Source organism: Pimephales promelas, chromosome 5 (assembly GCF_988280905.1).
Source record: "Pimephales promelas chromosome 5, fPimPro1.hap1.1, whole genome shotgun sequence".
Classification (NCBI taxonomy): domain Eukaryota; kingdom Metazoa; phylum Chordata; class Actinopteri; order Cypriniformes; family Leuciscidae; genus Pimephales; species Pimephales promelas.
Genome location: NC_142773.1, coordinates 30541943 through 30603528, shown reverse-complemented (window position 1 = coordinate 30603528; position 61586 = coordinate 30541943). Strand labels below are relative to the sequence as shown.

At 37.0% G+C, this 61586-nt stretch overlaps 5 protein-coding genes across 10 annotated transcripts; 3 read left to right on the top strand and 2 right to left on the bottom strand.

The window, feature by feature from the left end:
• Positions 1 to 1384: 1384 nt before the first annotated feature.
• Positions 1385 to 6072, top strand: ttpa (tocopherol (alpha) transfer protein). 2 transcript variants are annotated; one of them, XM_039677675.2, is made up of 5 exons: positions 1385 to 1668; positions 3998 to 4151; positions 4259 to 4452; positions 4708 to 4818; positions 4912 to 6072. In XM_039677675.2, exons 1-5 carry the CDS (start codon positions 1474 to 1476, stop codon positions 5140 to 5142), a joined length of 885 nt encoding a protein of 294 aa, XP_039533609.2. In that variant the 5' UTR covers positions 1385 to 1473; the 3' UTR covers positions 5143 to 6072. The 2 variants fall into 2 exon arrangements, with proteins under 2 accessions (XP_039533609.2, XP_088987405.1); XM_089131279.1 differs by lacking the exons at positions 1385 to 1668; positions 4259 to 4452; positions 4708 to 4818; positions 4912 to 6072 and adding exons at positions 1694 to 2661; positions 2744 to 3560 and having other exon boundaries at positions 3998 to 4087.
• Positions 6073 to 8101: 2029 nt separating this feature from the next.
• asph (aspartate beta-hydroxylase) lies at positions 8102 to 19485 on the top strand. The gene is made up of 6 exons (XM_089131278.1): positions 8102 to 8284; positions 13788 to 13943; positions 14058 to 14102; positions 14522 to 14590; positions 17857 to 17892; positions 18583 to 19485. The coding sequence occupies exons 1-6, from the start codon at positions 8248 to 8250 to the stop codon at positions 19077 to 19079; spliced, it is 840 nt and encodes a 279-aa protein (XP_088987404.1). The 5' UTR covers positions 8102 to 8247; the 3' UTR covers positions 19080 to 19485.
• Positions 19486 to 21315: 1830 nt separating this feature from the next.
• LOC148981472 (uncharacterized) lies at positions 21316 to 22374 on the bottom strand. The gene has a single exon (XM_089131705.1). The coding sequence runs from the start codon at positions 22189 to 22191 to the stop codon at positions 21316 to 21318; it is 876 nt and encodes a 291-aa protein (XP_088987831.1). The 5' UTR covers positions 22192 to 22374.
• A 3662-nt stretch (positions 22375 to 26036) lies between these two features.
• On the top strand, positions 26037 to 31039 carry impa1 (inositol monophosphatase 1). 2 transcript variants are annotated; one of them, XM_039677535.2, is made up of 9 exons: positions 26037 to 26206; positions 27517 to 27594; positions 27680 to 27813; positions 27909 to 28013; positions 29478 to 29523; positions 29732 to 29840; positions 29943 to 30051; positions 30157 to 30308; positions 30647 to 31039. In XM_039677535.2, the coding sequence occupies exons 2-9, from the start codon at positions 27532 to 27534 to the stop codon at positions 30778 to 30780; spliced, it is 852 nt and encodes a 283-aa protein (XP_039533469.2). In that variant the 5' UTR covers positions 26037 to 26206; positions 27517 to 27531; the 3' UTR covers positions 30781 to 31039. The 2 variants fall into 2 exon arrangements, with proteins under 2 accessions (XP_039533469.2, XP_039533470.2); XM_039677536.2 differs by lacking the exon at positions 26037 to 26206 and adding an exon at positions 26243 to 26359.
• Positions 31040 to 31429: 390 nt separating this feature from the next.
• On the bottom strand, positions 31430 to 45083 carry LOC120482858 (uncharacterized). 4 transcript variants are annotated; one of them, XM_039677529.2, is made up of 21 exons: positions 44689 to 45083; positions 44225 to 44315; positions 42944 to 43009; positions 42652 to 42818; positions 42396 to 42562; positions 42174 to 42262; positions 41424 to 41594; positions 41218 to 41322; positions 39826 to 40053; positions 39646 to 39737; positions 39371 to 39583; positions 38246 to 38425; positions 38046 to 38144; positions 37845 to 37934; positions 36413 to 36527; positions 36199 to 36317; positions 36003 to 36116; positions 35183 to 35246; positions 35009 to 35096; positions 34752 to 34920; positions 31430 to 32119 (listed from the first exon to the last, which is right to left on the bottom strand). In XM_039677529.2, exons 1-21 carry the CDS (start codon positions 44731 to 44733, stop codon positions 31949 to 31951), a joined length of 2643 nt encoding a protein of 880 aa, XP_039533463.1. In that variant the 5' UTR covers positions 44734 to 45083; the 3' UTR covers positions 31430 to 31948. The 4 variants fall into 4 exon arrangements, with proteins under 4 accessions (XP_039533463.1, XP_039533465.1, XP_039533464.1 ...); XM_039677531.2 differs by having other exon boundaries at positions 39371 to 39553; XM_039677530.2 differs by having other exon boundaries at positions 42174 to 42259.
• Between the last annotated feature and the right edge of the window lie 16503 nt (positions 45084 to 61586).

The following is a 61586-nucleotide window of genomic DNA, read 5'->3' as shown; positions in this document are numbered from 1 at the left end:
GATAAATGTTTGGGCGACTAATCAAAGTTTAACCTGATAGAAAAATATTTATTTAATGTTATCCGTATTATCATTTGCAATAACAATGTGGACTTTTATAAAGGTCCGTTTGGCCATAAACTTTTAAATGCATCATGCATTAATATGAGGAGAGTCTCCGCATGAAAGACCTGTGACATAGATAAATGTGCTTCTGCATTTCTCTCCGAGATGGTAATGAAATGAAATATGAAATGTGGAGTATTTTATCTTTGACAAGATGATTGACAAGTCAGTTTGTGTGACAGGACACGTTAGCAACAGAGCAACTGTTATAAAGATGCAATTGCATGATGTAATGTCCCAAAGTTTTTCTACTCTTCTGCTACACACACAAAAGTATCCACTTTTTCTTCACAAAAAGTTCACACGTGCCCCGCATTTCACGCCGGGATCTGGGCCTACAGCGGGCTGCCCGCAAGGGCCCCATTCGGGCCCCAAAAAAGTATTTGCTGGGGTGGACTTTTATAAAGATCCGTTTCATGCATCATGTGCAACAACACTGTTGCCCTTTGTCATTTATAAAATGTAATAAATAGTAGTATTTCACTCTCACTTTTTTTGTCAGGCACAAAGTCTTTCTTTGCTTATTCTTTTCCACTGTCTGAAAACACCAATTGACCAATGAAGATTTCAGTCTGTGGTGCTCCAGTAGAAATTTGTTCATTTTGAACATCATAATTATCAGCTAATAAGGGTAAATCGGCATACTCAATTTGAGCTGAATTGGGTTCCCATAGAGCTGTGTTATTAGGCTACTATTATGTTTACAGCGTTAAAACCAATAAACACATAGCCTACTGTGCAATCAAGTAGACATCTGAAAATCTCTTTGAAAAGAAGCCAGATGTTGTTTTTCATACGATTTAGAGCAATAAAATCACATATAGGAAATAAACTTTCTGTGATCGAAATGTAGGCTATGCATGAAAGGGTTAATAAATGTCAAATCAGGGAAAGTTGTAACAGGAATTAAATTGCTGTATAACCTTAATTCAAATATTTGACTGGTCAAAACACATTTTTAACATTTATCTTTTACATTTTGTTTTCTTTAGAGAATTTTGAGTTTATGTTCAGTGGACTTTTTTCACAGTGGTGGATATTAACAGCAATATGAAACTCGTTTCACACTCTTGTTGACTTCCTCTTAAACATCTGGATGAATTGCGACGTAGGTCCTACACAACAAGTTGTCAACAATTCATCTCAGTTTTGAATAAGGCGTGGGTCTTCTGTTTAATTGGACGAGATCTAGCCTAATTCAGTCTGAAAAGTTGGCTTGGTTAATGTTTGACGAAACTTGACATGTACAAAGGTGAAAAAAACATTAGGCTATAGCCCAGTGAATGGGATGTCAGGGGCTCATTCCCTGCCCCCTTTTAAGTGAGACCGCTGCTCGGAGAAAATGACACTCGATCGGCTCGTGCAAATATGAAGTCTGAGGAAGTTGACGACATCGAAGAATTAAATAATTTACCCTTCGATTCTGTTCGGATTGCCCCGTATTTGGCAGAGCTGAGGCAAAAAGCAGAAACAGAAAAAAACATTCGACACTTGGATTTGTCGAAACAATTTCTGATACGTTTTTTGAAGGCGAGAGACTTTGATGTGGCATTGGCGTTTAAGGTTTGGAACACTATTTCACCTAAACTTTGATTGAATGATTAATGTGTAAATTGACGCGCGTGCTTTCTAACACAGTCGGTGTGACGTGATTTGGTTAGCAATAACATTTAAGCTACAGGCTGAACGAAATTACACAACGTCTCATAGCTATGCTGGGATATTGCCATCACTTCAGAAGTGTGGGGGGCAGATATCATACCTATATCTAATTAACAGGCTTTAGTTTTTCTTCTCTTGTTTTTTACTGGCTAAAATACACTGCTGAAATGTTATTTAACCCTCCCCCCTTATGTACCACAACCACTTGTGCATCATGGAACCTCATATCACAGAAAATATATTTGATAGCTTCTGTACTGTAATAACATCTATCAATAGCACTGAATTATTATTCATTCATATTATTGTTATAAAAATACCCAGAGATGGCTTGAAAACATATAAGTCATTGGCGCATTCGTATTTGAACGAATGCGACATCTTATCTCTTTGAATTTAAATCTAGATATTTTATTTGCATTGGCCATTGAAAAACTATTTGAACTAGGGTTGCAAAGGGCTGTAAAATTTCCGGTTAAGCTGAGGAATTTTGGAAATTTTCCAATTTTGAAACTTTATGGGAATTCGTTGAAATTTTGGGGTAATTTATGCAAACTATATCATATGCAAACATAAATATAAACATTTTGCAAACCATAGACTGTAAAAAAATATGGACGTAGTGTTCGTGACGTCACTTTCTTAAACCTCACGTTCGTGACGGCACTTCACTTTCGTAGGTTTCTTAAAAGCATTTTTGAATTCCAAAGTGGGTGGAGCCAGCTGTCGCCATCTTGGCAGCGCATCACTCCCGGGTAAACGAAAATGGGCAAAAAGCGAGATTAGCTGAGGTGACGTGACGGCTAACAGACAGCAGACAAACGACTATAGTTACGGAGGGGGTAATCCACCAGCTGGAAACTGAAGCCTCCCTGGGGGCTCAGCCATCAGGAAGTGAGTGCTTCTAATTGACTTCACCTTTCTCCGTTGAAGTCTATGGGTTCGCCGTGTCCATTTCTTTTAATGCCTATGGTAGTTACAGCTGCGGCAAATCCGGCAATCCACCCATCAGTGAAGTGGCCACACCCTTAATTAAGCAGATGACTCATCGGGTGGCCAGGGAGAAGCAGACGACCCATCGGGCAGCCATGGCGAAGTAGACGACCCATCGGGTGGCCAGGGTGAAGCAGATGACCCATCGGGTGGCCAGGGCGAAGCAGGCGACTCATCGGGTGGCCAGGGAGAAGCAGACGACCCATCGGGTGGCCAGGGTGAAGCAGACGACCCATCGGGTGGCCAGGGTGAAGCAGACGACCCATCGGGTGGCCAGGGCGAAGCAGGCGACTCATCGGGTGGCCAGGGCGAAGCAGACGACCCACCGGGTGGCCAGGGCGAAGCAGACGACCCATCGGGTGGCCAGGGTGAAGCAGACGACCCATCGGGTGGCCAGGGTGAAGCAGACGACCCATCGGGTGGCCAGGGCGAAGCAGACGACCCACCGGGTGGCCAGGGCGAAGCAGACGACCCACCGGGGGGTCAGGGCGAAGCAGACGACCCATCGGGTGGCCAGGGTGAAGCAGACGACCCATCGGGTGGCCAGGGAGAAGCAGAAGACCCGTCGGGTGGCCAGGGGCGAAGCAGACGACCCATTGGGCGCAGGAACGGGCACCGGCTCAGGAACAGGCACCGGCTCGGGAACGGGCACTGGCTCAGGAACGGGCACAGGCACCGGCTCAAGAACGGGCACATTTGTGGGAAATCCAGTGTCTAATGTGACTGACACTGTGGGGGAAGATGACCTCTAGTGGTGAACCAGGGAACACAAATCCTTGCTGTGACGAGGAATGAGCAGGGTAGAAATTTGACTAAATTTGCATTAAATCTGTCTGTTTTAACCAAGATTATTTTATTAACCAAATTTCCATTTTATTACCATTAATTCCATTATATTCTCGTTAACTCATAATTTTGCATCCATAATGTAAACATAGTTGCCCCCCAAAAAGTGTGGGGTATTGTCTGTTTATTAATTGTTTAATGTAAACATCTGTAAATATCTGGCCCACAAACACTAGTTTAAGTCAAAGTAACTTTGAGGTTATTTCGCCTATACTGACTAGGCAGGGACAGGATGTTCAATAATGAACACATTTTTTATTTCTGACTGACATTGCATTCAGATGTCAAGCCAGCCATAATCAAAGTAATAAGCAATGCTTTTTTTGTCCTGATAATTTTCTTGAAAATAAAAAAACTTGAGACTAATATTTAATCTTGTGTTTTTCAACAGCTTTTAATCAACTATCATAAATGGAGACAAGAATGTCCAGAAATAACTGCCGATCTACGGCCATTATCCGTCATAGGGCTTCTCCAAAACAATTACCATGGAGTTTTAAGATCACGAGATGATGCTGGAGGCCGAGTTTTGATCTATCGGATCGGCAAGTACATTCACAAACCATATGATATATATATATATTAAAACCTTCTGCCATTATAATGGGTAATATAATGGGGAATATCATATATTTTCAAACACTGTTTTCAGGTCAGTGGAGCCCCAAAGAATTTACAGCTTACGAGGTTTTTCGTGTGAGCCTCATTACGTCAGAGTTGATTGTTCGAGAGTGGGAGACTCAAAAAAATGGACTCAAAGTGATTTTTGATCTCCAAGACTGGTGCTTTGCTCATGCTCTACAGATAAATCCTTCCTTGGCAAAAAAGATATCTGCTGTACTCACAGTACGTATCAATTTAAACATTTTCACTAAAGATTATATATTTTAGTGACGAAATTATCAATGGGATATCTGAAGCAATATCTAGGTTTAACCAAACATCTAGAAAAACTTGGTTATCTATATATAGTTTTTTTTAGTTTCTCCTCTTATAGCTAGCTTTTGAATGTTAATTTTTTTTGGGAAAAAAAAAAAAATCTAAATACATTATTATTGAGCAAGTTAAATTGAATCCACTAAATAAAAAACTGTCTTGCAGGATTCCTTTCCTTTAAAAGTACGCGGGATCCACTTGATAAACGAGCCCATATTTTTCCGTCCCGTCTTTGCCATGATCCGTCCATTTCTTCCAGATAAAATCAAACAACGGGTTAGTAACGTTTAAATAGACTACATGTATATGGGATTTTAAGAGGATTCATTTTAATCAGCTTAATATCTATGGTGATGCTTTTCCTTACAGATTCATATGCATGGCTGTTCATATGTCCGAAGTCTCTGCAGTTACTTTCCGAAGGATATCCTCCCTCCTGTGTATGGAGGAACGGGACCAGGTATAGATGAAGTGTGCCAAGAGTGGACTGAGTTCATCATGCAGTCTGAAGATTATCTCTATAGGCTCTCTATAGACTTGCGCAAGCCGCATGAATCAGGCGGTGGAGGAGATGCTTCTCAGTCATCCGCCTTTGACTAATTAAAATAAAGGTACTTCTCACCATGTGCTCTTTGAGTTCTGCTGTGGGATAATAATTAAGGATAATATTGCTGACTTAAATTGTAATTATTTACTAAATATGATTTTTTTTTTTACTTTTATTTTCATTCCAGGATAGGAAAAGTGACATTCCTAGTTATCACATTTGGATAATGTGATTTTATTGAATTCTATATCACACAGATATTCTTTGCAAGTACTTGATATACCTCTGAAGATACAATATAGCATTATATTTCAGATGTTTGTTGCTTTTAGAAGAAGGATTTTGCGGTCTTTTTAAAATAACACAACTAGTGTACAATGTTGTATGAGACTGAAATATCAAAGTGCCTTTGTTTCTTTTACTTGTGAATTGTCATTGTTTTTATTGTATTATTTTCATAACAATAGACAAAACTCAGGATGTTACAAAACGTAAGCCTCTGTGTTTATGGAGTCAAATGATCTGTAATGTAATGGTAAACCACAGCATTCAGTAACCTTTGCTATATTTTAAATAAATAAAAAGCTGAGGGCATGTACTTATTTAGTTTACTCTAAGTGGGATTGTAAAGTGGAACTTTGGTCTATTGCCTTTAGCTCTGGACCTTAAACAAATATAACCAGAGAGGAATGACCTTACTGGAGCTCTTAATGTTTACAGATTTCCTCAAATGTGAGTTTCTGAAACCATGTATATATTTCTTGTTCTGTTTATTGCACCTTTCCTGTCAGTCTAATGACAGAAGGAAAATCACTGTTTTACATTAGTAGCTCATTATTTTATTGTGTTGTCATCTATTGTTATCCAACTACAACTTTAAATATTTTTTCCCCACTTTAATGTACATTACCATAATGATAAAAAGATATACACAGACACACAATGTGCTACTCAAATAAACGTGGGAACTGGACAATCGCAAATGCCATTGTGTGAAGATGTTTTCAACTGTTAAGCTGCCAAATCCAATTGGGTGAATGAAGAGGCTCCAGGCTGTGTACTACATTCCTGCCAAATTCTTATTATCTCCCATTATCTCTCTTGTCAATTTAGATTGTAAGATTTAAACATATATATATATATATATATATATATATATATATATATATATTATAAATTATATATATAATAAATATATATAAATATAATACATATACATATAATTAACAGTTACAATAAGAATATCACTAAGAAGTATTTTAAAACCAGTTTTGTAGTCTAGTAATGGTTAGGGGACATAAAATTGGAATGTCTCTAGGGGAATGAAGGAGATACTAAGATAACAATTCCTCCCTATTACCATGGTGTCTTTGTGTAAGGGGTGTAACACAATGTTATTCCAATTGGCTTTCAACTGTGTACATATCTAAAACAATAATTTTCAAGAATACTGTTGAATCTATCAAAACTATATTTTTAGACAATTGTCGCATGCCCTCTGGTGGTAAAAATACACAATATGTAATGTTGTACAACATGTCACACCTTGTAAATTTTGAGTGAAACTTTATGTGGGGACGACGACTACCATGTCAGAATGAATAGTATCCTGGAGATTTGCACTGTGAATGAAGTGTGAAAATCACACTTTGTCACACAAATGGTAGGAAAGGCCCAAACAGTTCCCATACCTCTTTTAGCCTACATCCTAGCATGTATTTCAGAACATCTCATGTACACAGCAAGAGTATTGTAGTATATTTATATTTTATGTTGGAGCATTGACTACATCTCTTACTAAAGATACAATTAGTCTTGCACATTTGCCATATTTAATCCTGCCTCTAATTTCCATATTAGAATTTTCTTGTCTTTTTTGGTGGGACAGATTAATCTTCATGTGTTTCATCACGTAAGTGGTAATGATTGTTTGAAAGGATAAAACTTTATTAATTTAATTAAGTCAGAGTTAATCTTTTCTTATCTTTCTTATCATGTTTGACATGCATGTGGCAGCAATTGTCTGAGAGGTTAGAATAACTCAGATCTGCCAAACAAGCACATTTCTTGACAAAAGCTTTTGACAAATAATTGAATGCAAATATGAGTGCATGTGTGTATATATATATATATATATATATATATATATATATATATATATATATATGAATTTTATCTTTACAATCATTGCATTTGAAAAGCAAATGGTATTCATTCCTTGTATTACACTAAACATAGATTTCTGTTTCTACCAAAAATGTCCAAACCACAAGTAATCAGAAATTGATTTTTCCTACGTGAATGCAAAAAGTGTATAACAGAATTATAGTTTCAACAAGTTTTAACTTGACGTGAGTAAAGTTACAGACTAGTGCTAACGTTACTACATTTTAGGATGAGGAGATAGCCTAAGCAAAGGGGGTGGGGGCAACAATAGAACAATTTGTACCCAGCAAAAAATAACAAAGTTTACGTTGTTAATTTTGCCCCACACTATATAGTACTATACAGACAAATCAGGTTTAATTATTCAGTTAGTTGAATACAAAATGCCCATATAATTGAGAAAATAAACTTAGTTTCCTTCAGTTCAGCGTGTGCTTCTTTCTAAAGGCTACGTTTACAAGAAGAGGATGAACTAAACTCACTTTCTAGAGTCCAGACTAAAGTAATTTTGCAAATAACAACTATCGAGTGCTAGGTTATACATTACACGACGAATTCAATCGACCGTTACACACGCATCGATAAGAATTAAGTATTAATATTTTGAATTATTTTGCATTCATAGCAGCATGTAAACATGGATTGGATCTCGCGATAAGTGCAACCTTCCATCTTGCCACGTTCCAGTGCTGGTACAAAAAAGGGGAAAGAACTGGGCGGTCTTATTCCGCAGGTATCCACACGATTGAATAAGTCATCGACCACTGTTCGGCGATTGGATGACATTTTCATTTTCCCCGCCCACAGTGGCTTTGTCTGAACAGCATTGGTCGAACGTTTTGTCGCTCAAAAGGGGGACGGGTTGCTCTGGGGCCTCCGTGTACTTACTATGAAGGCATAGGGATTTGATTTTGCAGGGCATCAAGTACCAGAACTGAGACTGGAATTACGGTCAATTCGTAGTAAGAAACATCGAAGAACTACCACTTGCAATGGCTAAGAAAAATACAAAAGGAACAGTTAAAAAAGGTATATATGTTTACATTTTATTCCGTCGAAAATATGTGCTTTTTCTGCGATGGCCTGATATTTAATCGGGCGGCAACATTGATTTTGTTTATGTAATATTTAAATGCACTGGGTAGGGATTATTTGTCAGCCACAAAAAGAGACAAAACAAAAAGATACAACGGGTAAAAATAAGAATATACACAGTGCATTGTGTCGACTACTGTTGTGCTAAATAAACTACATTAACGTTAGTTGTATTATACTGCAATCGCAAATAGTTCATTAATCGTCGCTGCGAGTAAGAACTTTTCAGTCGGAGTGGCGTGTATTAAATCTCCCACTCCGATCTTGCCTTTGCTCTTGGAAAATGGGAGGAAATGGTTGCAGAACTTCTGCATTGCTTTTGGTCTCGTTTGCACTAACGTTAGACCCTAAGGCCTAAGTTAGTTTATTGTACGGTTTTGTTAATTCCAACAGCAGCAAATGACCTATATTTTCATATAAATGTTTGCTCATCTTTGGAGTAAGAGAGTTGCCCCACTGCGAACTCTTAAATGCTCACGTGTCAATATTGGGAGAACGTGGGAGGGGTTACACGTGGCCTCTAGGGTCCCATGTCACCACAGAAATGAAAAAGAAAGTCTGCCACATTGCAGGACCCTACTCTCCTGGTGTTGGGTTATTTAACTACAATTACTTTACTATTGACTTAGTAACTGCGTGGTTATTACGTAATATTGGTAGATTTGTTAACTATTGGACCTTTGAAGGTACATGAGCCCATACAGGGAACATTTCGACACGCGTGTATAGATTTCGCCATATAGATTGACTGTACAGTGTAAAAAAAAGTTAATTTGAACGAAAAGCTGTGTAAAATGTTACCCCAAAAAACCGGATAATAGATATAATGCATGCAGTTATACTGAATTGTTCTCAGTCATGCACATTTTCAGCAGTATTACATTTTTATGAGCTAATATTTTTTCATTAGGCTATTTGGTGTTTTATCCTGTTTGTTGGGGCACATTCTTTGTTTGTTTATTAGCTAACGTTACTCTTTTTGGTAAAGGTAGTTTTGTTCATGTAAAAGCTTAATTCATCCCCTGGCCATCTCTTGTTACAACTTATTTTATAATGTTCTGTCTATCTTTATAAGTGCATAAAGAATATATTAATTTGATATGTAAAAAGATACAGGAAGATGCACAAAATTCTATTCTGAAACTTTTCACTTTTTAAACAGTAAACAGACTATAATTTAAAATGTTGGTGTCATTGAGGTGCCACTAGAATTGCACAATTGCTTATGTTCCATAAGAATGGCTATTCTTATATGAAATCTGTAAAATATATTGGGTTTTTATCGATAATGGAAAGCTTTTCCTGCAATGATATTTATCTAGTCTAGATCCGGCCTACACCCATTAAATGCTGCATTTAGCCTATAACAAAGTTAGATTGCAAAGAAAATGAATCAAAGTGAACTTCTTTTATCAAATGTCAAAATCATTCCTTTCAGGGATCTTTTCAGAAGCACATAATAACTTGCAGACTTCCAAATAAATGGTAAAGAAATGAGTCCGCCACTTTTTTTTCTGTTCAAATAACATTGCATGTTGTTTTTCAATGGCATTGCAGCTAATACAATTCTGTGTTTTGTGCAGTAAATGTTTTATTTGCTTTTGTTAAATGCAGTGTTTCATGCAAAGCTTGATACACTTGTGTGTAAGTAACAAGTAACACTGTTCTGTCCTGATATTCTTATGAATGACAATATTTAACACTTTATAATAGCATACAAAATATTCTCGTAATTTAATGTCTTGAATAATCTGACGTATTTAACTATTGTGACATCAGGACAACCCACTGGACTGGACTTTCAAACCAGTGTATGATCTATTATTCTAAAGGGGAGGTTTGCTGGTCATTCAAGATTCCAATCCTGGGTGTATGCAGCTGATAAGATCACACAGGACCAGCTCTGTGGTGGGGTATTCGAGAGCTGTGCCCAACCACCCAACCGCCCCCCCCCCCCGGTCATTGATGCCCCTCCTACCACAGTTGCTAAATCATAAATCAGATGTATACAATATCGATGTCCAGCAATCTATTTAAATAGTACATTGTGTTTAATTTGCCGTTTAATGAGACCTAATGTGTTGGTGCCAAGAATTTTCACATGAAGGAATAGATATATCCAATCCAGCATTGTTGTATGTGCTTTAATCACATAGTGTCAGAGATTGTGGGTTCTAATTCCGCACTCGTATAGTTTCTTTTCCTTATTAAAACCACTTATCTTCATCAGTGGTTGTATATCAAGCAGGGACACGTTTGTGTGCATTTTACTTTGTGATTTCACCAGAACGAATAGAGATTTCTCCGCAACGGATTAAAACGCACGTCCATTTGAAGAGCAAGATGTTCAAAATTGGTGGGGACAATATCGACCCTGGCAAAAAATGGTGGGGAAATTTGCTAATAATAAATAATAATAATAAAAGGTGTTTTTTTGCATCAAAATTTTTCTCAGTGATGATGACAATGCCCCTCCAGTAGATCTGCTCTGGCACCTACTCTTGATCACATTAGTGGTTAATGTCCAGGGTTTGTTCCTGTGACCAGACACAATACTGCTTACTTTAATCTGTAGGGTGTGTAGGTACGAATGAAAAAGAGAGAGTATTTCAACTCAAGGCACACATTCCACTACAGTCTTATATAAGCTGGACAATGAACATTTTGTAACGATATGACAAAAACAGTGCTTGAGTGAGTTAAATAAAGAGTTGACTTGAAGCACTGTTTTACAAGGCAGGTTTCAATGGGGGAAGGGGAAGATGTTGATTAGGACAGCCGTTTGACTACCTGTAGATTTAGTGACGAGTTGAACCTTGTGTGTGTGTGTGTGTGTCTTTAGGGGTGTGTCTTGTTATTTCCAAACATTGCATGCAACTTGATCTGAAAGATTAAAATATTCTTGGTTAAGTTTTCACTTAGAAGTCCAAGCTTTGGGGTTTTGATTTTCTTTGCACATGCAAAGTACAATGCTGTTCAAAATGTTTGGGGTGATAAAGATTTTCTTTTGGAACTTTCCCCTCTGCAAAGAATCCTAAGAAAATGATCTTTGTTTACACAAAAATATAATTATAATTAAAAAAATATATATTGATGATAATAAATGTTTCTTGAGCAGCAAATGAGCAAGGATCACGTGACACTGAAGTAAAAGGAATAAATTACATTTAATTGGATCATACTATTTGTTTATTAACATGGAAAAAATATTTTAAGTTGTTGTAATAATTGAAAGTACAGTATTATGCTCTAAGCGATGTTGGGTGATGTGTAATGTCGCCAAGTTAGATAAATGCTTTCATATAATGCAGGAAAAGAGAAACATTACCAGAAAAACACGATAAAACGTTTCACCACCTGAGGTTATACCTTTAGCTTCCATAAGGACACAATAACAGGAAGATAACATTAGATTCACTTTTTCCAGTGAGCATAAACAACGGCTCCATCGTAAACAAATGAAGTCAAAGTTGTCAATAGGCTATGAATGAATATTTCAAATTCATAACAAACAGTTAGTTAAAACAATCATTCACACAAACTGTCGCCCTATTGTGAGGGGTGGTGATGGCGCAGTGGATAAAACACATGCCTTTGGTGTGAGAGACCCGGGTTCGAATCCACTGCGAGACACCAATGTGTCCCTGAGCAAGACACTTAACCCCTAGTTGCTCCAGAGGCGTGCGCCCTCTGACATATATAGTCATATATATTCTTTGCATTTTTGCAATCAGTTCATCAAAACGTCGTCTCTTTGGTAGTGTCTCGGCCATATCAAACTTAAAGAGTCATAATTCTAACTTCCCTCTTCATGCTTCTCTCTCCTTCACATCCCCATTTCATGTGTACACATAATAACCCCCCAAATCCTTCTAGTCGGTTATTGGCTGGAACAGTTTTTTATGTTTTGTGGAGCGGGTCGCCCCCGTTTGTTTTTGTTGCCGTTTGTGGAACCTGGGCTGTCTAGACCACTTTTTTTTTTTTTTTTTTTTTTTTTAAACAGTGCAGGGGACTGGCAGCTAGCGGATAGTGATGAGATGTTTGATGTGACCAATGTTTTGGCCTAAAAAACTCACTTAGAGCACCTTTAAATACATACAAACTTGCTGCTACCTTTTTAACAGTAGTGTATCTAAAAGCTTATTTTTTCTTATTGATCAGAAATTGTGGACACAGGATTATTTAAGTAAATTGGCTGGTTTGTTTTTGACAAATCCAAGCAGAAGTCACCACTAACATGTTTATTACTTCATCAAGAAACTCGAGAGACCGGTCCTTGTAAGGAAAATAAATAGTCAGGCCTCAGATTTACATGCTCTTCTGCCTGGAGGTTAAAGCCAAAGTTTGATTTGCATGTCGTTAAAGTATAAGTATTGTCGTTAAAGTACTTTTGTTAAGTATAGTAATTTGGGTGACCAATCAGCTGTGTCAGCTTGTGTGACTAAGAAGAACAGCAGGATGGAGTGGGATTTGCCTCTACCCTTTCCTATGAGTGCTTGAGATTTTCTGGCTTTCAAGCGGACTGTTCTAAAAATAATCCATTTGATGGTCGAGCCGGCTCAATTCACCAGGAACAAAAAGGCAGAAGACCTGCTGTTGTACTGGGGTTCGGGGTAGGATTTGGGTGAGGACGCTCTCTTCTCCACTTTGCCTGGAGGGATGGGGGAGCCGAATGCAGAGGTCAAGGTGGTGAACGAAGAAACCGGTATTAGTATTTGTATGTTTTTGGAATAAGCTTTTATGTCAAGAGATGACATTTAATGAATCGCAGGGGTGTGAAAGGAAGCCTTAATATTTGAAAACTTTTCTTGTGAAGTTCGTATACGATACCTCTACAACATGTAGAAAAAGAAATTCTTTGTTGCAACCCTTTAGTATTGTTATTTCTCTCTGTAAGTCTGTTACTAATGTTTGTAGTGTGCATGAACACACGTGTGGTTTGACCTAGCAGAACGTAGCGGACAAAACACCTGTTCATTCTTCCCACTAGAGCTCTGAATGCAGATGTATTTATACCACGGTTCCATGAGAAGTGTCAACAGACCTCAGAATAACTGCACTCTTTTAGACTTTTGTCACCTTGAGATTACTATAGATTTCAAATGGAATATTTAAACATCTTTTAGGGAATTTTTCAACTGAATCGAACATCCCTTGAATCTCATACATGTTTTTATATATAGAAATAATCGATTGGTCTACAATAGATTTTCAGCTTCAAAGCAAATGTTATTGCATATTGTATCCACTAGTGGCCTTGAGTGAAAATGCTTATCCTTGCAGTAATACTAAAGGACTAATCTTGCTTTTAAAGGCATGGTATTCCTCATTCATACGTGTAGAGGGTTTTGCTGTGCTGCACTGAATCAGTTGGTACTTTTCTTTTTATTCATTTCATCTTGCCATTGTGTACAATCTGCTTTTTTCTGTCCTTCAGAGGCCAAGCCGCAGCTGGCACATAAGAATGGGAAGAAGGCAGAGGTTGGAGGAGGAACCTCGTTCTTCACCTGGTTCATGGTTTTGGCCCTCCTAGGTGTCTGGACCTCTGTAGCTGTGGTGTATTTCGACCTGGTTGACTATCAAGGTGTAATTGGTGAGTCTTTGGTTTCTCTTTTTTTTTCAGGCTTTGTGTACATCTTGATTGTAGTATTAAAAATACTCTTATTACATTAATGTTTTTTTGTATCTGGCCTTAATTTGCATGCAGCCAAAGCACAGGACTTTCGCTATAATCTTTCAGAGGTATTACAAGGTATGACATCTGAACCAGTGATAATCACCACCATAAACCTAATTTCTTCGACATAAGTTATCGATTTCAATGTAGGGGAGTGAAAGGGTCATTTAATTTTTAGTGTCATTTTTCATACTTGCATGAATACATAAAATAAATGTATGTCTTTTGAACATGTAATATTGTTAACTTTTGGGGGGTTTTGAACTATGTATGTTTTAACTTTTTGAAAATATGATGTAATAAATGCTAATGTTAATGGAATGACTTCCCAAGGAAATTTGTAATAAAGCGGTTTCCATTTCTACACAATTATTTGTGTAGAGTATGTGGAACATATCTCTTTTGGGAGACTTTAAACTAAGAAATCTCCTTATATATATGAGATATGTTCTAAATATGGCATGATTAAAACAGATTCACTTTACTTTTACTAGGTAAACTTGTGTCCTATGATGCTGATGGTGATGGGGACTTTGATGTGGAAGACGCTAAAGTACTACTAGGCAAGTGCACTGATTTCAGTGAGATTCTTACCAGATTGTTTTGCATGACTGACTTTGGTTCACTTTTGTGCAGTGACAAATTAAATGGGACTAATTCATGCGCATGTTACTTTTTCATGCTTTTGTAATCATATTTATTTTTTTCAAACCACATGATGATGAGGTTATTGCCTTATTGCATGAGTTTGAGAATTAGACCAGCTTGCCAATATTATGTTTTAACGGCTACATCATATCATAAGGTGAGAAAATGAAGAATTATTTTCTAATTTTGTAGGTAGTTTAACTGATTGCACAAGTAACTGAGCCCTTAATTCATTAAAAAACGCCTCATTGGTACTTCCCATGGATGCATGTTCCGTTTCTCCTTTACCTCATATGCTTTTAATAGCACCTTTACCTACTTTTTTATAGCACTGAATCCTTATCTACTAAACCTTGCAAACCAAACCACCTCCACCCTCTCTCTGTTTTCTTGCTCTCCCACTGTTCTTTCTTTCCCTCTCTGTCTTTTTTTCCTTATTTTCCCATTTGCGTAGGGCTGACCAAAGATGGCAGCAAAGAAAACTCAGACTCACTTGAGGAAGTCCTCGATATTTTAGCAGAAGAGGGCACTGATTGGTTTCAAGGTTTCTTCACCTTCCTTTATGACGTTATGAGTCCTTTTGAAACGCTAGAGGATGAAGAAACCGAGGCAGCAGCGGAAGATGTTGCTGGCGCGTCACAGACTGAAGGGGTTCAGGGCCAAAAGACATGCGTTATTTTAGGCCTTCAAAACCAATAGTTTCTACCGCGATTGTGACAGAAGCACTTTATTAGATGAGGACTTACTCCCTTGACGACTTGTTTCTGTTCCTAACACTTGAAGAAGCATTTTGTTGGGAAGATTGCCAACAGTCACTTTGGAACCTGTGAACTCTTGAGAAGATGATGTCATTATGAACATTTACACCTTTGTAAATATTGAACTTGTGTAGTTTATGCTTTGTTGCAGCTCTTTTGCAACTGATATTTTTAACTACTAATATACTACTTACCTTTTGCATATGACCTTATTGCTGAAAGATGAACATATCACCTTTGCTGCATGCCTCAGTTCCCTTATAACATGATGAACAATAGTATGTATTTCTATCTGCAATTTAACACTGTACATTTTGACGTTCTTGTTTCACAATTGATTATCATTTTTCTTTGTTGGCAGTGAATGGTTTATTTCGAGCCGTTTTAAATTACACAATTGCATTTTGGGATGATTTGCATCCTCAGCAACTCATCATTTTGTTTTGTATTTCCTTTAACCTTTTTGGCACTTCAAAATTTTACATAACATTGTCAAGTTGATGCATTGTTTTTTCTTTATTCTTATGCGAGTTGCCTTTGCTCTCCTTTATCAAAGCTGTAGAGAATATTGATTGGCGTGAATATAAATAAAGTCTATTCACACACACACACACCCCTCTTGCAGTAATACCAGTAATAATTAAATGCAGTAATAATTAAATTCAGACAAGAAACTTGTACTATTGACTACACCAGTGTTTCCCAACCTTTTTCTGCCGGCCCCCCTTTTGTAAAAAACATTTTCATGCCCCATCCACACACTATACACCTAAATAAAGGCACTCTCAGGCTTCTCAACTTCAACGGGCTTCTCTTTGTTCATGTGAAGTCTACAAGTGGTGTCTTAACTTGTTCAGCTCTCTTCATTACCCGTCCTTGTATTGGTAAATCCAGGACGACTATGCCTCGTCATACTTTCTTGTCTTGAGGCTGTTTACACTGGACTACACCACAAATCGAACGTTACAAATCCAGTTGTCCGTTGTGTCTGAAGTTGCACAAGTGTTTGGAGTACATCATGAATGGAACGAGCATCAGTTTATAGTTGGGAAATTTGTCACGTCGTGCCGCAACCAGTCTGATTATAATAGGTTCTAATTGATTTTTGTCACGTTGTGACGATCTCGTCTGGAGTAGATGTGGTGTTTTGAAAGTTGATGTTTGAAAACTAGCGTGATACACAAACCCTGAAAGTGAAGCCAGAGCGTCTAGATCCCTAGACTAAACAATTAAATTACACTTCAAATATCTTTTTTCCAGTGGTGGTTTCTGTCGTTTTTATCAAGCTGATGTAGTTATGTGATGCTATAAAAACGGTGGTGTATTGTCATGATTGACAGCTGTGATTGGCGGGTTCTCTGAGCAAAGTAGTCACTGAAGCACCAACATTCTTTTTTTTTTCCTTCTTTTTTTCCCTGGATCTTCAGAGGACTGAGGAGATTGTATTTTGTTTAACAAGCTTCTTGTAGTATTTTGGCGATCTCGAAACACATTTTCGGGCAGACTCCTCTCGGAGACTCACTAGTAGCCTTGTATAGCAAGTAGTTTCATAAGAAAATGATTTCTTCAACCTTAAGAGATTTCTTTTGCATAACAATTTTCTGACTATACATTATCCCTTAGCCTTGCCACACCCCCCTTTTAAAACTGAGAGGCATCCTAGTTTGGGAACCACTGGTCTATACAGACTTATTACTTATCTAACAAAGAGATTGCACATTAATTTCATTAGTTGCTCTAGACAAGAACTAGTTCAGAGTCCTTGTGTAGGAGATGTCACCTGAACCCCAGAGTACTGTAACCGTCAACAATCAGTTCCTACCTGCCAATCTAAAGCACCTGAAATAATGTGCCTGATAAGTAATACTGTTCATGTACGGCTTCTGTATTACTATGTGGGAATGGATAGGGCTATGAGTTTCAATAACTTAAATAGTACTCGTGCAGAAAGTATAATTACTGCGTACGTATCAGGATTTATTTACAAAATGGCTGTGTGTTTGTGTATTCTAAGAGAATTAAGCGTGTAGAATCAGGTTTAAATTGAGGCATACTATTTCCTTCGTTCCCACTTAAGTAATTACACCTTCAAACATTTCAAGTACAATTTTAGTGTGAAATCAGCAATTCAGATCCTTTGGTTTAATTGTTTTTCCTTTGTTGTTTGGCTTTTTATTTGTGTTGATAAGATTGCGTATTCTCAAATGTTGTACAAATAGCCATTACTTGCAGATTTAATTTGGGTGACGCACATTGTAAGGTGTTTGTCTCAATAGCATAAGTATACTATTTACAAAGATTTTCTTTTCTCTCAGCAATACTTAAAAGTATGCATCACCAACCATTACATAAGTTGTATAACAAAAATGTATGAGAAGTAGTTGTAGTCACTGACTTAAACTTGCAATTCTCATTTGCACTAGATGAAAACTCTAAAGATGTTTCCAGGAGAAAAGGAGGTATTTTTGCACATTTGGTCTGAGTGCATGCAGCAGACATATCTCTTGTGTGGTTTGGGATTTTCTCAGTTTACTTGATCGACTCGTTTCTGTTTGCATGACTGAGCTGACATCAAGTTTTTTGAGCTATGTATTATTTTTCTGTTTAACCAAGGCGTGTTTAACAATAAGACCTCTTGTTGTTGACGTTTATGAGCCTGCATGAAGAATGAGATTTTTCCAGGCTATTTGCAATATTAGGGAACTGTGGACTTGTCATAAACGTATCCTAACTACATCGTCTTCTAGCGTAATGTGTATAGCAGTGGTTCTCAGCTGGGAAGCAAACTTCCAAGGGGGCCACTGGAAGACTTAAATTATGTAAATTAGGTTTGTTTTATTTATATATATATACATATACATTTAAAATTATATAACAGTTCTTAAAACTATTGCAATCAAAATAAATCATTTAAAATATCAATTACAGCAGAAATACTTTGTCCCAAATGGCGGTCCTTTGGATATTTTTGTTGAACAATTATTTAATTAAATCGGTTGAGTGTAGAGGATATTCTAACACACTAATAAGGGAGATATGATTTGAAATTATTTGCATCTTTCCAACTAATCGCATTTTGGGTTGAGGTGTGTGTAGTGTTAGAAATTCAGTTACAGTACCATGATCACGTCATCAAAGTTTCTCCCTAGAGCTTTCCCATGCCAAAGATGTTGGTTTGAAGCTAAGGGAAGCTCTGAAACAGCAACTCGCCATCATCCATGAAAGAGTGGAAGCAAGGAAAATAGCTAAATTGGCACTGGCAGAAGTGAGGAACATCCTAGTCAAAGAGGAGCAAGAGAGGACCTTGAACCACATCAGAGAGGAATCCGAAGCCAAAGCTTGGGAGAGGGCTGAGGCTCGACTGAAAGAGGAAGGGGAGAGAATAGAGAAAGAGGATGTTGAAAAGGCCATGGAAAGAATTAGAAAGGAGAAGGAGGAAAGAATTAGAAAGGAGAAGGAGGAAAGAGAGAAACTGGCAGAAAGTGAAGTAGCAAAGAAGACTAAGGTGGAAAAGGATGAGGTGAAAGAAAAGCCCGACGTTGAAAAGAAAACCCATGAGAAACCTGTTGATTATGACGTTAAAAAGGTTGAGAAAGATGCAAAAGGCAAAGAATCCAAGAAGGCTGCAGCTAAAAAGAAACTTTAAGGCATTAAATGTAAGAACATTTTGTCTTTTGTGTTCTTTGTGTTAACATCTGTCTGAACTTGATCTCAGTCCATTATGAGCAGTTTTCAGAGACCACCCTTATAGGCTGAAGGCAAGACCTTTTGTCTCTATGATCAGTGATGTTAATCATAACATTGATAGTAGAAGCAGAATCAGAACAAGGTGCTATATACTGATTGGCAGGTGGAATTTCTTTTATTTCCCTTAATGTTTATTTTGTTTGAGGATTTTTGGTTTATTCTTACAAAATTTTAGCTAGTGTGAGATTTCACAATTGGTGTTTGTTTCTGATTTTGTTCATTTATAAAAAAAAAAATAAGTTGCATTACTTAACTAAGAGAGAAAATGATTGTGTTATCAATAAAATATGAGTATCCTGATTTGATTTTTCGGTGCTTTTGAGTGTTTTCTTTTTAGTGTTGATTGATATAAGAAGAACAAACATTTGCACAGTATTGAAATGGACCCTTTTTTTCTACAAGAATGCTCGTCTGTCCCTTAATAATATCTACACTGTAAAAAAATATTTTCAAGACTTGTTATCACAACATTTTTTTCTTTTGTCAAATCAACTTAAATAATTTATTTAGTTCAGATAACTTATTATTTTGAGTTTCTGATGATTAAATCAATCTCCTTCATTGTATTAATTTACTTTTTCCAGTTCAATAAACTTAAAAAAATAAGTAACCTGGTTGCCTTAAAATTTTGAGTTAAACCAACAATATTTTTTTACAGTGTGTAAACTTTTCTATAAATTCCTATACAATAAATTTCTATATAATTCCTTTTTCCTCTCCTCTGTTTTCCCTATTTGTCTGTTTTTTAAATCTCAAACACATACCTTTGTGTCTGTAAAAGTTAAATCTATACTTGTAAAACTAAAATCTCTAGTGCAAAAGTAAACCAAATGGCATGTAAAGGTTATTCAATGCAATTCATAGATTAGGCAAATGCTTGTTTTATGTGATGTATATTTTACACTTGCCTCATGTATGCACATCCACATGTAAAATCCTCAGGACTGAAAGATAAGCCCACCATTGAGAACAGTGAACCGATTAAGGCAACCTCCGCTGAACCTGTGGAAGAAGGTAAAGTAGAATCACACGAGTTTTAAGCAGTAAATATGGATGCAGCGAGAATTTATTGATGCATAGATCATAGAAATATCTTAGAAATAAGATGTAGGGTTTTATAACCCTAATAGACATTGTGATATTTAAATTTGGAAAGTAAATGAAAATGTGCAAGTTATTACATGATGAAATGTAATGCCTGGCCATGAAATTATTCTTTGTGTGTGTGTACATTTATTTATAATTAAATGTATGACAACACTTGCTTGACTGCAGGGGAATTAACTTTATCCTGCTTATGGATTAAACATTATCACTGTACACAAGGACTGTGACCTATTATGCATATGCACCACTTGTGTTACTATATTTTAAATTATTTTGATGGTCACCTATATGAACACTTGTATCTGAAATGCCCGCCAGTTAGAAACTAGTCTTGCCACATACCACAAAAAGCTCTTGTGTAACATGACATGAATCACATTAACCTGTTATGAATAGCAGACATGCATGATTGATCTAGTTTAAATATTAAAGCATTATCGCTTGAATACCCAAGCACCTTTATGACAGAAAAACAAAGGCTTTTAACAATAAATAATAATAAAAAAAAAATTTTCTTCTTCAAATTAGCTCCAGACTCTATTGTGGAGGAAGAGATCGAAGCCATTAAAATTGAGGAAGCTGCTCAGCCGCCACCAGGTACAGCTTTTAGGATGTCCTTTGAAGTTACAGTCTGTAATTGTTGCCATTTTTTGACTTTTGTGATTTATGTGTGTTTGTATGCCATGTAGTATATACAAAAAAAATATATCTTAGAATAAATTTACATAACCTCTGAATTGGATCATGTATGAATTATATTGAAATATATTGGCACAATAGGAGCATAGTATATTCGATTTTATTATTATTTTTAGTTGCACTTTATTTTAAGGTGTCTGTTACAGTGTAACTATACATTTTGTATGGAGTAATAATAATTAACTACATGTATGGTTTCTATGGGGTTAGAATGGATTAGGGTTTGGTTTAGAGTTAGTTGCATGTAATTATGTAATTATGTATCATTTAATAGTTATTACTTCAGTAACTACATGTGTAACATAGACGGTGCAAAATAAAGTGCTACCTCATTTTTCCCTTGCAGAACCAGAAACTGTGGAGGAGGAGCCAGTTGCTGAGGAGGAGCCTATTGCTGCAGAAGAGGAAGTAGATGAGGAGGAACCAGAGGTTGAAGAAGAGCCAGAAGTTCCTGAGGAAGAACCTGAAGTTGTGGAGGAAGTGCCAGAGGATACAGACACTGTTCCAGTTGAGGAAGAGGCTTTTGAGGAGGCAATGGAAGAGCTTGCAAATGAGGAAGAGGTCATACCAGTTGAGGAAGCTGCTCCAGTGGAAAAAGATTCATCAGTTGAAGAGAAAATAGAAATAGTAGAAGATACACCAGAGGAGGAGGTAGTTGAAGAGGTTGCACCGGTGGAAGAAGCAATTGAGGAAGTGTTGGAGGAAGGTGATGCACCAGTGGAAGAGGCAATAGAAGTAGTAGAAGAACATGCACCAGTAGAAGAACCCGTTGAGGAGGTTGTACCAGTAGAATCTGCGGACGAGCTTGAGCCAGTAGAAGAAGCTGTGGAGGAGCTTGAGCCAGTAGAAGAAGCTGTGGAGAAGCTTGAGTCAGTAGAAGTAGTTGAGGAGAAGCTTGAGCCAGTAGAAGTAGTTGTGGAGGGGCTTGAGCCTGTAGAAGAAGCTGTGGAGGAGCTTGAGCCGGTAGAAGAAGCTGTGGAGGAGCTGGAGCCGGTAGAAGAAGCTGTGGAGGAGCTTGAGCCGGTAGAAGAAGCTGTGGAGGAGCTTGAGCCAGTAGAAGAAGCTGCTGTGGAGGAGCTTAAACCAGTAAAAGAAGCTGTGGAGGAGCCAGTAGAAGAAGCTGTGGAGGAGCCAGTAGAAGCTGCTGTGGAGGAGCTTGAACCAGTAGAAGAAGCTGTGGAGGAGCTTGAACCAGAAGAAGCCATGGAAGAACCTGAACAAGTGGAGGAACCTGAAATAGAAGAGCAAGTGGAAGTAGAAGAAACACCCGAGGAGTCTGTAGAAGAGACTGTAACAGAAGAGGAACTTATAGAGGAAACAGATGAGGCAGGTCAGGAAGATGAGGAAGTAGAAGAGGAAACCATGCTTGATGAAGAGAATATGGAAGAAGAGGGTATGTTTTCTTGTTTTTTTTTATGCGTGTTCATTCAGGGGGTGATTATGCAGCAATAAGGAATATTACACAAAATGTCTTGTATATTAAAATAGTACATTCATGTGGATGCAAACATCTGTTAACATCAGATACTGCACAATCTGAGACAAAAGAGGAAGTGGACAAATTTCTAGATTTTACACTCAACAGATGAGGAGTTTGTTTATTTTGTTGTGAAATGTGCCTGTCTTGTTACAGAGGATGCAGCTTCTGATGAAGAGCAGGCTGAGGAAGACTTTGCAGGTTGGTAATTTCATTTTATGTGTATGCAAAATGTATAAAGAATTGGAAGACTTTCTAATGTGGAAAGTCTGAACAGAAATTTGTAGAATCATACATTCTATGCTTAATGTCTAACGCACAATTATATTTACATGCATCTTTATTAACAGAAGATATTAACCAAACAGAAGAACTCGAAGAAGAGCCCACAGGTAATACCATTTTGTCATTTAGATTCCTTTTCATAATGGGTGAAATGTTATCTGATTAAGGACAATTTCTTTAACTCTGGGAATTTAATTATCCCCTCTGTATATACATATATAAATGGTTATTTCCAATCCTTGAATCTGATTGGTCAGTAGCTGTGTTTTATTCACAATAAAACACTGCTTTGACCGCTTCACCCAACGGTTCTATGTATCACTACACAACACCCCTAGCAACCGTTCGTAACTTGGCAAACACGTTTGATCTCATTGATATTGTTCATTGCATAGTAGAGTATTGTGAGAGATTGAGTAAGCGAGTGTACCTGTATTTACACTAGACCTAGCATTTTCCTTCAGGTCAGTCCAATATCCGTTTGAATGTCCCCTGTGATATTTTCCTGTGCTGATAGTCATCTGTCAGTTGCTTCTTTCTCTGTGATCACAAGTTTGAGTCTTTTCAATGTAAAACTATTCTCTACTGACTGACTCAATCATAAAGACAGAATTGTTAAATGCATACATGGCAAAGACTATGTAATTTAATCATAATCTGTTCTATCAAAAAGGTGTTTTCTCTAGTTCACATATGTACAAATGAACTGCCGAATACAGTGTCTGCTTCAACTAAAAACATCAGCGGGTTAAGTGTATTTAAATGCCAATCAATTCATGTTTTACAGAAACATAAAACATTAGGCAGTATGTAAGATGCGGAGAGGACCAGCACCACATGGCATTCCACTGGAAGTGTGCAGTTGCCGATTCCCACCATGGAGTAAAAAAAAAAAAGAGAATGCTATATTACCCCTTCATTTTCCTGGACTTTTTCCTTTTTTGTTTAACACAAGCCTTTTTGTTAATTGATTAATGTGTACAAGTACATTTATTTGAATGTTTTGTCAACATTTGTTTGGTGGTTTGACCACCCCTCCCTTTTCTAATCCCTAATTTGTAATTACAGTCAAAGCTTTTTTTCCCATTCTCTAACATAGATGTGAAGTAGCCATTTCTTAATGATCATGGATGATAGTTTGTTTTCCTATGTATGTACATTGTACAAACACCACCATGTTGCTTTGTAGCTCAGAGATCTTCACATTCATCAGTGTCTCTCTTCGTCAAATCTAATTGCTTTAATGTGAAGTTACTATGCAAAGCTGCACTGATCTTTTGCTCTTTTTACCCTTAGGTTTTGTACCAATATGTATTGAGTCTGCATTTCCAATGTTGCATATCAAGGACAAGTTTATGCTGGCAGGTTAACCAAGATAATTGCTATGTGAACTTTGTATGAGTGGGCGTGCATGTGCATGTTTGTGTCAATTTAAAAAAATCTTGTTTAACTTTTTGCGAAGCAATTATTTGAGCCATTTTTTTTTCTCACTAGTATGTATTCGTGGTGTTTTCCTATGTTTTTTTTCAGTGTATGGTCAACATTTAAGTACCTCTGTTGATATTTTCCTCAATACTGTAACTGTTTTGCTAAGAGCTCAGAGAGTGGAGAACTTGTTTTTGCATTTCTTCATATTTAGATTTCACATTTTTAAATTCAGAAGCATATGTCTGCTCCCCATCAAACTTTTTTTATTTATTCTCATGCCTTTTTCAGTAAGTCTTGCTTCATAGGCTCATGATTTGACAAGCTCTATTTCAGGCAAACACTCCAGCTGCTGTGCAGTGTGCGAATGAGAAACCGTGTTGTTTAAGGGGATTGTCATCTTATGCAATAACTGGTGAAGGATGCCCACATAAATATGGAGCACCCTACTTTACAAAATGTTTTATTTTTGTAGCAGGGTAAAGATTTTTTTCCTAGTGGTTGTTGTGGGACATCACAAGTCAGTATGTGCTCATTAATTTGTCAAATGTAATGCACTGCCTATGGATTGAATTCTCAGTGCATTTATTCTGGCCATTTCAACTGTTGCAGGCACATATGTAAGAATACAGTATAGAAACAATACAGTTTTGTTGTACTACATTCAGAAAGGAAGATGACTGGTATTTTGTCACATTAATATTGTAGAAAGACAAAAATTGTTTGTATTTACTATTAATGTTGTCATGGTTTTTATCACAACAGTGTAGCTTTCACTCTTGATGCAGAGTAAATGGTTAAGAAACTGAAAACCGGTTTGATCTTTTAAAAGGAAACCCAATTCTGGCTCCTGAAGTGTTTCACTGTGGATTATTATTTTTTTTTTTAATTTTCATTGTAATGTTGTGTGTTACACTGTGGTTCTATAGGGCCTGCCAGAATAGATGTTGTTTTTGTGCTAGACTTTAGGAAATTCTGCAAATCTCTTCAATGGTTTCATAACATACTGGCTGCAATGTAGTTTTTAGGGTTTTCTTCTTTCTACAAAACTAGAGGGTGTTTTTTTCTACCCCTAACACTTTTGAAGTCAATGTGAATTTTTAAAGTGGTATTGATTTCTTGTTTAGGATTTTTAAGGAATTCTTTTATTTAGAATTTGACACTTTATAGTCAAATTGAATTAATTCTACAAAAGTGTTAACTTCTCAAAGCCATATGTGAAAGGTTGGGTATAGCAGCTTTAGTATGGTCGTGATCTAAGGGACACACACCTCACAACCTCACAACTAGCAATAACACCATGTGTATAAGGGTTATTTCTTTCATTGAAATCCACATACAAACAGATGTTTACTCAAGGCTTTCTATTCAGAGGTTTACATGAAATCCTGCTGTATAGGCTAACTCATTTTAAGTTATTGAGGCATTGAAATTATATGGAGTTTTGGGTGACACATCTGTAAACAACTGTAAATGTTTTTTTGAGTGCTGCAATAAAGGTTGGGACAACAAAGTCGCATAGTATTCTTATTTTGTTTGTTTACAAAAATCCATTTCGATCCATGTAATAAATACAACAATAAAAAGAAGCACGAAGACCTGTTAAAATGTTTCTGTTTGCTTTTTATAATGTCTATTCTTGAAAAGTAAAAATGGGGAGATTTCTGTTGTCCAAAGAACAAAACGTAAATTCAGAGATAACACCTCACAGCATTTCACATTTAAATACTGATGCATATCAAATAATACATGCCCAGTTCAAAGGGTCAGGCAGTTGCTGAGAATGCTAAAATAAAGACATACGGCGCATGCGCATCAGTAACTTTTTATTATTTTTTTGATGAACGCACTGTGCTAAACAGAAAATTGAACGTATAGTATATTATATAAACGAAGTGCGATATTTCATTGTACTAAATGCTTAGGCAGTTAATTTGAAAATAACCGGATGATTTAGTGTTAATCTCCTCGGGTCCTCCCAGTACAACCCGGAAACACAACAGAACAGTCTTCATTTCGCCGGTCATTGATTGGTAAGATTTTTTTGGTGTTATTATTGTGTTATTATGTCAAGTTCGTTTATGGAATGTCGTTATACGCGTAGATCATAATGCATTGTTTGCACCGATATTTGGTGATGATTACGTTTATATTTGGCTAAAATAAATGATAAATGGCGATGAAAGGTAGAGTATCTTCAAAAAAGATGAGCTAGAACTCATCTGTCATGCAGTTTTAAGATGAACACGTAACTTATACATTGCTCAGATATACACTTTATGGATTATAAAATGCTTAAAATGCTCAAGTACCGTCAGACATTACTGGGTTTCTAGTAGTTGCCAGCTGATTTAAGCTTTTTATGTTTACCCCTCGACTTAGACTTTGAATTTTAAACTAAGAAATAAATCTAATAAAAATGATCCCATTTCATTTCAAAATTGTGATAATCTAAACAGAGAGTGAAATAAGTGCACATAATTTCAGTATTTATTGTGCAAAATGTGGTAGAAACTACACACTTTGACACTTTTTACTAGACACGACCACTGTCAAAATGGAGCTTAAATGAAAGACATATTATAATTGATTTAGGTTTTACAGCAGGTAAAAACAGCATTTTTTTAAAGGTTCTCAAATTAACTTTCACATTTAATGGGTTATCTAATTTTCTTCTAGTAATGACATATGATTATGCACTGTTTAATTAATGCAATTTATTCCCAATAAATTTTGAATAAAATGAATTCATTAAAACTAGATCCATAAAATGATCCCATATATTGTGCCTGACAGAACCCTTTAAGGTTCTATATTGAATCTTTTGTTCTAAAGGCAAATTCACACTGCACAGACAAACACCAACAAGTTGGCTGATGTATTTAGAATGTTATTAAAAATAACTGTCATGTTCACACTGCCCTAACAGACACTGAATAACGCTGATTGAACATGTTCTGTCGGGTGAAAACAAACCCCGACCAATGGCAGCAGATGCCGACAGGGGACCCAACAAACGTGTTTGTCTGTGCTGTGTGAATTGGCCTTAAGAGTGTAGAATGTTTTTGCTTTGGTAGGGTTTTTTTTTAAAGAAAGTCCTTGACCCAGTTGGAGTTCTATTTATAGAAAGAACACTATATAAGGAGTGTGTGCTGGGATTAAGGGACTGCCAGAAAAGTGGGAAAAATATGGAATTTATCAGTAATAAGCTGCCTCGTCAAATAAAATGATGTTTAAAATGCAGCTTTTATCTAATGTGACTCCTGAATCGATTTAGAGACACTTTACATAATAATATACATTTGATATTGATGAGAATAAATATGTTTTTATGTCCAATCAGAAAGGGGCTCTCACAATGCCTGACCTTTGGCAGGATGCTATGGACCATGCCGTGACTGTGGCCAGGAAATCAGGAGAGGTGAGATAGCATCGTTCCTTTAACGATGCAATTTTGTCGTTGTTGTAATTTTCTTGTACTGAAACCTTATCTCTGTTGTCCTCAGATTGTGAGGAATGCTTTGCAGAATGACCTAAAGATCATGTGTAAAAGCTCTTCTGTTGACCTGGTCACTAAAACAGATCAGAATGTGGAGCAGCTCATCATTACGTCAGTGAAGGAGAAGTTTCCTGGACACAGGTATTGCGTCAGTCATGCTTACACAGTTTCCAAGATAGAGCATATTTAATCTAAAGTAAAGAGAATATACCATAGTCTGCTCCTGTTTGTTTCAGTTTCATTGGTGAAGAGTCAGTGGCTGCAGGAGAACCTTGTGTTTTGACTGAAAACCCAACATGGATTATTGACCCTGTGGATGGGACCACTAACTTTGTGCATGGGTAATGTATTAAAATTGTATTCACTGATACAGTGGGGTTTAGACCACTAGTGAAATTTAAAAAAAGTGTGAATTAAAAATTATTTAATTAATAAACAATTAAATATGTCATATTTGAATAGATCATTTTCACATTTCCGGGGTTGTCAGAAGCGGAAGTCGTCATTGTTGGGTTCAAATATGTAGTGGTGAATGAGAGACTACATTAAATATATTTTTTGTGTTCCTATTTGCTCAAATAGCAAAAGAAAAAATCCCCAATAGTGTTTTCACAACTTTCAAAAAGAGGGAAAAAATAGAGTGAGATTGATAATGGCAGTCGAAAGAGAGAAAGACTTCAATTTTACAGCCCCTCCAACCAGATCTCATAGAATTTCGTACATATTTGTTTGAATGACCTACACCTGACCCCGCTCCTAAACCCTAGAAAATCGTAAATAAATCAAAAATAAAGACAAATTAAAGACACTCCTAGACAAATCGTACGCATTTAATAGCCACCTTTTACTCACTTATTGTCACAGTCTTCCGTCTGCACCAGTCTGTCTTGTCATCAGCACTACACGGCCCAGGATCCTTTTGTCTCCTCTCCTGAACTCACTCCCTCATCAGCCACCTGTTCCTCGTTTTGATCATCTGTTTCACCTGTTTTCACTCCATTATGGTTCATTCATCTGTGTATTTAGTTCCCTCAGTTTCATTCAGTCTTTGTCGGTCGTTGTCTATATGTGAGCTGTGTTGCACCCTTGTTCCTGTCTTCCTGCCCGTTTATTCTATTAAAGCTATCTTTTGGTTACTCTGGAGTCCTCCTATTCATCTGCCCGCACCAGACCGTGACACTTATAAGAATTGGTCATGACATAGCATTGGTCACTTCCACAGCCGCTGTACTAGAAACACTTTTTCACTTGTAAAATATTTGTTGTAATTTGATGCTAAGATCATATTACAAAGTATAGTGTTATAATGTACACACATTTTTTAAAAATCTAAATGAAAAAACAAACAAACATTATTTTTAATAACAAATTGCAAATCAGCATGACATTTTGAGTGAAAAAGTCAAAATTTCTTATGAATTTTCAGGAATAGCTTTCATTTCTTTTATTTAAACTTGTGAAAAATGGGATTTTAAACCCCCGATTTTCAATGTGGTCTCAATTTTGGACCCCACTGGCATATGTTCAGGAAAGTTAAATGACTTTTATCACTATGAGAAACCCTTAAGTCGGGGACACACTTAACGACGATTATGAATGTAATTTAATACTTACGACTGATCATGCCCAAACGCACGAGAAAGTTGCATTCAGTTAGTGTTCACAGTCGGTTTAAAATCTGCTCCAGTTTTTTTGCAGTCTGTGTGTCCCTGGCATTAGTGAGACATATGTCTGATCAATTATACTTTGCAACTTTTCATACTTTTCTAACATGAGCTACACTAAATATGCTTTCCTTTGTTCAGATATCCATTTGTTGCTATATGCATTGGCTTTGCTGTCAACAAAACGGTAAGCATCATTTGCTTCCAAATGCACTTTTAGAATAACAAATTGACAGCACTTGTGATGGATCTTTCCAACTGTGTGGTTAGATGAAATCGGAAACTGACACTTTGCTCCTACTTTGTTTTCTTGATCATTTATCATGCCTTTGGAAGGTTTGGAAGTTTATCCAGTGGGAAGAGTGTCTGTCAAACTCATCATTCTTCTATTGCAGTTAGAGTTTGGTGTGGTTTATAGCTGCATAGAAGACAAGATGTACACTGCTCGGAAAGGGAAGGGTGCTTTTTGCAACGGACAGCCGCTGCAAGTGTCGGACCAAAAAGGTGACCTTTCATCCAGTGGAGCGTGTTGATCCACTTGCATTCCATGTTTGTTTGTTGGCAGTCATCTGAATTCTCTCTAATTGTTTCCAAATCATATAACAGAGATTAACCAGTCAGTCATCGCTACAGAGTTTGGCTCTAATAGAGATCCTGAAGTTGTTGATAAGATTTTCTCTAGTATGAGGAAGATCTTGTGTCTGCCAGTTCATGGGTATGTGTCACGTTTCTTCCACACACTGCTAGTGTACACGATTTATAATCCTGTAATGTGCATTGACAAATACCTCTTGAATATTAATTTCATTTCCTTCCTAAGGATACGTGGTGTTGGATCTGCTGCCATCAACATGTGCTTGGTTGCATCTGGTTGTGTAGAGGCCTATTATGAGATTGGGATCCACTGTTGGGATGTAGCAGCTGCGGCCGTCATAGTCTCAGAGGCAGGAGGAGTTCTCATGGATGTTGAAGGTAAAAAGAGCTCTTGCTAGCTTTCAGTTTTTTTTAAATACTTAAACATATTTTATTTCAGTTAATTGACAAGGCAACATTTATCATACATTTTTTTTCAAAGCTTGTTTTATTTTAAATTTTATTTTTACAATTAAAAGAAGTGTTAAAAGTAACAATAACGCTATTTTGAATGTTTACACCAACTGTATCTCGTTACTCTATTTTTTGTCAGCAGCCAAAATATGTTTTTTTGAATTATTTAATTTAATTATAAGAATTATTTAATTATTTTAATACTTATTTTATTAAATTTGAATATGATTGACGCCCCCTCCCCCTCCCTAAAATGTCCACAGGTGGACCGATGGACTTGATGTCTAGAAGAGTTGTTGCAGCAAATAACAACATAATTGGAGAGAGAATCATAAAAGAGATTGAGGCATTTTCAGCAGTTAGAGATGACGCACCGGTGGACCCTAGTATAAAATGAAATGTATTTTGAAGAAGGCTATTGAAGTATGATATTGTTTGTACATTTTAAATTCAGTACACTTTATAATCTTTGTATATTGCGTAAAGGATTTATGTCTCACAATGGTGAAAAATGTATTGTTTAAAGGTACAGTATGTGCAAATGTTTGATTATAAACGTATATAGCTATTGAATGTCGAATTCATTACAATTAAATATCTTTTACTTGTATATTTTATACACCGGTTCAATAAACAGTAAGTTAATGAGTAACTTACCATTGACACCTTACCTATTTTTGCTCAAACAGCAGAATCAGTTGTTTCCAAACACAACGTATTTTGCATGAATCGATTTCAGTAAATTAATCACAGAATTACTGATAAATAATACACAAAAAGCCACTTTCTCCTACCTACTGGCTTAACAATGTAACCTGCTGAAAGAGTGCCTGTCTGGCACGGACAAATACCGACAAGCAGAGTGATTCCAATAGTAAACAGCGCCAATGCCAGCTTTCTTGGAAAAAAAAAACCATCTAATAAAAAAAAAGAAATCACAAATATGTCTGGCAGCTGAAAATACACACAAACACAAACTTATTAGGCTTTGGTTTTAACAGCCATGTTATTTCATCACTCATAAACAGAAAAAAATGAGACTGTGAGAAAATAAACGTTTTATTCACAGTTATTCACACAGAAAATAATAAACTTTGCAACACATAACCTCTCAAACTTCATACAGATCATGCTAATACCCATTTCACAAGGGCCAAAAGTGCAAACTTGTGCTTAGTATAATGCATATACTGTATGCTGACTTAATATAAAATTAATATAAAACAGTTAAAACAAGTATGAGTGGATACTCACAGCCAACCATTAGAGAACTTCAGAAGTTTTGAGAATCACAAGCTTTAACAGAAGGTTATGTGAAGTGACTAAGTATGATACAGAAACTTTAGTGCTTACATCGTAAAAACGGATAAAAATCTGTCATTGCTGGTTGCTCTGCTAATTTTAAGGCATAATTTTTCACTGACATAACATTAAAATTGTGTAAGGGTAAGAAAGACTTTTTTCTCCATAATAATGTATTGAAGAACAATTTGGCTGGATCCAGAGATTTGCCAATTCGTTGGTGTTAATAGTGACAGCACAATTGCATACACAGTCCACGCTCTTCAATCAGTTAGCAGCAATAGTTGCTGGGATTCCTCAGGCACGGCACGGCTCAAGATGGAGTACCACGGAGCTCCAGCCACAGGAGGAGAAGAGGGGGACGGTGTGGGAAGAGTAGCAGTCTTCAATCCAGGAGCTGCAACTCTGGTCAGACCCACCCTCTCTTTTAAGATCTGAGGATTCAACACTTGATATGACATGAAGCAGTCACAATCATAACATTTTGGCTAACTGGCTGAACTGTCATACACATAATTGCAACTAATAATTTCATTTTTTTTATTCATATACCGTATTTTTAATTATTAAAATAATTACAAAGGTAGAAATCTAATATTTAGGTATAACAAAATATGTAAATTATTATTAATATATTATAAATTCGTCACGTTTATGCATCATTTTAAAGGTGCATTCAGTAGTTTGGTGCCAATTTGAAAGTTTTACATGTTAAGAAATAAATTGTATTTTTGTGAAAAGTCATTTGAATGGTGTACGCTCATATTTAAGACTATTCATGATAGTTTTCTTTATAAACTGTTTATTTATGGTGTCTAACATCATTTGTACTTAAAATACATAAAGAAAAGCGATGCTAACGTTAGCTAAAGAACCATAAATTATCTTCTTTCACTTATGGCGCTTTTCCATTACCAGTACCAGCTCGACTCGGCTCGCTTTTCGCTCTGTTTTCCATTGCAGACAGTACCGCCACAAACAATACCTGGTCGTCATAGCGACGCCTTTCGTTCCTTGTTGCCCCATCAAGCTCTTGCTGGATCCTCTCTTCGGCAACCAAACAACGGAAAGTCTGCACCTCCTTGTTTGACTACGGTGTATTCTTCCGAGTTGCCATAATAATAGTAGTAAGTTTAGTACCTAGGTAACACTTTACAATAAGGTTCATTACTTAACATTAGTTAATGTATTTACTAACATGCACTAACCATGACCAATACATTTGTTACTGCATTTGTTCATCTTTGTTAATGTTAGTTCATGAAAATACAGCTGTTCATCATTTGTTCATGTTAGTTCACGGTGCATTAATTAATGTTAGCAAGATTTTAATCAAGTATTAGTAAATGTTGAAAATAACATTAACAAAGATTAACAAATGCTGTATATGTGCTATTCATTATTAGTTCATATTAACTAATGTAGTTAACTAATATTAACTAACGAATCTTATTGTAAAGTGTTCAAAGTACCTATCTCTGGCCAAACTATTTAAAAATGGCGGGGTTACTCTGGATACTCCATCTAGTGCGTGCAATGATGACGCAGACAACAGTGTCGATTCTCTCTGACCAATCAGCAGACGGCATTGTTTTCACGTCACATTTTAGTATCGCATCAGCTCGCTCAGAACCTCGCCAGGGGTGATACAACAAAAAAGTATCCAAAAGCAGGTACTGGTACAACTTTTACACAGTGGAAAACCAAACAAAGGCAAGCCGAGATGAGGCGAGTCGAGCTGGTACTGTGTAGTGGAAAAGCGCCTTTAGAATTTAATTGAAATTATGTACAATAACTATTGTTATCTCAAATGACCAAATATGACAGTTTAACTAAACATTGCACAACTGATGCTTTGGTCTACTACATGGTAACATGCAGGGGCGGCTCGCCCATAGAGGGCGCTGGGGCGCCGCCCTCCCTCCGACCTGTCTGTCTGTTTTTTTAATATATATTATAATTTATCATTTTGAAAAATAATCTGTGTTAATTATATGCTAATAATGGTTTTACTTTGAAAAGTGTTTTGAACTCACCAGAATGATATTTGCATTCACTTTCGTTACTTTTATCATGTTGGTGTAGTAGTATAGCCAATAGGCTGTCTTCTCAGGGCGCCAGTTCGCTCAGCCCCACAGTGCTGGAATTTAAGCCAATGGTTCCCCGGTTGCTATGCAAAAAAGTTTATATTTCGCCAATCAGCGTCGTCAAATTTTATGGTTTGGGGGCGCTGAAAATATCGCCCACAGTATCAGATTAGGCGAGTGCACCGTGCACGCGCAGCACGGGACATTTTTTTACCTCAGATGAGAGCAGAATGGCAGCGCCAGTGACGTCGAGTGGAAATAATGTAAAGTTAGTCGTGGGAATTGACCTGTCTGTCTCTGTCACTCACACACACATAAACACTGTTTCACACACGTTTGATATTAAAATAGTTATAGGAATATTAATACCTGTGTGTTTGCTTTGTTTTTTGATGTTTTTAAGTTCTGAGCTAGATTACTGTGTTTCATACTAGTTAAAATCAACTTTCTTCTCATACTTGGGTGTTACCCTTAAGAATGTTGTCCCATCCTCTCTTTCAGAGCCTTTTCTCTCTCTCTTTCTCTAGTATCAACACATTGTTATCCATTATCCAATTGTCAATTTGTCAAAAACATGTAGTCTACAGCTGGGGGTTGATTAAACTAGATTGTTGTATTACCTATTATTTTTTGTATTACCTATATTATAATTTATCAATATTAAGCGTTTGCACTTTTTCTGTCAGCACACAGAGCATAATAAACATGCAACTTGTTCATTATCATTAACTGTCAAACTGTTATTATTATTATTGTATTATTTGACCATTGTTATTGACTGGTTTAAGTTATTTTATTGATATAGGTAAGGGCATGGCCTAAGGCCTAAAATGCACCAGAATGCAGGAAATCACATCTACTAAATTCAAAATTTTCTGGGGGGGGACCCCCAGACCCCCCTGTTATTCAGTCCCCCCTCCAATATTTTTCACCAGCCGCCACTGGTAACATGAATGCTTTCAATCCAGTAAGCACTAACCTGCCGCAGTCTGTCCTCATAACGGTTATCCGGCTCTAAAGGTTGTTTGTCTGGGACTGGGACTTTCCAGCGGTCCATTTCTACCCTCAACTCTGCACCATCAAACAGTACCAAAGGATCCAGTGCACTGTTGTTTATAAGCTCCACCAGACACTCTTTATAATGTAACCTAAAAGTGAGCATAACATTTGAGAAAATCTCTGGGTTTGCATTTATGAAAGAACACATTTCACAGAAAGATAAAGGATTATCCTTACGTGCAGTAACCATTGTACTCGGCTTGTTGACCACATGGCTCCTCTTTCACAGCTCCTGTTTCTTGGACCTCCATTACACCACAGATGCCTACAAGGACACATTTGATTATGCACTGAAATGTGACACATTTAAACATCCGATATCCACACGTAGGCTTATTTCAAATGATGTACCTTTAGAGTGTCTCTCCATCGAATCTTTGGGGCTGAACATGAGAGGATGAGATATCCCATAGTGCTGAAAAGATAAATAAATGTAGCTTAGCCAATTTTAACTGCGGCAGGGTATGATGGATTTTTAGGGTTTAAGGCCCCGATAAACTCGCAATGAAGTTCTTTTTCGTTCTTTGCTTAGGGGTAAAAAGAAATTTGAAATACATGAGCAGCGGTATACTGCTAGTGAACATCTGACACCACCCATATGGCTGAGAGCGGTGTTTAGATGAATATGTAATATGTATTATTTCTTTGAATAACAAACACAACAAAAATGACAGGGGTGAGAAAACAGCAGTTAAAAAAGCATCTGATCATTGCGACACAGATATGTTTGCACGAGCTTAGCAGTTCAGCACTCAAGTAGTCAAATCACGTCATGTTTATTTATAATCCACGTTATACAATATATTGCTTTAAAGCAAGCAGCTTTACAGTATTACACATGAAAAACAGTGACAGTGTCAGTGTCAACTTAATTTTCTATAATGAAGCAGCTTTCCAGTGCGTTCATGTTTTATATGCATCTGATCTCAACGGACTGAATAGAAGAAATGAACTGGAGAAGATTACCACGTCAAAGAAGGCGGAGCCTCACAGCACACCTACCCATTACGTAATCACCATGGAAGTTTGAAGGTGTTTACCAGCTTAACTCTTTTGAACTCCTGAAATGAACTTAATTTTGATCGAAATGACATCACACCAGTTTGCTCTTTGATTTCACTTGAAGTAGATCGGGGCCCTTATGCTAGACTACAGTAGAGAGGTCTGTCACCTGCAGCAGGGTCCGTAGTCTCGGGACACTCCAGTCTCTCAGATGATATAGGCAGTTTCGAGGATGGTGAGCATGTAACCCTTTAGCTGTGCACTCGATTGAAAAATTACAGGCCTGTAAGGACAACAGATGCTAATTAATTGATACAGAGCTCTGTGGTAACTACACTGACAACTGCTGAGAGAACTAAACTTACAGAGCCTTGTTTAAATGGCTGACTGCAGCCTCCACAGAATTCGTGCTGGCACTGAGTGCATCTGAAATGCAAACAGCCTCCTCTAGCCAGGAAGAAGCGAAATTTGCAATTTGGACAGTCTGAAAGGGGCACGGGGAACATTACAACCTGGTCCAACAAGAAACTTTGCACCAAGAACCCTCATTGTGAGTTTTTTTTTATTTTTTTTTTTTACCTATTTTGTTCCTGCTGAGTAGCTGCTCCAGCCTTGAGGTTTGGTACTCGGGGCTGTTGAGCTGCTCCCACTCTTTGAACTTCTTACATGAGATTCCTTCATGCTGTGGAGCCCACTAGAAAACAAGCATCAGATCAACAGCATCCATAAATAGGAGATACCAAGTACAATCACAATGCTGGGAATTCAACAATAAGGCTGCTTCTCAATTCTAAGAATGAATTCTTATCAATGCATTCTTAACTTATCAAGCGAAACGATCAAAATGAACAAATCTTTTTTCGTGTCATTTGGTTGATTCAACGAACGAAATGAACAAATTGACTCGGAAAAAGATTCGTTCATTTTGATGAAAGAGTTCGAACAGGAGAGTCACGAACGCGCATCACAGAACAGAGCAAGGCGAGCATTTGAGTTTTTAAAATGAGCAATCGTTTCGCTTGATAAGACCCTTATAGAGTGCCGAAGTTACGACGTCACTCTGTAGGCCAAACGCGGAAGTGAGTTAGCATTTTAGCACTACCGCTTCCCTCGCTCTAAAGTCTATAGGATTTTTGAATGGGTTTTTGCTAAATCGCCTGAAATAAGGTCTGTGGTAAACAAAGCCTCTAAATATTTTCACGCTTTGATCTATGACATAAAACACACAGTTATAACCTGCTTGTGGTTTTTTAAACTTTATTGTGTCTGCTTGTGTTTTTTACAAACATTATATAGGCTTCAAATTTTGGATTAACTTGTAAAGATTATCTTGATAGACAAAATGTGTAAGGGTCACAACTCTTTGTTAAACACAGATCTTATGTTTTGCGATTTTCCAAAAGTCTATGGGGAAAATGCATTGCTTTTCGATCGAGGCTAGATTCCGTGTTGTCCTACAAAGTGACGTCATCACTTCGGCACTCTATTCATCATCTGGAATCGTTTAAAGCTCTTTGAACAGTTTGTACTGAAACTGTCTTTTGGACCTTGAACTGTTTGGTTACCAGTAAAGTGCATTATATGGAGAAAAATGCTGGAATGTTTTCATCAAAAATCTTCATTTCTTTTTGAATGAAGAAAGAAAGACATGGACAGTTTGGATGACATGGGTGTGAGTAAATTATCAGCAAAAGTTTTTTTTAAAAGTGAACTACTCCTTTAATGTTACGCTTTGTCAACTTTAATTTTCTTATTAAATATGCACATTAAAAGCACTATAGTCTTTCTCCAGGTATTTATAACTTTATTAAAATTATGCCAAACAAAACAACAAATGTTTGCTTTCATGAGCTGTCACGTATTTACGAGCTTTCAGCAGGAATCTCTTGAGTGAGAACAAGCTGAATGAGAATCATGAATGAGTAAACAAAAAAATCTGCCTGCAGTCTGAACAGAGCTTAAGACATATGATGCAAAACATTACATTGTGGTTCGCAAAGGCAAAACCTACCGGCCTTTTGCATTGAAAGCATGTGCTTTTCCCACAGCTGGGGCAGTCCATCCTCAGCCTGTCTGCTTCATGAAGGAGCCCAAAGCAACACTAAAAAAAAAACAGTGACAACTTTATAAAAATATAAACAGACATAAATTTCTATCATGGTCAGACCTGACATTATACAGCATAAAACAATCTGTGAATGATGGAACTTACATGTGCACACCAGCGGAAGTTAGGCATTTCCTGCAGTGCCTGGTCTCGGAGTTTCCTCTGGAAGAGCTCATGGATCTCGGGTTCTAAATAATACCTGATCTACACGTACAAAAACATTTACAGTTAGTCTTATTTTTCATTCAATTTAATATGGTCTATATTTCAATAAACCAGGCACAAGGTAAAAAAAAGCTCTACACCTGTGTGTCCAGTAGACTGAAATACTCCATAGACTCCTCCCTGCGGCCTCCTCGTACATCGGGAAGATTACAGAGGGGACACACAACATGAACTATATTCTTCTCCTTAATGACAGAGGAGAAGTACTTCTTAAAACAGCTCTCACAGAATGTGCAAGAGCAGTGTGTCATGGTGACCATCTGAAGAGGAAAAGAGAGGCAGATACTACATTTAGGACTATAAATATAGAGAGAAATTAATATATATATATATATATATATATATATATAAATATAAAATTATACATATATTATTATATATATACATAATATGAATAGAAAGAGAAATATCCTACAGTGTAGTATCCTCATGTGTACAATAATATGATACAACTAATATCAGGGCTGAACAATAAGGATTTCTGAATGTCTTGGGGCCAGAGTGAGAGAATTTCATGCTAAAAATAAATGTTTTAACGTAAAATTAAGTCCTGAATTTGCAGTAATAATAATCATTTAATGATATTATTATTAAATAGTGTAATAACCATAGTAATATAATTACAATAATAAGTGGATAATACTAAATAGAAAAATATATTTTTATATATAACGTTTTTTTTAATGTTTATATTATTACTATTTAAAACAACTCTAATCATTTAAAAGGACATTTATTCCTATGATAGCAAAGCTTAATTTTCATCATCATTACTCCAGTCTTCAGTGTCACATGATCCTTCAGAAATGTATTCTAACATGCTGAACTGCTGCTCAAACATTTCTTATTATCAATGTTGAAAACAATTGTGCAGCTTGATATTTCTTGAAAATGCATTTGTTCAGGATTCTTTGATGAATAGAAAGTTCAAAAGACCAGCATTTACTTGTAATATAAATAATTTGCAGCATTACAAAAATGTCTTTACTGTCACTTCTAAACAAGTGAATGCAACCTAGCAGAATAAATGTATTCATTCATTCATTAAAAAAAAGAAATGTATAACTGGCCCCAAACTTTTGAACGGTACTGTATTAATTATTATCATTAAATATTAATAGAATGCATAATGATCATTTGAGATAAATAACAATTTCAAGTTGGCTCCTTTTTTTAGGTCAAGAACAAAATTCATTTATTCTCACCCTATTGAAGGAAACTTGCTCCTGGCATATAGGACAATCGTGGCAGAGATATTTCAGAGCAGAAGGGAGGTCTCGGCATGACTGCACTGCTTCCAGTACATCTGTGGAGCTGAAACTGCACCCCTCCAGACTCAAGATACTCTTAAACATTTCGGCTTTCTCACCTTGGACACCACCTGGGATCTGACAGTAGGTTCTTTGTATAGTGCAATCCTGTACAAAATGGGTGAGTGAAAAATAGGTAAAAAGGCTATCTTGATTTGGCCTTCCCTTACCTCCATGTCCTCAAACTTCTTCAGCTGAATAAGAAATCCCTGCTCGTTAATGCTAATCACCCTGTCAGGCTGCCTCAGAACATGCTCTGCATCTGGGAAAACACAAAAATGGATGTTAAAACTTTAATTGAAATAGTAACTTTTTGTTTAGTGTTGGTTACCAGTTATGCCCCACAGTACCTCTCTGATTTCTGAAGAGCACCCAGGCCTGGTCTGGCTGCGCTGCAGGGTATTTGACATCCAGAACCTCTCCTCCTGCATTATGCTTTCTCTGGAAGTAGATGGTGAGCTTGTTCTTCATCTTGCTGGGAGAGATGCCCACAGGAAGCCCGTTTACCACCACCTTGTGATGGTCGTCCACTAATCCTGGGTGAACCCTAGGACTCCCACCGCAATCCTGCCACGGTCCTTCATGAGAAAAGTCAATTTTAATTCAGTGTAACATTAGCATTGTTTTACACAATGTGTGTAAGAGGCACCAGTACAAACTGGAACAACGTTACAATCACTTGCATGTTACGTTGAACACACATACTGTTCAATACATACGTTTTAAATTCAGACAATGAATGTCCAGCCATTGGACTCAAGCTCAGATATAATCCAGTTAAACTGATGATTCCTGTGTTGATATATTTCCGACTGAAATGAGATCTGGGTGGGACATATTGAAGCTACTTTATAACTTTTTCATCTGCGGAAGATGTAGTGTGTAAAGTAAAAATCCCATTCACTATCTACATTGGGCAATTGACATTTAACAATAGCTTAATAAACAGTTATAGATAGACATACTGTGAGCTATAAGGTTGTTCTGTCCACACGGTTCACATTCTGTGGCCATCGGACCACACACACACTATACAGTATGTGTGTCATTGACAAATAAAGCTTCAAAAAAGATTTTTTAATCTTTTCAAAAATGATGTAATGCATTTGTTTGAACAAAAGGTTTAAACAAGTTTCAGTTGTTAAATAACATTTCAAAATGTTTCAATTATTTTTTTGACTGTTTTTATGTCAGGTGGTACAGCCAAACAGCCCAACATACTTGAAATCAGACGTTTTTACCAGTATTTGAGAGAGATCTACAAATTGTTTCATTCTGCCATAAGGATCAGTTGGGCTCCTCTGGATGATGCATTATCATGTTTACTGTTACCTTGTCAATTCATTATAAAAGAGCCATGTTGTGCCACTCTGACATTTAAGAGTATACAACCAAGTAAAACTAGTATTTATAAAATGAGTTTATATGAAAGGTTTCAAACCTAAAATGATGCCATAGCGTAGTATATGTTTATTTTATTTTTTTATTATTAAGATATTTTAAAATAGTTTTCTTAGTCTGTTCATTTGTTCAGACAGAAGTGATGTGTCATAGATTTTTCTAATTATTTTAAAAGGAAATAATAATGATAATTTGATTAGAAAAAAAGAGGTACTTGAAGAGAAAGATAAGAAGTTTATTTTGTCATCTTTTAAGTGTATACTAGCAAAAAAAAAGCCACAAAACTCCAATGTTGACTTCTCGAGGTCTTTAAAAACAAGGTTAAATGATTTGTAATTTACCTTTCTCCCTGTTGCTTAACTGGTACATGTTGACAACTCTTTGTAACTGAAGGCTTTTGAACATGTCGTCTATGTCATCTATATTAGACGTACTGCTGGTGGGAGCTGAAGCAGAGGGTAATCTTTTATTAATTCAAAACTGAATAAAGGGTGTTTTAAAATATCACTGCTGAATAATTCCAAAAAAACAAACAAAAACATATTACCTGAGGCAGGAGAAATGAATGGGTTTGTTTGGTGGTTGGTGTCCAAAGCTTGTGCACCAAATGTGATTCCAAAATCCAGCAACTCTTGCGTGTATGATCTCCTTACCCCACTTATCTCTGTTTCACTGACTTGATTCAGGTTCACCTGGGACTTTGTACTCTGGGGTAAGACTAGTGAAGGAAACATTACGATTAGCCAGGAATAAAAAGTGAAAGTCTAAAACATTAATTCATATGACTAAATTGATAATCTCGAAACTGTAATGGATCAGCATGCTGCCTGCTTGCTGCCTCCAAGATGGAGATTTCAGCTTTACTTACCAACTAAAGATTACATACTCTGACAAACTGAACTGTGGTGAACAGATGGGCAATACAAATATGAATTCAGCTGTCATTTCTCGACTTGGGTTATTATAGTTAACTAAAACCATAAGAAAATATTTTTGTTACTTGTTTATATGAAAGCTAACTCAAAAAAAAATATATATATATATATTAAAAAAGTATTTTAGCTAGTTGCAAAGTTAAAATTTTTTCATTTTCAAAAAATAACTAAAACTAAAAAAAGAGAATAAAAATTACAAAGACATTAGCAAAATATTGAAAACATTTTCAAAAACTATAATAGTATCTCAGTAATACTAAATGGTATATAGGTATATAGAGAGTAAACAAGTGCATAACACTAAAAATCTGAAGTGAACAATCTATGTAAGACTAATATTCAGCACAAAAATCAATGTTTACTGTTGCTAGCATGCTGAGGCAAAGATGAAGTGGACGTTTCGTGTTGAGCTGTCTTCTGCATTGAACTGCTGCTTGCATGTGGCCAGCTGCTACACAAACAACAAAAAAGAAAATTGAAGACAACATCAGTACCACAGATCATTAAAAAGGTGATAAACTGAGAGACTGAGGCCAAATGCTTTTGAAAAGAATGACTAAGCTGCAACTCAAACAAGCACTGACCTGCCATAGGATGAAACCGGATTCGGTTGAACTACCAGTTCAGTCGGCAGGTGCTTTGCTTGAGAACGTAGTGGAGGGGTTTGGATAGAATAGGTGGCAAATAGAGGAGTTTCACGCTGAAAGGCGGCAATCATTTCCTCCAGAACTATAGACAAGTTTGACCATCCCTGGAAATCAAACATTTAAATCCAGAGTGACAAATATAAATGATTAACTTCAAATAAGTAATGGTGAAATAACCACATAACTGACTTACAATCTTCCAGTTGCTGAGACAGTGGAGAAGAATGCGACCATGGTCATCAACATTGGTGCTTTTAGCATTGATGACCATGGAGGGTGAAGGGCAGACGTAACACCTGGGTGGATTTTTGGGATGGGTCTCGTGGATCCAGATGCAAACTGGAATATTGTACTTGGAGTCTTTGTAACAACATAAAACATACTGTATGAGTTTCAGTTGGTGAAAAGCCAAAATAAAGAACAAAGAACAATATAAACATGGGAGGGGATGAGTTATATACAGTAGATCATCTGAAACCAGTTACCTTCATATGTTACAGGAACAGTGCCACCCAAATAAACCAACTTCTTCTTATCATTGTTGGGATAGACTGTAAAAAGAGAAGACAACCAAACTCAGCAAATACACATGCAAGACAATGCGCACCACAGTAAGCAAAAATTCTACATATCTGTTACACACTTGTTGAGTTTTTGTTTTAAAGAGAAGGCAGGGATAATCTGTACAATCTGTACCCCAGTCAATATTGATCAGTGTTCAATACTTAAGGTCAATTCACACCAACAACTAAAACTATAAAGATTACTACACTACCGGTCAATTCACACCAACAACTAAAACTATAAAGATTACTACACTACCGTGTAATAACAATAAAGATAAAATAAAATAAATTAATACTTTTATTTAGTGATTTCATCTATATTGTTCCTTAGTGTCGTTTTCATTATAGTCGTGATGTGGACTTGTTAGAGCATTTTCATAGTTTTGCCTTAATAGCAAAAATTCTATTTAACATATTTTATTTATAACATAGCTCACTGTTATTTAACTTGTATGACAATATCCCCCGATTGCAGGGTACGTAAACTATAGGCCTTTCAGAAGGCTATTATATTAAAACCACTGTTAGAAAAAATACATTTCTGTAATTAGACCTTTGACTCATAGTTAGCCTTAGTTATAACAATACTTTCCAGTGTGACAACTAGCCCTGATCTCCCCTACTTATTTACATAAAATGAATTCCATAATCCATTTACCTACTACTTTTTATTAAAAATTTTAATTTTAGTTTAAGTGTTAGCAACTGTTTGTTTGTTGTTCGATGGATTAACATAACAGATTGAATTTAGGATTTTATTCACATTACACAGAACATAAAGAGAAGTTCAACCGTATTTAACGAAATAGAAGAACAAACCTCATTGGTTCTTGCGGAAGCTCAAAGTGCTGGGTAACACATGAGAATAAACCTCATTGGTTCTTGGTTCGAGCGAACATGTTTGTGAGCTTCCATTTACCATAACTGATGTGTGAGTTGATGAATGTTTATATGTGAATAAAAGCTTCAATTAAATAGGTTAATCATAATTATAAAGTGATTGTGTTTTGAAGCGTCGAAGTCAGTGTGGACTGTCAATGGAGGGACAGAAAGCTCTGAGAATAATTCAAAAGATTTTCATTTGTGATCCGAAGATGAAATAAAGTCCATTTTTTGTGCGAAATAACCCAAACTACCCCTGCTACACTTTGACAAAGATCTGTTCTTAGACCACTGCTGTGCTTTCAAATATCAACTTACGATAATAGTCCACGTATAGCTGCAGGTTTGGGAACACTGCCGACACATCTTTGATGTCATCAAGCACATCATCTGGGTAGCAGTAATTACACTATTGAGAAAATGTCAAGATAGTGATCAGGACATATAGTGACAAGAAAGATCCTGTCTAATGCACCACAACGTCAACAAGACACATTTCACAAATACGGTACGGTAACCACTAGTTAATTGTTATATATATAACAAAACTGTGGTAACGTGGTAAATCATCATTAGCAAACACAAAGTAAAACACAATTTGATTGAAGATTCTGCAAGGAGATCCCTGAGGGAGTTATCATGATGGATCGGACAGCTGCTCATATTGAAATATCAAGTTCAGTATATTATCATCTGGCTCAGTTTTGATGCACTACAGGTAATTAGCTTGTTAGCTCAGTAAACATTACAGTCTGCCTCGCTAGTGTTGACAGTAAACCTACCTCGATAAGTGTTTGAAAATTCAGATCGGCTGTAACGCGCGACATCCTCTAACTGCACGAGCACCGCTCATGCATTCAGCGTCAAGTGATATTAAAATCAAAACGAGAATTCATATATTTTGCTTCCTCCATCGCTCAAGTTTACATGTCATTCACTCAGTTTTGGTTTCTTTTGCCTGAACGTCGCTACGTCGCGTTGATACCGAAAGTTGAAATTATGGCTGTAGTTGCCTGCCATATTGAGTGTGGCAGAAATGTATCTGTACGAGTTTTTCTTAGTTGTAGGCCTATGTATTTCCGATATTTGTTTATCAAACACCAGTGATTCAGCCAAACTGAATTTATTTTCTAGATAATGACATGGAGTTAGAGGCAAACGTCTAGTACAGATTAAAACAATATTCATGTTTGCCGAGCATATAATATTGACAGTAGGCTACACAACGTCCATTGTTGCAGTACCACTGGATGTCAGTATAACACGTACAATCTCTGGTCTCTGCACTGCGCTGCATCCTAGTACACCAAGAGAAAGAACATTCAGCTTTTAATTATTGGGCAGCTTAAAGTCTATATAGGTTTATTACTTATCTTAAATAAATAAATAATAAGAAGAAATGTTTCATGAGCAGCAAATCAGCATAGAATGATTTCTGAAGGATCATGTGACACTGGACTAATGATGATGAAAATTTAACCTATAGCTTTGCCATCAAATAGGCTATATATAGGCATATATATATATATATATATATATATATATATATATATATATATATATATATAAGAAAAATACAAAAAGCTTGTGTATAGGGAATTATTTTGCATTGGCCTGCTCCCCAACTCATTTAAATGTTTTTAAATGAATATCTGCTTCTGTCAGGACATGGCAGACAATAATGTTTATTTTAAAAATATGTGTGTTCATATAATCAAATGTATATGAAAGTTTTGTGGTTTTCTGCTGAGTGCCAATGCAATGCGAACTTTGACGAGAGAGAGAAAGAGAAAAATGGATTGGACATAAGCTAAAATTACGGCAGGTAAATTTGTAGGACATATTTTAAACCAAGAATCGATGAATATCATACCTTTTAAAGCCATGAAATTGTATTTCCAAACTGATCTTCCTCCTTAAAAACTGTTCAAATATTAAGAAAGAAAAACCCAGAATCCCTGGCCATCTCATGGTTTTATAGTGACAGACAGCTTCCAGAATTTAAGCTCCATGTAGTTGGCCGAAACAATCTTGCGCTATCCTACTGAGATAACACTGACTAATTTTCTAACTTATTTCCCATCCTCCAAGTTCATTTTTTCTGAACCACGAGGTGACCAGTACACAGGACTGAGGGGGTGGACAGACAGGCCACAGAAAGAGCAGTGATTTATGATGGAAAGGTAGAGATAAGAGAAGCAGTGAAACGAATGTAGTTGTCACTCAATTGTGATGGCATGACCCAGGTTTCTACTGATGACAATGTCTACCTTCCATCATGTGTGATTATGCTAGTGTGAAGGTGACCCCTATGAGCAAGTTCACTAGCTATAAGTGGGCCAATGCATTGGGGAAATAGGCATTCTGATAGATCTTGCCTTTTGATTTCCAATAGCCTGTATAATTTCAACCACCTTTTCTTCTTTAGTAATTCCCACAGATGTTTTAAATTGATCAAATATCTATATGACCATAAATGTTCATTGCGTGTTCCCTATATTCTTACATTTTGCCAAAACATAATAATTTAGGCAACATGCATATAAATAACTAGAAGAAGTGCAATAAACATTAAAAATTTCACAACAAACCAGTGTCTTTATAAATGTGATAATAAATTAAAATATGAAAACAAACATCAAATTGCAGCTTAATCGGATCAAAATAACTGGAGTAGATAACACCGGAGGCCAATCACATTCAAGTTAAAAACCTTACACCATCATCTCAATTATCGATTATGATGTGAAAATGACTTTGGATGACTTTCGTTTAAATATTACTTGTATAATTTTGCAGTGTTCATCTTGATTTGTATGCTATGTTTTTTTTTTTATTAGTGGAAGCTTAAAGACAATATATTTATTTCAAATTTATTTCAAATTTGAAACTCAATATTTTATGAGCATGTATTCATTTATTTGGCTCATAAGTACAGCTCATTATCGCAAAATAAATTCCTTCAGGCAGAAATAAGACCCATCCCCTCTGTGTCAGCGTGTACTTTGTGATAATGACCAACTGACTGTGCATTGTCCCTTACATATTTCAGCAAATTAAAAATGTCAGTGAGCCTACTAACAAGATTACTTTTTGCAAGGCGTTCCAGGACACCATAAATGTAAAAGTTTCCCAGACACACTCTCAAAATCTTTGTGCGAATCGACTTGTTGTAACAACAGCTTTCTCCAGCCAAGGTGAGATGGTCTCCCAGGTCCAGTCCTCATTGTGCCACTGCCCTACTTCCAGACAATGGAAGCACACTTCATTGCACAGGCTCTCCATGCATTTCACTTTGGCAACAGCAGGCCTTTTCCGCTATTGCCCCTGGAGTAAATTTACCCCAGCTGTGCATTAAGCCTTGCAAGTCCCCTCTCTCATCACACACACGCACACACAACCACAAAGTGCACACACAAGGCTTCACAGACTTTATTGGTTCAGGGTTAGTCTCTACACAGCTGCCACACACACTTGAATCCAGGCTCAAACAGACCGATGCTGTCTGAGGGCCCATTTGAAACCCTCTCTGAGGTTCAATAATGGCGGCATTACTAGCAGCTAAGTCTCTTTGTCACATGCAAAGTTTTCCACATGAAAGTGGGCATGCGTTGCACACTCCTGCCTGGAAGGATATAAAAAGTCCCACAGGCATCAAGGTCCCTTTAAATTAGTAGGCGTGCAAGACTTTGCGGGGACTAAGAAGCAAAGCTATTGGTCCCGACCAGATAGCTCTAATTAAAACCTGGTGCAGGGTGTAGGGCTGTCAGGGTGGGGTTGTGAAGTAAAAGAAATCCAAATGGAAAAGTGGAAAAGTCTTCAAAGTCTTCTTAACAAGGCTTTCGATCCATGAGCTTTAAAATAAAGATGGATAGATGGATGAATAGATAGTTTAATGAATTGATTTACTACGTATTGCACAATTCTAAATCCACACCTAAGGACTGTACACTTTTGCCAACTTTTGTGGAAAAGGAGTTGCAGCTAGTGCCAAAAAAGTGAATAAAAGAGACAAGTGAGAGGGGAAAAAAGCCCTCTAAAATTGTGTAGGCTTGTTCTTGTGAATGTCTATAAATAAGGTTATGTGCATTTGTGGTAGTGTGGAAATATCTGTATGTTATTAAGCTTCTGTATGCGTCTATTTACCAAAAGGAAATCTAATGCATTTTTTTGTGCTTTTGAACTGGTTGAAGGCTAAAGAGGGCTTGTCAGATCCACTCCAGCCCAGAGAGGGGGCTCTCTAATGGGGTTTGTCATCTGCTAATGATGGCTCACAGCCGTGAGCCGCCAGAGGTTTAGGGGAGCTTTGCAGGAATGGAAGGGATCCATAATGATTTGGCATCTCTTAATGAGAGCCAGTGGGCATCCCTGACCAGTGCTCAGCTTGCTTTACTACAGGGAAAAGGCAAGAGAGAAACCCCCCACTGGAAAAGAGCAGTCGGCCGTTAACCCTTCAGCCTGCCACAGCACATTTTCCATCAGCACCTCACTAAAGCTATCCACGTCTGCATGAACTCTTTAATCACCTGCAAGTGCACATTTAACACCAGAATGTTATTAGGACGAAGAAACATGCCATTTAACATTATCCTGAAAAACATCTACTTTAGTTTCACATAACAAATGGTCAACATTAAGCTACACTTGATATGAACATGTAGTGATTTGTAAATGTAGAAATAGAACAACCAGTTAACTGCTAAATATGTTGCTCTCTATTTTTGGCCTTCATTAGCATAATGGTCAAAAATTAAATTGAAATTAAAAATATTTTGATTTGTTCCTGTTTTTTTCCATGTCCAGTTTGTTTAATGTGGTAGCTAATTACGTTTACCTGTATCTTCTTTGGTCCCTCGTTTTCTTGTGAATTTAAGCCCTCAGTTTGATTCAGTTGAATCACCATTGAATCAAATCACTTGAGTGAATGATCCATTGACTCACTCATACAAGACATTAGGGATGTCACAATAATACCAACACTACTAATACTTTGTTAGAAATATACTAATTTCCTAGAAATATATAATTAATTTAATTTATATTGGAAAGGGCCCTCTCCCATGGTGCCCAACATGTAAACTTGCAGCCTTGTGGATAATAGTGCCACCACATACGTGTGTCTGTTAAGTTCACGAGACCATAGGATATGATATTCTCTTTTATAAGCTCAGAAACAACAGATTGTGAGGTTGAGGTAAGCACTTTGTAAGGGTCCTACTAACAAATGTTGAATGACAGCAAATTACAATAGTTGTCAATGCATTTGCTTCTTACAGTTGGGCAGCTGGACATAAATGGTCCAATTATAAAGTTGAAATATGAAAAAAGATGGCACAGTTGGTACCATTCTGAATGATATAAAAAAATGAGCTCACACATTTCATACTTACTGGACTTCATACTGTAGAGTTATAATATTAAAATTTATCTTCGTCTTTGCAGGAACAAATTTAATAAACTGCAGTTTACTTTAGCATTTAACAGTGGCAACCAATGTTAGACATTATTTAGCAAATTGTTAATCGTTCTGAACTGAGACAGACTTTCTGCCTTTTAGTTCGTCAGTGAGTTTGCGTTGCGACTTCTCACTCCTCGAAACGTGCGTACTATTAATAACAATATACATAGATTGAAACTGAATTGCTAATAAACAAGTTTAAAATGTGCTAAACATTTTCTCCACCATTATTGTGTAGAGTCTCTCTGGTCGATTTGGAGGATGATTTATGGAGGTGTATACAATGTTTCTTCTTGCCGGAAAGGGGGAAGTTTTCGCGATGATAACCTCTGTGTGAAGCTGGCTCATCGCTGGTTTTATGGTTGTGTTTGCTTTAACTCACGTTCGCTATGAAAGTGTCAATGAACGCCATTAGGAACGGACTTTCTGGCGTTCTCTGGTGACTTACTAGACGCGAGTTAAAGGTTAACACTAGAACGGCCACAACGGTCATTTTGACCGTTTTGAATTTTATATCTACAATAACTTTGTTGAAAAAAATAAAAAATCCTGTTGGTACCTGACTTTTCCTAAAATTGTCTGTATTTTCATTTAAAATGCTTTTCATACAAATTAAGTTACGTAAACGTAAGGCAAAACAAAAAAAATGAACATATTTACCTATTTCGGCCATAGACGGTCATATTGACCGCACTGAATTTCGCGATATTTTTTTGTTAAATATCCCGCAGTTGATCTTGTTCTCTCAACTGTCAACAGAAAGGTCCGTCGACCGGTCACCTCTGTAGCGGTGTTTGCTATATAATAATTTCTACATTAGTTGTTGATCAGAAATAAGCAAATAAAACCAGACTACAGTTATCTATAATACTTACGTTATCTATGCTATAGAGTGATTCAGAGTCAGAGTCCACATCAAGGAAAAAGAGACGGCTGCTATCATCAGACACGGCGGATCCAGATGATCCATTCATGTCGGATGATCCTGGTGAGCTCTGCTGCCCTGTCCTGCGCTGTTGCTGCATGGGCGGTTTACTAGTTCTGCTAGTCCTATTATTATTATTAGCCTATTGACCGCTTCGCATATCGTCACTAACATTTTCGTCATAGTTTTTGTCATTCAAACCTAGTTTTTAGTTATCGTCTCGTTTTCGTCTTTGAAAAAATGTGGTTGACGAAAATAAAATTATGAAAATTATTCGTCAATGAAATAAACACTGTTTTGAATCTAACGGTCAAAATGACCGTTCGTGGCAGTTCTAGTAGTTTTGGAATTCTGGCACTTCTAGTGTTAAAAGCTTTTCACCTGTTTATTTGAATGAGTCCCAACCAAGCGTGCCGCACAAGCCCTCAAAAGTGAAGCCAAAACGTCTCGATCGTCCCCCTGTGACCGGTCCTAGTATAGGTCATAAACCCCACCTTCCCATGTTATTCAACGGGACCAACTAAACAATTCAATTACACTTCACATATCCATTTTCCAAAGATAGTTTCTGTCATTTACTGTAATTTCTATCACGTCGATGTAATTTCAAGTGTTCATTTTTAAAATAAGTTTGTTTTTAGTTAGTTATGTGATGCTATAAAAATGGTCCGCTGACATCATGATTGACAGCTGTGATTGACAGGTTCTCTGTGCGAGGTAGTCACTGAAGCACCAGCTGACTTTTTTAATAATGTTGATTATGTGGTTAGTAGTTGTATTTACCTCATTTTAATGAGGTTCCACAATCAGCAGACCTCATTGGAGAGGAGCGAAGCTGAGAGACGCCACTTGAAAGTGCGGGGCGTGTGCTTGCGTTTGATTCAGCGAGAATGAGGGCGCGGCCTTGATTTCGTGGCTTTACTTCCTGCTCACGACTGTGCATGTCTGGTCCCGAAAAGGCAAGTGCGCAGACTCAAGTTCCAAGTCATGTCAGTACCATATCGAGACACTGGTGTCTTCAGCTCTCTCTGATGGAAAAGAGCGAAGGGGCTTCGTCCATATTTTTTTACAGTCTGGTCCCAACTGACATAGATACCACTGCCACTGCCCAGATACCCTACAATACAAATTCAAACACTGCTACAATTGTCTATTGAGGATTAGGGCCAAGATCTACAATATACTTCAAATATTGTATTCAAATTCAAATATTTGATTGTGGCCAATCAAAATCCATGACAATGCAAGAAACCTTTCAGGGACTATGCCGTCAGCACTGCACATGGTCAAACACTGTTATAAAGCTTTCAGCATGGCAGTGGGCTATTGTATGCCTGACAACACGTGGCAATGATTTTTGGGCATATCTCCGTTCTTGCTCTGTCTGAGGGTTTTGTATGAGGAGCCAAAAGTGGGTTTCTAAAGGCACCTGAGAGTTGAATTAATAAAAGATTTCATACGTTGTACAAACTAGGCTACAGACGATGTTGCATCACACTTAACTACAAGCTTCACACAAATAAGTAATGCATCAGTCCGTAGTTTTTCCTCTTCTCTGACATCCCTGTTTGAAATCTGCAATTGCAGTTATTCACGGAATTATCAACTTTACGTGGGTTGTGTCACGGCACAGCGCGAATGAATCCAATGTTTTGGGGAAAATGTGCAGCTGTCAGTCACCGCACCAGTGTGGATACTGGCATTCAGAATCACAGATTCTAGTTTTTGGAAGTATTACCAGTATAAGAATTTTCACCAGAAAATGTTATCTGAACAAGTAAGTCCACATCCACTTTCCATTGACTTGCATTGCACAAAAAAGCATTGCAGTAAATCGCGCTGATTAAATCTAGCGATCACTTATCATATCACGTCAAACAATGCAAATTATACTTTGTTCTTGTAGGATTACAGATTTTTAAAACGTTTAATTTAGGTTCCAGTACAATAGTATATAAACTGAGGAAAGTCTAATTTAGCATTTGAGGTATAAATGAGCAGATTACTGAGAATTGTTGTCTTTAATGGCTCTGGGAACCCCTGGCTCAATCTGCTCAGAGTGTCTCCCCCTCATTGTAACCCCTCCCCATTAAGATCTATGATAATGTGAAGGTATGGGTGATACAATCAGGTTGATTGAATTACCATCTATACCTGACACTGTTATGCTGATGAGATGTTTATAAGTGCCGTCCAGAGCATTAGCTGGGATAACATACTTTTAGGAAGATCGTTGGAAGAAGACAGTCAAAGATTTACACAACAACTGCAGAGATCAATTGATGCATTTACATGCAGACGAAGTCATAAGGGAAAAAAGAACACCTTTCCTTGGATAACCACAAAAAACGGGATATGGCTTTAAAATCTGCCATTAAATCTAAAGCAAGCAGTGATCGACATATTTTTTACTATGTTACGGAATAAAGTAGTCAAAGAGATAAGGATAGCCAAAGCAAATTTCTTTTTGACCATAATTGAAAAAACAGGAGGTAATACTAAAACTATTTGTAGCCAGTTAAGAAAATTAATGGGACATATAAAAGGCTATAAATCTCCACCTCCCACATCCTCACACGCAATATAGCCTACTAGCCGAGACTCCTTTATGTGTACAGATGTGACGTAATGACTCAATATAGCCTACTTGCCGAGAGTCCTTTATGTGTACAGATGTGACGTAATCACTCAATGTAGCCTACTAGTCGAGACTCCTTCTTTATGTGTACAGATACAGTTACACAATTACAGTTTTCTTTTGAGATCAGGTTGAGCTTGTGACATATTTGCCATGCATGATCTGTATCTGGGCTTCTTCTCCTGAAATGCTTTAGAGTCCTCTCTCTTTAATGATTTATGGAGATATATCTCATTCATTTATTTTTTTTTAATTTGCTTTACCAAGTATTTGCTTTACCAATAATGATTGATTAAACTCATTACTCATTTTATCAACAACGTTTTAGCAACAGCAGCAATAATGCAAGTAACTCTTTATTTGGCTAGATACAACCACACAGTCTCTGGACAGTTTGTGACGCAGGGACTACGTGGTCAGTGAATCCAGGTGAAGAGTACAGAGATGATGGTGGTAAATACAGGTAATAATCTACACGAAACAAGCCGGGAACAAGGATAGGAACAAAACTGCAATGACGACTTGGGCCCCCTTTACACGAAGGGAAAACGCAGATATGTCCCTGCGGATTGGCCTCTCGTTTACACGAAAACCCCGTTTTTATCACAGAAAACGATTATTTCTAAAAACTCCGGCCAAAGTGGAGATTTCTGAAAATGCCGGTTATGTGTTGTCATGTGAACTGGGAGAAATGGGGTTTTAGGTTCTCTCTTGTCGATTCTGAGGATTCTGATTGGCTTGCATGGCTTTATCCTTAACCCCTACACTGCCACCAATAGGTTTGGCATAGTTATGATGGCGCTCGACAGCATATTTATGCGGGTGTGTGCATAATGTTATTTTTGAAAACAGAGAGAGGGAAAAAAATATTTGTTTTGCTAAATACCCGGCTTTGTGTAAACGTGGCCTTGAACAGGACCAAACACACACAAGGGACATCAACAATGATCTGAAAAAGAGAGAAGAGTGCTATGAGTATTTATGGGTGAGTGGATTGGATGCAGCTGGAAAGGAGATTGGATCAGTTGATCGCTGATCAATTGGAACGAGCCGTCACGCCCACAATTACACATAACAGCAATAATTACACGAGACAAGAAGGAAACAATGAATTTATAAACCGTGACACTTTTGTTGTCCATTTTTATTGTCTTGTTTTAAGAAAAATGACACACTATATATTAAAAAGATATTGAATAAAAACAGCAAATATAAACAAACTACCAGCTGTAAAAACAAATAGAATGTTAGCAAAAGCATACATCTAATGATACAGTAAATATGACAGCTGTCATTTCATGACATTCAGCTTGTAGAAAACCGAAAAGAGCGTTAAAGCTGATTTGAAACACATTCCCCAATAAGTTAGATTACATTGGACTACATCATAAATCATAGTTCAATTTGGTGGTTCCACCAATAAAAATGACAGCATCTTTTCAGATCTTGTGATGGACAGATTCAATTTATTTGTAAGTGCAAGGGTGACATGCATCCGTCATAAAACATCTACATTTGCAAGAGTACATTTTTAGTAAATCTTTATTGTGCGATATATGAAGAGTTCAGATGCAAAAGCCTCTAAGTGCCATTTGAAATTTTCTTCTAGAATGATCATTTTTTTCAAGCTTGTATATTTAAGTTCAGTAATTTCAGTTAAATTGCAATGAGGATTACCTATTAATTGTTATTTAAGTGAAATTATTGAACTTGAATATATAAGCTTGATAAAAATGATCATTTTAGAAGAAAATTTCAAATGGCATTTAGAGGCTTTTGCATCTGAACTCTTCATATGCTTGCATGTCAGCAGACACATACATGAAAATGCTGTTAAATGCATTTATAGTAAAAATGTATTTCGAACTTTCTCCAATGTATCAAGGTTGTACCAAGGTAACACATAAATGTTAATCCCATCAGGAATTTCATATGCTTCCCTTTAAGTGCATTTAATCCTGCAGATGGAGAAGAAATTAGCAGAGCTGCTGGAATTCCACTGACTTTTAGAAAAAAGTTGAACACTTGAGAAATCGAATGTGTGCATTATTGTTAATAATGTTTCCATTTATATTTTATAGCATTTAGATTCTCAAGGCATGATCAAGTAGATATCTAAACCACCTCAATTAAAATGATAGATCACCTCTTTATCGGCTAGTCTTCCTTTTTGCTATGCATTGTACACTTTGCACACTTTGCTCCAGTCCAGCAAGCCTGAAACTTATCAGGATTGAATAAAAGAGTGCTGATTAGTTCTTCCAACGCCATGCCAAATGCTGGTTGAAATAGTCCACTCCGAAAGTTAGTGACTGAAATGTCCATACATTTAACAAGTAATGTCCTGACATAAAATCACCAGTACCGTTTTCTATACAGAATATTTTCTTACATTGCAAGAAATCCCTTAAAAATGGCTTAATTGTTTGAATTTTAAGTTATTTGAACTGTAATGAATTTTAAGACAATCCATCTCATTGTATATGATTACAGCATAGTTGCAGGCTCAATTTGTTAATCCAGATTTAGCATTTCGTTTGAATTGATGTCTTCTCCCCACAGGAATACCTTCAGTTAAATCCAATCAATCTTTTCTTTTTAAGTCAGGGTAATAAGAAAGGATTGTCTTATTTGAATCTATTTTAATTTGAGATGATTTGTTGCGTTTATACATGGTCAGCCGACTATGTCCTCTCTTTCCTCACAGTTGTAGAAAAACAATGGAAAGGCAATTTGTTATGTAGCTCAAATGAGAGAAAAGCACACATGCATACAATATCAGGATCAAAACCTTGTATATTAAACAGTATATGACTGCACTGACTTACTCACTGACTTTTGTCTTAATCGTCTTGTTGGATGATCAGCAGAATAACAAAGTTACACAGTTTTCCCTCAGAGATCAACAAAGTATATTTCGCTCTTTTTTTAATGTAACTACAAACTATTGGGGTTATAGAGCACACTGGAGTTGGAATACCATTAATACCCTTATTTGCTGAATGGTCTTTGAGTTTAATATTTCATTGATCCCTAGGTGGCTTACAGACATGAAATATCCTGGGTTTCCATGGTGATCTACCACCCTCCTTCCTGCTGATCTCTTTGACAGAACCTGGGCAAGTCAGCTGCAACTTCTGCAAATTACGAGCATTGCCCCTAATTGAACTAAGGCGAGGTGGCTCTATTCGTAAGCAAAAGGTACGAGAGGCTGTGCAGTATCGTGAATAAGTAACGGCCAAAGGAGTGCCTGCAACCCCTTCAGTGTTACTTATTCACGATACAGCACTTGCCTCCGGTACCTTATTGCTTTTATAAAACGGTTACCACACAACACAAATGTTAAAGTAAAAAATATATGTATTAGTGCAACTTTAATGAAGGAAAATCACTAAAAGCATTCCTTCCTCAAAACTGGCCGTGAACAGCATCAACGTTCCAATGTGTAATATGCATGAAAGCTCAAATAAAAAAAACATAGGAACTTTAGTGTTGTGCAGTGATAAATAGAACTGTTTATTAATTTAATGAATCTCTCACTCTCTCTCTCTTGCAGTGATTCATCTGTAGCTCTTAACATCTGTAACACATCGTGCTGCTGGTTTCTCACACCTAATAATCTTCTCCCAACAGGATCTTATTCCTTACTTGATTTTATGATCACAATAGAAAACTTTAGTTTTACCCTACATTTTTGCACAGAAGAGAAATATTCCCTTTTATTCCCAAACCAGCACAATTCTAATTCAAAAGATGACCAATAGGAAAGTGTGGTTAAAGGGATACTTCACCTCTGGAAAGATGAATGTGGATTTAAAATGGGTCATTTATGTAGAAGAAATGTGAAATTATTTTTGAATTTGGAGTTTTCTGAGAAAAGCCAGAAAATATATTTTTGGCTTATGTGGATGAAAGACAACAACTCCCATAATGCACGTGCTTCGCTGCCCTAGAAGGCCACGCCTACCGGTAACAGAGTGCAGTAGTTAAACAACAAGTCTAGGCTACTAAGTCTCCGTGATGAGATTGGACATATCTGTCCAAAAATATGTTTCGAGATCGCCTAAAATGTCTGGCTTTTGCGGACATTCGGCTTTTGCGCTCTACGGTCGCCATTCATTATGTACTGTGGCGAGCAGGGTGAGACTGAGGGAGCTAGATTTGTGTCTTTATTACATGCGAGAAAATAAATGATCTGAGGGAAAAAGTTATCACACTGATAGCAAAAAAGCATTTCATGAGAGAAAAAAAAAATATTTGAGAGAAAAAGTTTTCATACCAATAGAAAAAAAATAATAATATCTGAGACTGAGAGAATATCTAAAGTATTTTATAATAGAACACAAAAAAATATATAAATTAGACATTTTTAAAATTATTTCTGAGAAAAAAAAATCTCTCTCAAAAATCTATTTTTTTTTCTCTATAAAAAAATTGTTTCTCTCAAAACGCTTGTCTTTGCTCACGATTTTCTTGCTATCGAGTCAGGATTTAGCTTTCACTGAGAAAAAATTGTGTCATGGGCGGGGCCACGTTCCTATTGGTCAGTCGGGTGAGCATCGTCTTGTCTTGGGAGTCGAACTGAATCATTACACCATTGCTCGGTTCACCTATATATGCCGCATCTGCTTTAGTTGAGCTAGAGCTTGGATTCTCTGCCTGAGCCCGAACTTGACCCGACCCGGGCCGCCGATATTTACCGTCACTACCCTCGGGCCATGCCGGGCCTTTGATGAAGTGACGTGCACTCCCAACGCAATAGAGTGCGGTGTGGGACTAGATTTGATGGCCGAGCGCGGGTGGTAATGCCCTCACTCACTGTGTGTGCGGGAGAATAAAATGATATGCGACACTCCCATAAACTAGAAATATATATGAATAAAACATATCAAAACGAATACATTTTTATTCATCTGTTAATGCAGAAAAGTAACAAGAACAACTAAAACAAAGTAAAAATGATTTAAAGGCCAGAGTTTATTTTTTATAACATGTTTGCAGCGTTAAGCGATGTAGCCAATCACAGACGCTGATTTCTTGATCACAATGGTCAATCAGAAGCATTTACGATAGACTCCCATCGACACTCAAAACTGACTTTTTGTTCAGTGCTGAATTCTGTATGCTGCAAATCCTCTAATTATAACAAAGTGTGGATATTATGAAAGATACATTGATGATAACAGAGATGTGGGAGATCGTGATGAACAGTCAGCTTTTTAGGAATTATTAAGGGAGCGCACTTTGCACGCTTTCAGTCACGCCAAACCATGCATGCAGTAGCCTGCTTGTTTTTATGTGATATCAGGGGTATGTGTGTTGCTTTAATAATAAATAATTTATCAGGAGCATTTATGCTGATGTGTTTGGTGGCAGCACAGACTTACTTAAAAGTATTTGGAGGTACAGAAAAAAAGTATTTTTGTGGGCGGGAGCAGGACAAAACATGAATGTTGCAGGCGGGAGAAAGTAACATAGAAATTTGTTGAGAACGTCAGATATAATAATGACCCAATTATTAAAAAATGTGATTAAATTGATTTTTGGGCCTGATTTAAGCTCTAAGTTGAACATGGACACTCCAATGTTTGGGTAAGATGATGACACACAACTCGATGAGGTAGCTGGCTGAGCAAGTTCAGCATCACTGAAGATTAAACATTAAAAAATAGCACTCATATTCATGAATGAATGTTTATTATATTATTAGCTTGCTAATCGTTAATTAGCCATCATGCTAGGTAAACTTTTAATATTTAATCTTCAGTGATGCTAAACTTGCTCAGCCATCGAGTTGTGTGTGTCAACATCTTACCCAAACATTGGAGTGTCTGTGCTCAACTAAGGCAGAGGCGACATCTATCATTGTGAACCGAACAATGGTGTAATAATGATTCAGTTTGACTACCAAGACAAGACGATGATTGTCCACGGATGATCGTTTGTTATGTCATTCATGGATCGTTTGAGTGATCGTGTCCTTGTCTCTTAAAAGTTTTATTTTTTATTTTACTAGCATTATTGTTGCTTTCCAACGTGTTTCATTTGCGTCTGTTTTTTGTTTACAAGCATTATTGTCATTTTGCAAAGTTAGTTGCCTTTTTTTATTTTACTTGTTAGCATTATTGTTGTTTTTGCAACCTTGTTTCTTTTCGGTCATTGTTGTTAGTCTGATTCATGGTGCAAAATTATGACCCGTAGTTAATTGTTTTACTTTGTCCTTGTTATCTGTTGAGGAACCAAGTGCTGACGGTGGGGATGGCGTGCTCGAGGCCCTCTTTGGTGTGTCTGTGTACCTTCACCGTGTGACCGTTGTTGTGCTGATTGTGTGGCTGTGCACGGATGTTTGGCGTGGATTATGTGGATACCAACCCGGTCTCATCCCAAGACGTCATATAACTGACGTTTTGGGACGTCTTTTGACCATACGTCAATATTCGCCTTTTTAGGGCCCCCTTAAACGTCGGTAGATGAGGTTATGGGATCCTAACTCTACCCCAGACCTAAACCTAACCCTAAACCTAACCCGTCACCTAACTGACGTTAAATGTAAAGCGTCAGTTGTATGACGGCCCGGGTTCGCCATCTACCGACGTTTAAGTGGGCCCTAAAAAGGCGGATATTGACGTATGGTCAAAAGACGTCCCAAGACGTCAGTTATATGACTTTTTGGGATGAGACTGTGTTATGGATACTCATGCCGAAGTCGCTATGGACGCCCACCAGTAAGCCCCAAGCACAGTGTTTGTGAAACAGACTCCATTAGGACAGTGATCTAACACCTCCTTGGGTGTTATTGTTTTTTTGATGATGAATTGTCTTCACTGGATTACTATGAATTTAGAGATATTGACTCATCCAGTGTGTAGTGTTTCAAGAATATGCTGATGTCAGCTTTCAGAGTGTACTATTGTTGCTGTGAATTTGATTTATAAAATTGTATCTTTTTCATACGGAACTATTTATCGGTCTGTTCAGTGGCTGAACCTGCTTGCCTGATTCCTGATTCCAAAGAATCCTTGGTGGTTACATATAGTTCCCCAGGTTAGGCCTCGGGGTGGTGTGGTCGGACTACATTTACTGCTGCTGCTACAAAGACAGTGTTTTTTGGTCTGGATGTGTTATTTATTTATTCAAATTCAAATATTCAAATATTTATATTATGATTAAAAGTGACAGAGGCATTTATAATGTTACAAAATATTTATTTCATTTAAAATCTTTCCTTTTTAACCATCTATAAATCAAAGAATCCTGAACAGTTTTCACAAAAAAGATTTTGAAGGCACATTTTTTTTTTTTTTTTTAAATGATGATCTCAGAGGATATTAGCTACAGGGCTTTCTCTCCTACCTCTAATCAGTATATCCTATGAACAATCCTGAAAGATATGCCCTGTGGATATTCTTCATTACTAGGCAAAACTGCCTTGTAGATGTTGTGCGAGACATGTTCTTCATCTTCACCAGTGTAAATTCTCTGTAAGCCCTGCCCACGGGGTTTCTTCTTGGTTTGTAAATATGTGTAAACCGATCACTGACACCTTCCAGAAGCTCTTAGTACAGCTAAGCTCCTGTCACCAGCACTCTTACTTTCCATAAACACATTCCTGGTGATGTACCACACAGACGTCATGTTTTTTTGTTTGTTTTTTTTTCCTTTACAGAATTGATTTCTCCTCCAGAAGCATTAATCACCACAGGCAAACTCTGCTTGTTTGTTTTTTGTGCTTTTAATTTCCAGCACATAACACAAACCTGCCTTCCCTGGTGGAGTGGTTTTGGTGAAAGGTGATTAAAACTTCTCTTCTCCTCCAGCTTCCATCATCTGTACAGTCTCCCGTTGCCATCCGGGCTGTTTCTCGAGGCCTGGTCCTGTCCACCTTAGGGAATCTGCCATAATGAGATTTTACTCACAGGCCAGCGTAGGGATATATGTGAGAGGGGGGAAAGCCTCATGGAAGGTGAAAACAAGAGCATTATGAATTTCTAATCCCTGATACATTATTCATTCATATTACAAGCCCAGAACACAAAGGCGGGCAGGAGAGCACTCACTTCAAACGTTTCTCTGATATCTCGGTGTGGGTAACCGTTGCATTCTTCAAATGAAGGCAAAGTCTTTAAAATGCATATATTAATGTCTGAAAATAACCAGCGCATGCCACATAGCTCTGCTCCTGTAAGGGGGATGAATGGATTGAAACAAAAAGGGGATGTAACAAGAGGTAACACATCTGTCAGGAATGTGATTTTGCTGGAGAGGGAGATTCAAGGAGATTTCCATTGAGCCCTTTTATCTCCTCTTTCAAAAACGGCCAGATGAAAGAACTTTTTTATTTTATTTTATTTTATTTTTTTACCTCTGCCACAGCCCTGACTTGGCATAGCACACATTGCTCTATGAATTCTGTCATCCCCCGGGAATGGTGTTTGGAGAACTATGAGACATTGCAGCCAAAAGGAAATAGTTAGATAAGTTTTTTTTTAATATGATTGCAATGTACTGTACACGCCATATGTTTGAAAGACTTGTCAGATTTTTAATAAATGCTGACAAGTTGCTGGAGAAATGAGGTGGAGATATGGAAAAACAGAAATATCAGGCAAACATGACTGGACTGACTTATGATTAGTTCAAATTAGATTACAGCTTCTAA

What these genes read in the sequence shown, in the direction of transcription:
- ttpa (XM_039677675.2), top strand. Translation starts at nt 1,474, where the DNA reads ATGAAGTCTGAGGAAGTTGACGACATCGAAGAATTAAATAATTTACCC. An exon ending in AGATATCTGCTGTACTCACA is followed by an intron (nt 4,453 to 4,707) that starts GTACGTATCAAT and finishes ACTGTCTTGCAG; the next exon opens with GATTCCTTTCCTTTAAAAGT. An exon ending in CAGATAAAATCAAACAACGG is followed by an intron (nt 4,819 to 4,911) that starts GTTAGTAACGTT and finishes TTTTCCTTACAG; the next exon opens with ATTCATATGCATGGCTGTTC.
- asph (XM_089131278.1), top strand. Translation starts at nt 8,248, where the DNA reads ATGGCTAAGAAAAATACAAAAGGAACAGTTAAAAAAG. An exon ending in AGACGCTAAAGTACTACTAG is followed by an intron (nt 14,591 to 17,856) that starts GCAAGTGCACTG and finishes CATTTGCACTAG; the next exon opens with ATGAAAACTCTAAAGATGTT. An exon ending in TGTTTCCAGGAGAAAAGGAG is followed by an intron (nt 17,893 to 18,582) that starts GTATTTTTGCAC and finishes GTTTCTCCCTAG; the next exon opens with AGCTTTCCCATGCCAAAGAT.
- LOC148981472 (XM_089131705.1), bottom strand. Translation starts at nt 22,191, where the DNA reads ATGGCTTCTTCTGGTTCAAGCTCCTCCACAGCTTCTTCTACTGGTTCA.
- impa1 (XM_039677535.2), top strand. Translation starts at nt 27,532, where the DNA reads ATGCCTGACCTTTGGCAGGATGCTATGGACCATGCCGTGACTGTGGCC. An exon ending in GAGAAGTTTCCTGGACACAG is followed by an intron (nt 27,814 to 27,908) that starts GTATTGCGTCAG and finishes TGTTTGTTTCAG; the next exon opens with TTTCATTGGTGAAGAGTCAG. An exon ending in GCTTTGCTGTCAACAAAACG is followed by an intron (nt 29,524 to 29,731) that starts GTAAGCATCATT and finishes CTTCTATTGCAG; the next exon opens with TTAGAGTTTGGTGTGGTTTA.
- LOC120482858 (XM_039677529.2), bottom strand. Translation starts at nt 44,733, where the DNA reads ATGTCGCGCGTTACAGCCGATCTGAATTTTCAAACACTTATCGAG. An exon ending in ATTCATTTCTCCTGCCTCAG is followed by an intron (nt 41,323 to 41,423) that starts GTAATATGTTTT and finishes CCTCTGCTTCAG; the next exon opens with CTCCCACCAGCAGTACGTCT. An exon ending in GCTTTCAATGCAAAAGGCCG is followed by an intron (nt 36,528 to 37,844) that starts GTAGGTTTTGCC and finishes CTTGTTTTCTAG; the next exon opens with TGGGCTCCACAGCATGAAGG.